At 44.3% G+C, this 60,948-nt stretch overlaps 1 protein-coding gene and 4 long non-coding RNA genes across 5 annotated transcripts; 2 read left to right on the forward strand and 3 right to left on the reverse strand.

Moving 5' to 3' along the window:
- Window positions 1-2,982: 2,982 nt before the first annotated feature.
- On the reverse strand, window positions 2,983-3,499 carry LOC307222610. The gene is made up of 2 exons (XR_013841811.1): window positions 3,465-3,499; window positions 2,983-3,182 (listed from the first exon to the last, which is right to left on the reverse strand). It is a non-coding gene; the product is annotated as an uncharacterized lncRNA (long non-coding RNA).
- Window positions 3,500-19,494: 15,995 nt separating this feature from the next.
- LOC307223123 lies at window positions 19,495-23,816 on the forward strand. Its single transcript, XR_013841960.1, has 3 exons — window positions 19,495-20,400; window positions 21,794-22,055; window positions 23,647-23,816. It is a non-coding gene; the product is annotated as an uncharacterized lncRNA (long non-coding RNA).
- LOC307223151 lies at window positions 20,250-21,327 on the reverse strand. The gene is made up of 2 exons (XR_013841994.1): window positions 21,241-21,327; window positions 20,250-20,820 (listed from the first exon to the last, which is right to left on the reverse strand). It is a non-coding gene; the product is annotated as an uncharacterized lncRNA (long non-coding RNA).
- An 8,493-nt stretch (window positions 23,817-32,309) lies between the features above and the next one.
- WFDC1 (WAP four-disulfide core domain 1) lies at window positions 32,310-55,754 on the forward strand. Its single transcript, XM_079988940.1, has 6 exons — window positions 32,310-32,853; window positions 50,008-50,203; window positions 51,199-51,282; window positions 52,825-52,965; window positions 53,637-53,678; window positions 55,072-55,754. Exons 1-6 carry the CDS (start codon window positions 32,728-32,730, stop codon window positions 55,128-55,130), a joined length of 648 nt encoding a protein of 215 aa, XP_079845066.1. The 5' UTR covers window positions 32,310-32,727; the 3' UTR covers window positions 55,131-55,754.
- A 2,050-nt stretch (window positions 55,755-57,804) lies between these two features.
- Window positions 57,805-60,223, reverse strand: LOC307223155. Its single transcript, XR_013842000.1, has 2 exons — window positions 60,111-60,223; window positions 57,805-58,512 (listed from the first exon to the last, which is right to left on the reverse strand). It is a non-coding gene; the product is annotated as an uncharacterized lncRNA (long non-coding RNA).
- Between the last annotated feature and the right edge of the window lie 725 nt (window positions 60,224-60,948).

Below are 60,948 nucleotides of genomic sequence, written 5' to 3' on the forward strand. Positions count from 1 at the left end.
CAGACAGTGCAAGGTAAATAAATCTCCATCACAGTAATTAAAAGCATGAAGCCTAGCAGGTTGGGGGAGGGGAGGGGGAAAGAGAGGGAAAGGTGACAACCTTAAAAAGTCTCCAGGGGAAGAAAAACAGGGTAAGCAAAATGTTCTAGCCTCTAATCTTGCAAATCAAACCCAATAATCTTCTTAGCTGTTCAGCAGATCTATTTTAAATGAGCCCCCACTCCTCCCAGCTGCCCTAGCCACCTGATCTCTGACTCCAGATGTGAAGCTATTGGCTAATACAGCACTTCCAGGAAGGTTTTATAATCCAGATCTAGGCACGATATAGTTCCCTCTCATTATTACATAAATGAAAGCGGAGCAACCTCCTTTGGCCACTTTGCACCACATCCGGCAAAGAAAACCGCTGTTTTCCCATTCATTAACATTTATTCAAACTTTCTAAAAGATTTGTGGGGCTGAATCTTGTCCAAAAAGCACCTCTATCTTGAGCTGTGAGCCTTGCATCATAACTGCTTAGTGTGTTGGCATCCTGCTGTGGTTACCCAGTGGCAGCAAACACACTCTCCGCATGCTCAGAGTTATTCTCATCTTTATTTCACATTAGATGAATAGCTCAGTTGTGAGATGATCCCTAACCTCAGAAAATATACTGTTGAAATCAAGGCAGCTAAGGATCAGTGCTTTGAGCTGTTTTGGAAATATATTCTCTGAGAGATATATTCTCAAACTTTATTGGGAGGGATTTTCTTCCACACCTTTGAACTGAACCGTGAGATTTATTGCTTCAACTGAGACCACACCATTTCTGCTATTTATAGGTAAAGGTTGGAATCCTATACTTCTCTGGGAATAATAATTCACATTCCACTTAATGGGACTTACTTCTGAGGAGACTTGCACAGGAATGTACTCCAAGGTTGCTTAGAACCCACTAGTATGAAAGAGAGATTTTATTATATATATATATATATATATATATATATATTAATATATATATATTTTTCTGGGCAGAAATTGTTGGACTACAGCTCCCCTATTCTCAGATGACTAGCCATGCAAATTGGGACCAACATGAGCTGGAGTCTAGCAGCATGGAGGGCTACATGTTCCCCACCCCTGATTTGAAAGGACAGTCTAAAATAATAATAATAAATAGTACAATCACAGCAGGTTCACAAAAAGGACAACTAATAAACCCCACCCCAGCTACTCATTAATCTGAATGACTTTTTTATTTTTATTTTTTTAAAAACCTTTTTATTGAATTTTTTTGTCAAAGGTACAGAACTCCATGCTTTCCCATGTTGGGTTGATGCCTGTTCTGGATTGTATTAATCCCACGTGAATAACTGTCAGAATAAACAATTATGAAACGCAGTGAGAGATTACAGCCCTGGCTTACTGAAGCTGGCTTGGGAAGTGTGGACAGCAGACGCTACAACACCTGTTGTTGTGGTGGTGCGGTCTGAACATGAGATTCTTGGCAAGAGCATCCATCCCTAATGGACCAGTTCATTCCATTGCTAGGTAATCTGCTTTTTTTTCTTTCTTTCGGAGAGGGGAGATTAGGGAAAAGGTTGCAAACAGCTGTTGCAGCACCAGCTGGGGTGGCTTTTCCAAATTACTACACACCCACCAGGATGGAGGGCAGCAGCCTACACACCCATCTGTCTGGAGTGATGTCACAAGTTCCCACCCACACAGACGAAGAAGAAAATCTCTGTCGTTTTGCACTAGGCATATATTCCCTTCCACAGGACTGCCAATCCTGCCTTGGCTGACCCCTTAATTAATGCGAGTCTGTCTATCTGTCTTCCTTCCTTCCTTATTAAAGTTTTCTTGGTTTACAAAGGTATGCGCAATGTCTCTTTTTTCAACTTACATTTTCCATAGGTCAGTTTCATTTCTTGAGACATTAGGATTACATTAGGAGGAAAAGGGGGGAAGAGGCGGAGGGAGCCATGGTGGGTGGAGGTGGGGTCAAGAGGCAATGTTTCTATTTTACTTAATGTAGGTGTGGGGTTTTGTGTTAGTGTCGCTTGTGTGGGTTCTCTTTACTATTCACTTGTGTTCCTTTGGTGGTGAGAGAAGTTGGGGTTGGCCTAGGGTTTGGTTGCTTGTTTGTGATTGGCTGTGGTGAACTTTGTTTTCGTGTGTGAGTGGGGTGGGTGGGTGTTTTTGGATCAAGTTAGCCATATTGATTTGTATGCTGTTGGTAGATTCTTGTCACTGTCTTGATGGACTGCGTATGTGATAAAGGGGAGCCATACCAGGGTGAAGGCATCTTCTTCTATTTGTTCCCATGAGTTTGACCAAACTGCAGGAGGTAGTGGAAGACAGCAGTGCTTGGCGTGCTCTTGTCCATGGGGGTCAGGAAGAGTCGGACATGACTAAACGACTAAACAACAACAACAGTTTCAGTTTATTGGTTAATTTTTCTAGTAGTGCTGTTTCCCATACTATTTGGTACAATTGGTCCATGCTTACTCCTGACAGGTCTCTTCAGTGTCTGGTTATGATGTTTCTGGTTGCTGAGAGTAGGTGGGTTATGAGTTCTTTGTGATGTGAGTGGGCATTATTGTCTTGGAAGATGTTTAGTAGGGCCAATACTGGGTTATTTCTAATATTTGCTTAGTTATTTTACATATTTCTCATATGGCAGTTGTCCAGAACAGTTGAATTTGGGGGCATTCCCACCACATGTGGAGGTATGTGCCTGTGGAGGTGCACCCTCTCCAGCATTTTGGTGAGGTTCCAGGCATATTAGCACTAATTTCCTTGGTGTTAGGTATTACCTGTAGGTGAGTTTCCAAGTGAGTTCTTTCCTTTTCATTGATATGGATTTAAAGGGGGGGTTAGACCACACTCTGGTCCACTGAATGCCCCCAAATTAACTAGGTGTCGCCATTTGAGATGGCAGTTCTGCTACATCACACCTGCTTGTTCAGAAACAATCTCACTGAGAACTTCTCTTAACAGTTGCCAACATTTTTACTATTTTACTTTTCCCCGCTCCTACGTCTCTGAAATCACCTTGATCTGTAGAAGTTAACAGGTGGTGAATGCTTCTTTCTCTTTGCCATGGAAAACTTTGCTTGCTCATTTCTGCAGGGCCAACTGCTGTGAAAGGCAGAGCAGGCCTGGCCGATCGTTTTCTGGTCAGTTGGCAATCCCCTCTCCTGCCAATAAGAAGATACCAGTCATAGATCTGAAGGCAGCAACGTCACTGCTGTAAATCTGGGGCAATCTTCATTTAGGGAGCTTGCAGTCTAGAGGAATTTCTTTTGTTACATAACATGATTTGTAAGCCAGGCTTTGCTTTGCGGCCTCGGGCTTTCTCCTCTATTGCTCTAATAACATTTGTATTCCTGATATGAAACTCTTTGATCAAAGATAGGGCATCCTGAAGCAGTATGCCTCAGAGATCCTATCTGCACTATACATCTAAAGCATGATCATACCACTTTGAACTGCCTTGGCTTCCCTTGTAGAATTCTGGGAAGTGCAGTTTAAGGATGATCAGTTGTTAGGAGACCACTGTTCATGTCATAAGGCTACAATTCCCAGTGTGGCTCAACAACCAGTGCCTCTTCTTAATGAACTCTGGGAATTGAAGGGTGGTCTAAAAGTCTGTGGTTTAACCCACAGCGCCACCCGTGTCCCACACAGAGCCTAGGACTTGCCGATCAGAAGGTCAGCGGTTCGAATCCCTGTGACGGGGTGAGCTCCCGTTGCTCGGTCCCTGCTCCTGCCAACCTAGCAGTTCAAAAGCACATCAACATGCAAGTAGATAAATAGGTACCGCTCTGGCGGGAAGGTAAACAGTGTTTCCGTGCGCTCCTCTGGTTCACCAGAAGCAGCTTAGTCATGCTGGCCACATAACCTGGAAGCTGTACACTGGCTCCCTTGGCCAATAAAGCGAGATGAGCACCACAACCCCAGAGTCGGCCACGACTGGACCTAATGGTCAGGGGTCTCTTTACCTTTACTAAAAGTCTAACAAATTGATTAAAGATAATAGAGTCACCCACAGCCCCACTTCCCATTTGAAAGTGGCAGCGTTTATGGCAAGGCTATAATACATATTGAAGGGAGGAGGTCTACTTTCTATAGAGCAAGCACCTTCTAGCTGTCATTGTTGATCATCACCCCATCAGCTTCATTCCACTGGAAACAGGAAGTGTAAATCCAATTGTACTGAGAGGGAGACTCCTTTGCAAAAGGTGGACTCCCCAAAACCACCAGTACTCTGTATTTTAAAACTTGAACTTTTCCCAGAAGGTAACCATTTGTCACCAATGATCACGCTTTGTCTTTTTGTGCTGGGATCTAATGCACTTAGAACGATGCAGAGCCGTTTAATAATGAATCTCCTTAATTCCCATATGTTCAAAGGCAAATGCTTTGACAACAGCAAGGCCAGTTCCTCAAATGACCCCCAGCTAGGGGTGTGGGTGCAACATCTAACCCTGAAAAAGTAATAGCCTTCAAAATTCTCTGTTCTCCAAGATTTTGCGGTGCTCTTTCCAAAAAGAAAAAGGGTACACGAATGCATGTATTAGAGGAAAGTGTGTATATACTGACAAAAATAATTTGCAAAAATAATGAAAATGGGCAGATCGCTTGCAAAATTGTATGTTAGGAAAGCTGCATATGTAAAATGTAAATAATAGGGGAATGTAAGAAGAGCCTTTTCTGGATCAGGCCAAGGTCTTGTCTAGCATCCTGTTCTCCCAAGATGCCTGTGGGAAAGCAGCAAGCAGGATTAAAGAACAAGAGCACTCTCCCCTAATGTGGTCTCCAGTGGTTTGTTTGCAGAAGCATTCCTGCTTCTGACTGTGGAGACAGAACAAAGCCATCATGGCTAGTAGCCACTGATTGCCCTCTCCTCCATGAATTTGTCCAGTTCTCTTTTAAAGCCATCCATGCTTGTGGCCATCGCTCCTCCTGTGGAAGTGAGTTCAGCAGTTTAGCTATGCACTGCATGAAGAAGTCCTTTCGTTTATCTGTCCTGAATTTTCCAAAATTCAGCTTCACTGGATGTCCATGAATTCTTTTGTTATGAGAAAGGAGGGGAAACCTTTTCTCCATGAGAAAAATTGAGAAACATAGAGAAACCAAAATAGACATATTCATCCCTTCTGAAATCCCCACCATCACCCCAAGGGGAATGTATGTATTATGAATCACAACACAACCTTCTCCTTCAAGTGGCTGTACCATCTCCAGATCTGGCCAGACTCTGCAGCTTCCTGCACATAGGATCACCTGGTCAAGGCTGCCTGTGAGCCATGCTGTTCAATCAGAGTCCCACAGCTGGAATATGCATGGCTCAATCCCTGCTATTCTTGCTAAAGGAGTTGCACAGCTGATGAGTAGATGCCACTGGTGGCTAGATGGACCTATGATCTACATGGTAGCTTTCTACATCATTGGAGCTTCATTCCAGCTTCTTGTGTTCATTTTAAATTAAGTGTAGCTCAGTTTTGCATTCAGAAGGTCCTGGGTTCAATCCCTGGCTGAAATCCTGGAGAGCTGCTGCCAGTCAGTGTGGACAATACTGATGGATCAATCAGTATTGGATCTAGATGGATCTAGATGGCCTGACTTGTTACAAGGCAGCTTCCTATGCTCCTAACCTCCCTACCCCAGGCTTCTTTCTCAACTGTGGAGAGAGGGGGATGAGATAGGGGCATATCATTTCCCCTGTGGATTGAAAAGCATCTGGGTGTGGGTGACTTTGAGCAAAGAGCAGGAAACCCCTCCTGTTGCTGATCTTCCTACTTCCAACTGCAAAGTCCAAAAAAACATATAAACAATTGGTGGGAAGGAACTCGTTGCTGAGTGTCATATTACAAAGCTGCATCTATGAAGATTTACACCCACATAGAGCTGAAGTTATTTTCCAGCCCCCCCCCCCCTTTTTGGAGGGAAAATGATACATTTTTAAAAAAATTCAGTGCAAACATTAAGTAGTTCCCAAATCACTATTGACAGCTTCTACTTTCTTTGATTCAAGTGTGCAGAAGTGTCAAAACAAGCCCCTTGGATTTTGATTCTCCAATGTAAGTGTTTGGTCATTTACAACTAGGGGAAAAGAAGAAATTTATTTCTCATTTAAAGCTGCACTAGGGCTGTGGTTGAATCCCCACTCCCCAACCCAGTCAACCTGTGTTCTGGGTCAACCCAGAACACAGAGCATGTAAAGACAGCTCCCAGGTGCTGGTAAGTTTAGGTTATCCAGATCTTTCCACCATTGTGTGATGTTAGCAATTTTGAAATTAAGTCTTTAATCTTGATATCCTTATTGTGTCTTGTACAGTGGTGGAGAAAGGGGGGTGCAGTGGGGGTGGTCCATCCTGGGTTTCATCCCTGGGAGGGGACACAAAATCTCTCCTGAGTGGATTGCCGCCGTGCCGATAGGGACGCCCATAGGGACGCAGCGTGCCATGGGCCTCAGCCACCCTACAGCAGACGGTCCGAGCTGTAATGGGTGCCACTCATGCCGCGTCCCTAGGAGAAGCTGCATGCGCCGTGTCCCTAGGGGCAGTTCACACTGCCCCTCGGGGCACTGCCCCAGGTGCCTGAGAGGCTTCCTCCACCCCTGGTCCTGTAAACACAGAAAGAAAGAAAATAATTCTGAAGTAAATTAAATGTTGTCAGCTGTAATGCAGAACCTGGGCAGCAAAGTTCCCACTTGGCTGGAGAAGAACAAAGGTAGCCACATACTCTCCCCTTTGTTCTCAGATTATAGCTCCAAGGTTACCTCTCTCGGGGGGGCCACTAGGTGGCGCATCGGAAGATGGCTGACAATAACATCTCTCCGACCCACACGAGGTAATTTGGAGGCTATGATGGGGGTAATTAGCCTCCTTAACCCCCCCCCCAGGATTATGGGGGGGACGGCCCTTGCCTGCTGTGCCCTATACCACCCCCGAATTTGTGGGGGTGGGGGCACTAGGCACAAAGCCCTCCTGTGGGATTTTCGGCACTCCTCGACGCCGTCCCTGATTCGCGCCGCTGGTTGCAATGATCTTTAAAAGAAATAATTTGGACATGATTAATTGCACATACATCAAGGAAAAAGGGGAGTAAATACTGCTGACAGAAGAGATCTCTGATAACAAGACAACAATAAAATACGAGAAGAACGTCAAGATACGGTAATGACTGAGGGGGGAGGGGGGGAAAAACCTGCCTCTACCTTTTTATGTGATTTAACAAGAATCCCCCTCCCCTAATGAGTCAGAAATCAAGGACTTAAGCTGTGGATTTAAGGCTGTGTGGAGATAAACTTTCGATCCAAAGCAATGTTTCAAGATGAAGCTGGAAAGCTAAGAGTTTTGGAGGGACGCAGTCAGGAAAAAATGCCGTTCGCCATTTTGTGAGGCATTGTGGGAGCTCTTGGGTCTGGGAGGAGAAAGAGAGAAATAGAGTTGTTTACATATTGTGAATCAACTCCTCGGTGGGACTTAAGAGCGACAAATGCCAAAATTTACGATGGATAAAGTGATGTTATCTACGAAGGAGATATATGGAAACCATCTGGACTTAGTGGAGGAACGGGAAATCCACACAGGATTATTACACTTGCTATCGGCTTAAGGAGACTAACAGAAGAGATCGTAAAGGAAAAAGAGAAATTATACGAACAAGATATGATGTGGCAACACCAAGATAAGACTGGATAGAATTATGAACTTTGTTTGGACTGATTGGGACTGATTTGGACATTAACGCAGTAATAAGAAGATGATCTGAATTCCCCTTTGGATCTTGAAGTATGGGTTCCCCCAACAAAATTAAAAAAATTTGGCTTTGTAATTCAGAATTTATATGATGTGATTTAATTTGATGTGATTGGCCAGTTAATAAAAATTATTTTAAAAAAAAAAAGGTTACCTCTCTCATCTTGAAGTCCAAGAGAAAAAATGTGAGGAGGAGGATGTTGGAAAGCAGCATGCAACCTAAGACGTATCATTCTAACATGAAAGAGTTAGACAGATCAGCTCAAGAAGTTAAACAGGGAGAGTCTGAAGGTTTTAACTCTTTGTCTGATTTAACCCATGAAAAACCTCTCTTCTACAAGTTAAGTTGCACCCCAAATTCCAACGTGTTGCCATCACACCTATCAGAAGCATAGTTTGTTCAAAATTCATCAGTATCTGTTGGAATCCTTCAGAATAGTCATACTTCTGGCTGCGAACGCTGCGGGTTGCGCATTTCTGGGTTACAGGTGCACCAAACCCGGAAGTACTGGAACGGGTTACTTTTGAGTTTCAGTGCTCATGCATGCACAGAAGCACTAAATCACACTTTGTGCATGCACAGAAGCTCTGAATCATGTCACGTGCATGCGCAGATGTGGCGCTGCAGGTTGCGAACGCGCGGGTTGCGAACATGTTTCCCGCACAGATCACGTTCGCAACCCGAGGTTCCACTGTATGGGATAGTGCTTCTGCAACCAGAACAGATTCAGGTCACCTACACATACTCTCAGTTGTTCAGTGGTGACCCTAAGCTCACCCTTTTATAGGGCTTTTAAAGTAAAGAAGCAGTAAATAATTTGTTATTTGCCACTGTCTTTCCAAGTAAATCAGTTGCGGTTATATCCAAGTCTGATGGAGGAGAGTCATTGGGTGATATTCACTGCTAGAGTAGACCTGCTGAAGTTCAGTGACATGACAAATTTAGGGCCATTCATTTCAGTGGGTCTGCTTTGAGCAGGATTTAGTTTGATACAATACACTAAATTAAAATTTAAAGCTAACTGATGAAAGAAGAGCAGCACATACAAAACAGTTTGGTTCTGTTTTTAAACCAGTAACTCAAAAACACATTTATATACTCTCTGCCTCTCTTTTCCTTGCTGCCCTCGTTGATATCTGGGGACCAATTTTTCCCCATTTTGTCAAATTGTTTTCTAATGCTTCTTATGGCTCCTGAGTAGATTATGGCTTTGAGCTTGGGAAATCTCTTTCAGAGCTCTCCGCGCGCCTGACATGGACTCAGTCAATTTAATCAGAATCTGTTTTCTTCTCCCCCCCCCCCCCCGGCAATTTTCTCTATTCACACACTCTTCTCCCAGAGTTGGTTCGCTGCCCCCTTGCCCTGCACTGTATCTTTATGGAAAAAGGTTATGTGATGTATCCTTGGAAGGTGGCAGGTGGCACGGGTGGTGCTGTGGTCTAAACCACTGAGCCTCTTGGGTTTGCTGATCAGAAGGTTGGCAGTTCGAATCCACACAATGGGGTGAGCTCCTGTTGTTCTGTCCCAGCTCCTGCCAACCTAGCAGTTTGAAAGCATGCCAGTGCAAGTAGATGAATAGGTACCGCTGCGGCGGGAAGATAAACAGCATTTCCGTGTGCTCTGATTTCAGTCACAGTGTTCTGTTGCACCAAAAGCACTTTAGTCATGCTGGCCACATGACCCAGAAAGCTGTCTGCAGACGAATGCCAGCTCCCTCAGCCTGAAAGCGAGATGAGCACCTCACCCCATAGTCGAATTTGACTGGACTTAACTGTCCAGGGGTCCTTTACCTTTACCTTGGAAGGTTATCAACAAAGTGACAAAATTCCCACTAGTCTGGAAAAGGAACAAGGAAGAATTTCCATTCAGTTCACACTGAAAGCAAACCTCCCTAATTCACACTTTCTGAAAGAATGCACAAACCAGAATACAGCCTTTTTCCAAAATTTGCTCTTCTTTTAATTTTGCTATGCAGTTCTCCCACCAAATAAAATGTGCATACACGTTCATAGTTCCAGTGAAAATAAGGGGAACTCAGATCAATTGAAAAACTGTTGGATGAATTAAGAAAAATGAAATTCGGATCTAATCAATGGAGTCATTTGTTTTGATTATAGGTTACAAAAAGCAATGAACAGTGTAAAGGAAAAAATAGTATTTAATAATATAGTAGAACAAATATTATGTTAGACAGAAGATTCTTTTTTCACTTAAGATTTTTATTAATTTTTCGTAGCTTTAACTAATTACATTAAATTAGAAGATTATTTACCCTTCATGACTAAGCAGGGATATGAACCTGGGTCTCCCAGGTCTGCTCTAACCACTACACCATGCTGGCTCATGCTGGAAAAAATGTTTTCAGCAGCTGCCCAAAAGAGGACAGTGTCAATAGTGGGTGCCGCCACACTAAAAGACTGATGTCTTACAAATGCGGAAAGTCATTGACATTTAGTGCGCTACATAAAGGTTAGCCTTGAAACCACTCTCCAGAGTATTTCAGCCTAAGCATAATAAAAACACTGCCTCTACATACTTTTAAAAATGGAAAGGGGCATATCTTACATTTCAAATGTGTGTTTTATGTTTTAAAAATCATGCAGAATTCATGCAATTTTGATGTGCCTCTTTCAAAAATAAAAATCAGCTCCAAACTGCACAGATTAGAGCTATGAATGAGGGCCAGCAAGATTGAAATGGAACTGAATTAAGCCACCCAGACCATCCCTATTTCCCTGTAACCTAGAAAAATGCAGATCCTGAGCAAATGTTCTCCTCCCACCTCATCAAGCCTTCTTACAAACTCTCGTCTACCGCTTTCAATCTGGCACCTCCAAAATTAGACTGCGTGTTCTTTCACAAATGGGACCAGATCTTCTTTTCCATACTGCAGAAGCCTCTCTCACACTTTTTGGAAAAGGAGATCTGAAATGAAATACCTCTCCTTCTTTCCAATCAGATATTCATATGCTTCCATCAGAATGCTTTATTTATTGCAGCCTGGTGCTTTCCGTTCAATGTATCAATGCTGGTCAAGAACTCCAAAAGACAGGACGTCTGTCTACACAGCCACCTTTTATATGACACAATTCAAAAATAAAATAAACGTCTCATGTGAATGTGCAATGATGAATATTAAAAGCTACATGTCAGGGTGCTCATTCTTTTTTTAAGGACCAAATGTGTTTTACTGTAATGTAATTTTACCTTACTTTTAAAGTTTTCTCCTGGGCCGCAGCTATGGTTATTTAGAGAAATAAGGGAAATCGAAAAGTTTGGTTTGATGGCCGCTATTGGAACACTTTGAGGAAAACTTGTTGGAGTCACAGAAGTGACCTGGGTTAACCTGTAGATGGCAACAGACCAAGAAAGAATGGCATAGCTGGTTTAAAAATGACCTGTCTTGCAGGAATTAGCTGGTGAAGCTTTTTACAAGGATGAATGCTGTCGGCTGCTAATTGCTACAAAAGCTAAGAGAAAAGTTGACAAGCCTATCCAGGCAGAGGATGGTGAGTAGCAAGCTGGAAATGCATTCATTAAGAGAGAAAGGGTGGTCAGCAGCAAGAACAAGAGAGGAGGAGAGAGGGAGAGGGAGAAATTAGCTTTAAACAAATAGAACCTGCAACAAAACGTTGCAGAATGGAACGTGCCCACTGCCAGAACACTCCACTGCCCAGGAGTACCAACTTGGACCCGTGACCATGGGTGCCCAGGGCCGTGGGTGCCATGCAGTATGCATGGCCCTGGCACCAAAATTTATGGGTGCCCAGTCCCTTCATGGGGAATTTTGTGGGTGCTCAGGCACCCAGGTCATCTGGGAGTTGGCACCTGTGCCATTGCCCCTCTCTTGGTTTTCCAGTCCTATACTCTCAACAAGGTCCCCTTTCCTTCTACTGAAAGGTTAGGGGGGTGGGGGGGAGAGCAGGAGCTTGATTTCTAAACCCCTCCCTGTTGCATACTGATGGCGACATTTCAGCTACATCAGCAACAGCACTCAAAGCCTGCACATTGGAGACAGAGGAAATGCTTTCAAAGCTTTTGCAATTGTATATGGGAAAAGGCTGTGGCCAATTAAGACTTAAAGACTTAATTCTCACTGAGGTAGGAAGCCTGTCTCTTTAAAATGTACCACTTTGGATCGCAAGGCAGCCCCACATAGCATGACCCATAATAAAAGACTCTAGGAAATGTAGTAAGAACCTGTGGAGAGAACCATATTGGAAAACCATGGCCTACATAAGAAGGGCCTAACTGCTGGATTACACCAAAGGCCCATCTAGTCCTATTTTTCACAGTGTCTAACCAGATTCCCATGGGGAGCCTGCAAGCAGGACCTGAGCGCAACAGCACTCTCCCCACTTGTGAATCCCAGCAACTCGTATTCAGAGGAATACTTTCTCCAACAGTGGAAGTGGATCCTAGCCTAGCCATCACGGCTAGTTGCCAACAATACCCTTATTCTCTTTCAAAGCCATCCAAGTTGGTGGCTGTAACTACCTCTTATGGGAGTAAATTCCATAGTTCAACCATGCATGGTGTGAAGAAGTATCTCCTTTATGTATGTCCTAATTTTTCCAACATTCAGCTCATTGGAAGGCTCTGGGTTCTAGTTTTATGAGAGATGCTGTTATGTACTGAGCTGAATCCTAGAACAATAGGATCCAGAATGCAGCAGTCTGATTGGTCCGCAGGAGCCACCCAATCCAGCTCCAGGTGGAAGTGAATCAGTGACCTGATTGGCTAGCAGGAGCAGCCAATCAGGCTTCTGGAGGAGGTGAATCCACAACCTGATTGGCCTACAGGAGCAGACCGGAATTAGCTAATCACTCGGGGCCCATTGTGTAAATAATGTATATATAGCTAGACGTTTTGGGGAAAGTTTCATTCATTGCTACTATGAGCTGAATAAAGAGCATGAAGTTCACACTTGATTCCAAGTGTATTTCAGATGCCTTTTTAAGGTGAGATGACCAGGACTGTACACAATATTCCAAGTGTGGTTGCACCATAGATTTGTATAACAGCATTATGCCGCTGACAGTTTTATTTTGAATTCTAGCATGGAACTGACCTTCTACACAGCTGCTGCTGCACACTGGGTTTTCAGTGCATGAAATCCAGTGCAGATAGTCTGATTTCATCAGATAAATCTCACAATTCACTGCGCATACCCATATTTGAAGATTGGGGGGGGGGGTTCATGTGTGGTGTCACTGCCCTCCACACATGGATCAGGCTGAATAACCGTTCAAGTTAGCTGTAGAAACTGAACCAATTGAATCAAGAAAGACTCTTCTCTTGGAGATCAATAGTTTGCAATCCTTGAGATTGAACTCAGATGCTGATTATAGGAACTGGTGCCCTCTTGTGGGATTCCCACAGGAAATCACCAGGTTTAAATGTGCTGAATGGGATTGGACTAGAGCTTAAATGAAGGCTGCCTCTTGTCCTGATAGTATTCATTTGCTAGTCTAAGCATTGCTGCCACTCAGCAGACAAGGACACACTACCCACAATTGAACTTCCTAAAATGCAATTCTAATCTGTCAACAACAGAAGAGGCACATTTTCTCCAGTACTATCCCAGACGTCTAGAGTTCAGAAAGGCCACAATGAAAAGGCAACAGGGTATCCTTCCCAAACCTAGTGCCCTCAAGATATTTAAGACTACAACTTCAATCAGCCTGGTCAACATGGCCAATGGTCAGGGATGATGAGAGTTGTAGTCTGACAACAACTGGAAGACGCTAGGTTGGGTAGCAGTAGAGGCTGCAGCTGAGATTAAATCTATTTCGTCATTCCAGATTAGGGTTGAGGAAGGCCAATAGTTGTATTCTAAGTCCTCCTCAGAGTAGACCCATTGAAATAAATGGATCTAAGTTTGTCATGTAAAATGTGTGCCCTTTGAATAAGACCAGCATTGAATACAACCCAATATTTTTTCATGTGCTGATGTTTATTTGTGGCCCCTCCATATTTAGTGCTGAGAAACCAAATAATTTTTCTAAGGTACTGATGTCTCTTGGAAGGCAATGATTTTACTTGGGTCCTGCTTCTGGCCTCCCTGTTAGGACAGCCTGCTGGGCTGAATGGGCCTTTGGTCTGATCCGACAGGGCATTTCTTACTTTCTTATCATTTTCAGCTGGGGACCCCAAGTGAGTCTGATGTGCATTTGCTCTTGATAACTAGCCCTGCTGTGTTTATGCCTCCACTCATTTCCCTTTGATTACATTTCTCATTGCCTTGTGTGAGCCCTGTTGTTAATTTGTAATCTTATGTAAAGTGCCATATGCGAAGTGATTTAACTTCCAACTCAATCGGAAATGAGAAGCCTAAGTCTGGTTTCCGTTTCACTCGTCTGCAAATCAGTTTCGCAGGCATGCTCTGCACACCGCCATGGCCTCCTCAAATTGTTCATGACCCTGGCAACTAGTTGAGGGGTTGAATTTAAATGCACTGTAGTGAGTCAGACAGACAACTATCTTGGATCAATAGACCAAGCAGAACCTGTAGGCTAGAGTCTAGCTGTGTGTTGTGAATCTTTATACAAGAATAGGGTTGCCATGTGAGGAACATCCCAGACCCTGAGATTTCCAAACCTAAGACCTAGGGGCAGTCCCTGGTGATGTCATAGGGTTGCCCTAGCTCAGAACTTTCCAAACTGTTTGTCACAACACGTTAGTGTCAGCTACAGTGTGTAGGTGTGTTGCGCAAACACTCCCCGCACTCCTCCTGGAGCTGGAAAGATACTAGTTTCACCTCTGCTTTGCTAGTAAAACTGAATTCCTGATGCATGTTAAAAAGTGCGTCACCAACATGAAAAGTTTGTAAAACTCTCCCTAGCTTATGGCCCATGTGCAGGCCCCAGAGACAGAGCTTAATTGGGAGAGGGGAGCAGAGGAAGGAAGACCCCACCAAGGGTCTGTGCTATTATCTGCAGCCAGCTCCTATTAGGCTGAAGCTTGTAAACTGTGTGCACAGTCCTCTTAATATGCATTATTATTATTATTATTATTATTATTATTATTATTATTAGCACTCAGCCACCTATAGAGTCAAGCCCTCCGCCTGCCACTTGGATGTATAAGACTGTGGTCTAACATTCTTCTTTCCAACAGTCTCTATGTCTTGTGTGATCTCATCCACAGTTTTGCTGTTCCTCCATTCAACCGGTCCCTTTCTCACATACTGCACAATCTTCTGTTGGTGGGCACCTGTCTATCTTGGGAGACTATGAAGGAGTGCACCTTTGGGGGTGAAATCAAGTCTCTGGAGAGTTACAGCGCTTGGTGTGGCTGTAGAGGCCAATACAGGAGAGACCTGTTTTGTTGCAACTGGGGCAGATGAATGCATCCAGTTGTGCTGGTACATGATGCATCTGAGCAGTCATTCTTCCTCTGCTCATTGCTGTGGCTACATGACCTGACTGATTGTCTCCAGATACTGTGGTCATCTGCAAGGGATTATCACACATCGGGTTTAATGTTGCCCAACCTTTATGTCACGTTTGCAAACATATTTGTAGCACAGAATGGGTCTCTTATACGGATACATGCACAGACAAAAGGCTGTCTCCTGCAGAGAATGAGCACTGCTCTGGATAGAATTTGCTGATGCTCAGCAAAATGTACGGAATCACTCTGGTGGGAAGTGGAAATACAAAACCACATCATTGTCATTCCTGCCAGCAAGGAAGTCCTTCTGCACACTGTTCCTCACCTTTATTAGGACTGATTCGTAAAATATTAATGGTTTCATCGGAACAAAAAAAAAAATCCTCTGGGGAAAATGAGTCAATTAGTACTCTATGTATCATTTCCACCATGACGTAGAAATATTTCATCCTGAGCACCCAGGCGCTGTGAATTAACTATGAGCTGTCCCCTTCAATGCAACCCAGATTCTCTTCTCCCTCTGGGAGATGGGAGGACAAAACTCCTGCAGGTTCATGTTAAGAGGCCTGCCAGGGAATTGTATAAACACTGTTCATAATAAACTAGCTCCTAGTAGAGCTTGAATTCATTTTACAGATAACACACTGCACAACACCAGTTCACTGCTGTAAAGTTCTCCCTTTCTGTCTTTTTTACCATTCTCCTTTAATAGGTGAGAAAAGAAATTGAAAATATGAAAATTAGCAAAGGGAAAATAGCATTGGCAACAGAATTCGGGGGCTGTTGGTTTTTGTTTTGTTTTTTTAAAGCACAGAGTATAACATATGCAGCTGTTTGGCCTAGTTCCTGGGACCAGCTGCTGAGATGCTTGTTTGAAGGTCAGGGCTATCCCAAATTCCTGAAGTGTTTATAAGTGAGGGCTGAAGTCCCGCTGCAGCCAAGAAGGCTAAATTGCTGTGACAAAAGGCCATTGGTTCCAGATGCCTTCTACCAAGTCAGATACACTAAGAGCAACAGTACCTTCCATCAAAACTGGATTATTACAACCATGGGCTGATTTGCTGCCTCACAGAGTTTCTGTGCTAGTATGCTGCAGTGCTTTGAAGAATACTTTCAGTATGCTAGATAAATATGCTAACTATACAAGTACTGTATGCATTCCTTGGCATTGCTAAACTTAAACGACCGCTAAATGGTGCTGCTTCCACAAGAGGGAGCTACAATCTAATTTTATTTATCATCAAAAAAAATGAGTTTTGAGAGGAAACACTGTGCTTAATTTCTAACAGAAGACATCTCGTGGCTCAAATGCATTTAGAAGCCATGTATTAAACCTAAAGACTTTTGTTTTAGTTAGTGGTAAGAGGAGGGTTCACTGCACATGCTCAGATGCACTCTTCTGCATCATATTCTGCATCACTACAGAAAAGAGGTTGTGGGTCTAATAGTAGTTTAGCTTAGGACGTAGCCTAAACCTCTCCAAGCAGAATTTCGGTCTGAATTTGGGAAGGAGTGGGGAAAAAAAATTTCTTCTTAAATTTGTGTCTGGCAAGTGGTTGATAAAAGAAGAATATTTATGACCTGCCTTTTCTGGACAAAATCTTCTCAAGACCCTTTGAGAAGATTCAAATTTAACTTGGTACTGTAGACTGGTTTTCTACCTTCCAGAGTTGCCAGAGCTCAGGGACACATCATGTGATGCATAGTGAAACTATGGAACTCGCTCTCACAGAAGGTACTAATAGCTACCAACCTGGATGGTTTTAAAAGACAATTAGAAAAATTCAGAGAGGACTGTTGTTGTAAGCCAAAAATAGCTTATCTCCTGAGTTTATGTCAATAAAAAACTCAGAAACGCAAGGCGTTGGGAGTCCAATGTTTATTGCAAAGCAATAGGTTACAGTTGGATAGTTCTATGAAACTGCAACCCCACCCAGTGGTCCAGGTGGTGGTATTTAGAACATTTCAAACAAAGCATTTCAATTTTCACCAATCATATACATCATTACCTCATTTCATGTTTTACACGTGCACAATAAGCTCTGGCAATTTGTGCTGATTCAGGTTTGATTCTCACCATGTTTTGTTACATTGTGTTATTGTGCAAATTACATTGTGTTATTGTGCAAGTTGGGAACCTGTGTTACTTGTAGCCATTTGCACCATGTAGCAACTTATGTTCTAGCTTTGACCTGTATCTTCGTTATTCACATACAGTGGTACCTCGGGTTAAGAACTTAATTCATTCTGGAGGTCCATTCTTAACCTGAAACTGTTCTTAACCCGAGGTACCACTTTAGCTAATGGGGCCTCGCGCTGCTGCCACACCTCCAGAGCACGATTTCTTGTCTCATCCTGAAGCAAAGTTCTTAACCCGAGGTACTATTTCTGGGTTTGCGGAGTCTGTAACCTGAAGCGTCTGTAACCTGAAGTGTCTGTAACCCGAGGTACCACAGTATTAGCTGTATATCTGCCCCAATTTGGGGTGGGGGGGGGACAGCAACTTGCAAAATCATCAGTTTCATAAAGCAACAGGTTACCATAACTTCTCTATTAGAAGCGCACTCAAGGATTTCCAGGGGTACACATTATCACATTTATTGTGGCCCTTTGGTTTGTTATGTAGGGATACTCATGCCTAAGTTCTTTTTCCTTCCCAGTGAAGTAGGAGGTCAGCTGGCTGTCCCGCTGTACGATGGTCTGAGGCACAAGCGATTGACTGAAGCATCCTTGATAGGAGGTACCCAAACATAGAAAACCCAGGAATGCCCCCCATCCTATCATTAAAGAATTTGGCCCAGCCACTTGGCGTCAGGATGGTATGCAAGGGTACCATACCCCAGTATACGTCTTGAATCACCTTATCCGCATCCAAGCCATGGTAGAGATAATTACCAATCGCACGGCCACAGTGTTAGATTTACTCTCAGACCAAAGCTCCCAAATGAAAGAGGCCATCTATCAAAATACAATGGCCCTAGATTATCTGCTATCTGAAGAAGTAGGTATGTGCAGAAAATTAAATCTGACCGATTGTCGTCTGAAAATTGATGACCATGAGCATTGACTTTGAGTTTGACACCATCTCAGTCTGCAGCCTAGGAGAAGAGGAGGACATTCTTCTGAGTGTCCCAGCACCATTGGGTGCTGCTGAGCCTGGTGGCATTTTGCCCATGGAGGGCTTCAGCCAGGAAGAACTCCAGGTCCAGCTAGCTTCTGTCCTGGCTGGCCTACAGAGCTGGAAGAAAGAGGTCCACAGCAAGGCTCTTCAGAAGTTTTCAGGCCTCCTGTTGGAAGCAAATAAACATCCCTCTGTAGAGCTTCCAGAATCCATCCTGGGCAAGATGGTGGCAGTCCTGGTCTCTGTGTGCTAGATCCAGATGCCGGCTGTGATCATGAGGCAGCAGAGACACTCTGCAACCTCCTGCCTGTCATGTGGCGCAAGGAAGCCATGCTGAAGGAAACAACCTGGGGCTGGGAGGCGATCCTTAGGGCTTGGTGGATCCTCAACCCAACTGAAGGACCTTCCCCAGAGTTATTCCTGCATAATGGCTATGCTCTGCCCATGGTCTTTGGTGCCTACCTGCCTCCAGAGCAGCTCCTGGAGGCAGTGTGTTACCTGGCCAGGGACCTTGCAGTAAAGGGCATTTTCATGCCACTGAAAATCCACGCCCTGCTCCACCAAATTTTGGACAAATTCAGGGGGAAAGCTATGCAGGTCAAGCTGCTGCTGGAGGCCTTTCTCCAAAATGCCAAGGGGCCCTCCATAGAGCAGCAGAAAGTGGCACTCTTTTGTCTTTTATGTATTGGCAAAGCAGTGCCCAGAGAGTGTGATGGGATACCTGCTCCAGTTCCCTTTGAGTGACAGTGGCAAGATCTGGAAGGTGGTCCTTAGCTCTGCGGATCACCCTCACTTGATCCATCTGCTGACTCGACAAAGGGCCACCTTCAAGGAGTCCACCACCACACTATCAATGGCTATTTAGCCAGGCTCTTCATATGTTCTTACATTCCAGGAGGGTGTTGAGCAGGTCTGATGATGTGGGAATTAGACTCTAGTTTCTATTTGCTAGGGAATGCGGAAGATAGCCCTGGGTCGTTTGACCCTTTAATTAGTTCTCTTTTCCCCTCCTATAAAAAACTATGCAAGACACGCTCTTTGAAAGTTTAAAGAACCAGTAACTTGTACTTGCAGATGCAGATGCAGATTAAAAACAGAAAGCAGGTGGATATTTCTTAAATATGTCTTACATAGGTTAAACTGTTAATAGACTAACTCTCTCTGAGGCAGACAGCGGCACAACACAGCGTACCTGCTGCTCTAACTGTTAAGACTGTTCTCCTAACTGCCATAACTGTACCAACTGCCACAACTACCTCAGACATATGACATCGCAGAGTTCTATTGTTCTTGCAATTGACCCTTTACTTATGCATTTTGGATGCTAGCATCCTACAGCTGAGGAATGAGGAGGGATGGCTGTCTGAGAGTGCCAAGGGCCAAATGGATAGGACTTGAGGGCCGCATCTGGCCCATTGCTCTGCGAGGCCACAACCGTGTATTAAAGTCTGTATTTGTTCACCGGCGAGTTTTTTAGACCTGGTTGCTGTTAGCATTTCAACCAGAGCCTGCCAAGGATCTGGCAGCTCCTCACTTGAAGCCTGGCCTGTGTTTTCTTACCACCTGGCCAATCTAACCCTGCTCAGTCATGTGGAGTGGCAGTGCACAGGGCGGAGCGGAGCCTTCCAGTTTACATCTTGTTTAGTCTGTTCCTTCAGCTCTGCCGCTTAGCCTTCCTTGATGGATGCCTTGTTCCCAGCAGACTCCACTGTGCCTAATTGGAAGACCTCGCAACAGGCACGCAACAGAGAAAGAAATTGACAAGGCAGCCGAGCATCAGAGTAATGAGCCTACGGGATTGTGGGCCGCTGAGCCGGCTCATGAGAAGTCGGGATAAGGAATGAGTGCGAGCGAGTTTTAGAAAATTATAACAGAGATTTTGAAAAATCACATCCCTATCTCAAAGCCATATACCAAAGGACTGCATATTTTAAACAATCAAATCAATTACACATGATTGTTGTGGTTTTGGTTTTTTAAAAAAACCCTATTACACATATAAAAACAATTGCATATACAGTATAAAACAATTTAAAATTCACACAATCGTGATATATGTTTTTAAAATCTCCACTTCAAAAGCTTGTTGAAAGAGGAAAGTTACTGAACGAGTGCTGGAAAGACAATAGTTTGTAGGTTCCTTTGACTTATTTTATGAGTAAAGTGATGTAGTAGTAGTAGTAATAATGTCTGATCAAAGGGTTGATGCCTACATGATGTGGAATGGACCTCGTAAAGCGACAATATCTGCAGAATGCCCTCTTCTGCAGAAGTCTGACTGTACAAGGGATGAGAATATCTTTTGGGTATCCTTGTCCCAAGCTGTGTAGTCCTTTGCATGCCAGTACCACCAGCTTGAACCTAGCCCAGTGACGTAGCCTCCTGTGAATAAACAACCCTGTGTTTACTAAATGTATTTTGACCACATGAGAAATAACAATAGGCAGATTAGCTGCTTCAAAGTGGATCCAGATTTCAGTGTTTCAGGCTTCTTTATAGCATGGCTTCTCCTTATATAATCTTTAATTAAAGAAAATAGCATAACCCTCAAACTCTTGGAACTTTGAAGTGTCAGGCATAGCTCTAATGGCTTTAGCCCAAATGTAGCAGAGTTTTCCTGCACAGCGAAGAAGCTAGTTGAGGTGGTAATGACTAGTCAGCTAGACTCAGAATAACTATTTACAGGATTTATTAAAAGGAAAAGAAACCAGCAGAGTTTCTGCATACAAAACAAAGTAAAATAAATCCTTTCTTTCTCTCTCTCTCTCTTAACCTTACACAGCACTCCTACTCCTAACACGCCACACCCCAAACTGTGCTAGCATTCCTAGATAACAGAGTTGAGGAGTGAGTAGTTTCTAGGTCAAGCAGACCTTGGCTTTCTGCCAAGAGTAAATTGACACTGCCTTGAGTTAATTGTGTGAAGCCAGAATCTGTAAGTTTTCATGAGAATCAATTAACAGAAACTGAACACAAACTACCAGACTCTGCGGGTCAGGATGAAAAAAATCCCTGATTAAGATTGTTTCATGGTGGAATATCCACCAAGAGCCCCACCTGGTACCCATAGCTGTCAACGTTTCCCCTTTTTAAAGGGAAATTCCCTTATTCCGAATAGGATTCCTCACAAGAAAAGGGAAAAGTTGATAGCTATGCTGGTACCTTCCAGATGTTTTAGGCTCCAGCTCCCATCAGTCCCATCCAACATGGCCAATGGTTAGGGCTGATGGGAGTTATAAACCAGCCACATCTGCAAAAGGCTGTTCCAAGGCAGCCAAACATAAGAGTCAATGTAGCCTGTGCTAAGTTCTTTGTGGATAAATAAATGCAATCCATACTACTAAATATTAGAAACAACAAACCTCCACTTTGGTTTTGCTTTAGAGAAACAACATTCTCATTAGTTTGTCCCTCAATCAACATTTCCAAAGCAGAAAGAGGAAGAGAAGGAAGTTTAGGAACGCTTTTTTGTGGTCAGCCAATCCATTCCCTCAGTATCCTTCCCTCTTTTTTCCTAATGCACAGGCTCTGTTCCTTAAAAGGTACAGTGGAATCTTGATTTTCAAACATAATCCATTCCAGAAGACCATTCAACTTCTGAAACATTTGAAAGCCAAGGTGTAAAGGGTGGTCAGCAAATTTACAGAGAAAATTGAGAAAAATACAGTGGTACCTCAGCGGAAGCCTTTTGACTTCTGAGACACATTCAAAAATGGAAGCATTTACTTCTGGGTTTTTGGCATTCGAGTTCCAAAACGTTCAGCAACAGAGGTGTTCAAAACCCAAGGTACCACTGTATATTTACAGTGTTTGGATGCAACTCAGTTTCTTGAGAGGGGCTTGCATGGAGGAGAGGACTGTTGATGGTTACTAGCCATCATGGCTAGGCTCTGCCTCCACAGTCAGAGGCAGGGATGACTCTTAATGTCTCTGAATACCAGTTGCTGGGAACCACAGGTGGGGAGAGAACCGCCACCCTCAGGTCCTGCTTGCAAACTTCCCATAGGTATCTGGTTGGCCACTGCAAGAACAGCACTCTGGGCTAGATGAGTCTTTGGCCAGATCACGCAAAATCTCTGTATGTTCTTATTGGCATAGATATTGAAACTCTAGCAAGCAGGTTTGTTATCACTCTTCTTCTTTTTTTTAAAAAGCAACAACCAACATATATCAAGCTGAGTTGAAAACCTCAATTATGATAGGAAATTTTGCAATGATACGGTTCAGACATTTACTGACCTCCTGGCCCCTGAGCTGCTGTAAGGTCCTGTCTGAGATGTTTGCTTGTTGATTGATGCATTTCCACACAAAAGCTGAGGTTACAGGGAGGGCAATGGAAAGAGAGGCCTCCACACACAACCTTCCACTCCATCCCTTGCACTAAAAACAGATGACATTTGGTTGCAGCTTTCTAGCTGCGGCCTCCTCTCTAATTCGTCACCTTGATGTGCCAAAGCATTTCCCTGACTGCCCTTCCCTCTCTTCCTTTAAATTCCTCCTTGAGTCCCACTTTTATTTTAGAGAAGTCTTTCCTGGCCCCATCTTCCATTCCTCTCCTTTCCAGGTTCTCCAAACACAGTGTAAATCTACACTCCAATCTACACTCTAAACATCTGTGCAAATCTACTCCAGAAGCCATATTACGATAAATGGGAGTGTGAGCTAAGTGTGTACGAGATTGCAGTCTAACTTGCTCTCATCTTCAACTTTCTACTGCTAATATTCCCTCAGTTTTGGACTCAGCTGCTTTGTATTTGCTAGTGACTGTTAAACATTAAATGCTGCATTAGCCTATAGAAGCATTAACATAAACCCATTTCCTACTTTCCAGAAAGGAAATAATATCCTTTTGTCCACAGTTTTAAATGTGGAAGCGGGGGTTGGGTGGCAGTTATTGGTTTGTTTTGTTATTTTTATTACATATTTTGTGTTTTTTATCTCATATTTTTATGCTGTGAACCATTCTAAGATCTTTGGATGAAGGTATACAAAATAAAAATAAAAGTAGGTCTAAGCATGGAGATCAAGTGATGGAGGTCTGCTGCACCTGTTGTACTTCTGACTGCCAGGAATACTGGAACTCTGCTGCACAGGGGCGAAAGAGATATTTGTTCAGTCTGCATGCTAAAGTGAACCAGTCTTATTTGTCAGTCCTGGGTTTAAACATTAATTGAAATGCACCTCTCAGTGGATTGCACACAGCTCCAAACTCTGCAATATAGTTTCAGGGTGTTGTGTTTTTTATGTATTGAAAAGCATTTCCGGTATTTGAAAACGCCAAGTGTTTGAGGCAAATAATGAATGAAAAATGAAAACAAAATGGATACAATTTAAACGTGCATTTTTCATGTTTTTTTTTTTGTTTTTTTTTTTAATAGGAGCAGAACAGTCCTATGATTGAGCACATGAGAAACTGACATGGAAATGGGCTGATCCACCAATTACTGCTGCTGGGAGGTAGGGGGTTGGAGTAGAAAATCTACCACCACCCAATTACATACGTAAAATAAAAACATAATATTTGCTGTCATTAACAGCATTGCTGGAATGTCCTTGGCTTTTTAATTATTCTAAAGGCAAGCAGTTCTGCACATTTGCTCCCTCCTCTGTTTTCCAACTACAACCATGAAAGGTTTGCTTCCTAAATTATGCATACTGTGGGTGCAGTCAGGAGCGATTAAGGGCACTGGGCAATCTCCCCCACCCCCTTCCTGTCTTTTTTTTTTTAAAAAAAAAGGAGGGGGAAGCTTTCCTGGGGAATCAATGCTTGCTAATCTTTAGAAAATTACTCTAACAAGCTCCAGGCCTGAACAGCTGGAGTCTAGCTCACTGGCCTCTGAAAGCACGCACAGGCCATTAGTAGAACAGGACTTTAATGAACCAAAAAATCTGTCCCAAGCCATGGCTTTCAGGCTTCTGCATCTGACATTCTGATTAAATGTCAAGCAGCCAAAGAGGAAAAGATAAGCAATGCTCTGGGCTCAGGCAAGAGACAGCGCAGCAGACTTCAGAAATCAACAGGTACCAGACTATCTCTAACCCCAACCCAATAGTCAACAAGGGAGGGATGGGGGATACCAGAATTGCTTTCTGGGATAGAGACCCTCCAGACTGTGGGTTGAATGCAGGGGTCCATGGGACATCTCCACCTGACCCCCAGCCTTCCCTCCTCACACGAGTGGTTTCTTGCACATTAGATAGATGATATAGATGATATAGATGATATAGATGATATAGATATACAGATATACTTATTACATTTATATTCTACCTTGTCTCCAAGGAGTGCAAGGTGGTGTATGTGATTCTCCCCCATGTTTTTCCTCACAACAACCCTGTGAGGTAGGTTAAGCAATGATTCTTTGACATCAACTTCGTTGGACTGGTCATGTTGTACAGATGCCTGATTATCGTCTTCCCAAGCAGCTCCTCTATTCCGAACTTAAAAATGGAAAGTGTAATGCTGGTTGTCAACAAAAGAGGTTTAAAGACTCTCTCATGGCAAATCTAAAATAAATGTAGTAGAAACATCGACAACTGGGAAACACTGGCCTATGAGCGTTCCAATTGGAGAACAGCCTTTACCAAAACAAGCTAAGTTCAGGACGAAAGGGAAAAATGTCCTAAGAAGAAGGCACACTTGGCAAACCCTCGCCGTGATCAACTCCCACCCGGAGGCCCCACTGTGGAAGGACGTGTAGATTCAGAATTGGCCTCTACAGTCACTTACGGACTCACGGTTAAAAGCATGTTCATGGAAGACAATCTTACTTGGCTATGAGTGATTGCCAAAGAAGATGTGATTCTCCCCCACCTTTTTCCTCACAACAACCCTGTGAGGTAGGTTAGGCTGAGAGAGGGTGATTGGCCCAAGGTTATTTAAGAGAGCTTCATAACCAAGTGGGGACTAGAAGCCCAGATTCTCAATTTTTAGTTCAACACTCTAACTCCTACACCACTTGGGCTTTCTCTAACCCACTACATCACACTGCCAAAGAGAACACATTTTGCTGATGTGCATGTGTAGGTGCAAATTTAGAAATATTTGCTCTAACTTAAATAGAAGTACAGTATATATCTCCATTGTGGGGAAAGTGACGACCAGCTGAGCTATTTGCCAGTTCAGTCTGCTTCTCAGCTGCTACCTGTTTCTTTATTTGTTTATCGAAATTTATACACCACTTTATTACATTCAAGACGCTAAGCAAGTTTTAGAAAAGTATAAAATAAAACATTACAATTCTCAACTGAAAAAGCCCCAGTTAAAAACATGTACTTAAGAGATAAAACACACATAACTTCTACATATCTGGAGAGGTGTGCCTAAACAAAAATGTTTCAAGCAGGTGCTGAAAAGAGTGCAGCAAAGGCACCTGGTTGGAATCAAAAGGCAAGAGGTTGCAAAATGTAGGTGCTGCCACACTAAAAGATGGATTTCTTACAAGCACGAAATGGGTATTATGTGGTAACTGCAAAAGTGCTAGTTCCTCAGACCAAAGCAGTTGAGTGGGCATATATGGAATAAGGTGGTCCTGCAAGTAAGCTGGACCCAAACCGCTTATATACCAACAGTAACATCTTGGAATTGACTTGGTAGCAAATGGGTGACCAGTGGAGATCTCTGAGCAAAGTTCTTACATGTAGACAGCGTCTCACTCCTGTCAGCAGCATTCTGCACTAACTGCAGCTTCCAGGTCAGGTGCAATGGAAGCCCCACACAGAGTGCATTGCAGCAATCCAGCCTTGAAGTCAGTGACTCCCATGTGGTCAAGCTCTCCTGGTCCAGGAATAGCTGTAGCTTTAGCACCAGGTGCAGCTGGTATAAAGCACTCTATTGATGAGTGATTTCAAGGCTCCTGCTCTCTGTGCTTTGGGCTGTATGTTTGGGCTTTGGGCTTAAGTCATGTTTAGAGTAAACTCGTTGAAATTAATGGATATGATGACCAGCTTTTGTCATTAAAGCAGGCTTTGATGGGACAGTCCTTCAAATAGAGAGCGCCTATAATGAACTGTTCTCTGTAAAGCAGGACATTATCACCCGGGGAGAGAGAGAGAGAGAGAGAGATTTTGCTTTAAAGCCATATCTGAAAGAATTTGTGTTCCTTGGCTTGCACAATTTCCATATGGAGTCTTTTCTCAGAGGGCTTTCAGGAATCCTGCCCTCTCAAGCTGTGGTCACTTCACAGTCTTTATACTTGGCAGTAGATGGAAAAGAAAGAAACAAAGCATGCACACAATCTTGGGTTTGATTTTGGGGTGGTGGTGATACAAGGTTTAGTTGTCTAATCTCTCAAAGAAGTTCTGGCAGAAGGTAAGGCCTCCCCCTGTCACTCAGCTGCCCTAGAGTGAGAATTATGTTTTCATGTTTGGAAGCAACTCCACAGCCATAGCAGCAACGTCAATTTTGACACACACACACCCCCACCATGCATACATACAGCAAAGAAAAAGGAGGGGGAGGAGGTATTTGAAGAATTTGCAAAATATATGTCTACTGGCCATAAGCCATGACAGCTAAAACAATACGCCTTGCAAAAAAAGCAAGGTTGCCAAATGATCTGCGGAGAAATGGTCTGGCCTGCTCCTGTGCTTTTGACAGTGGTTTGATCTGTCAATATCTGCAAATGACGCTTTTTGCAGCACAAACGTCACTTGTATCCTTGACTAACAGCTGGACATTAAGCCGATGTTAAAGGCTCAGCTGCAGAGGGTGGCTGAAATGTTGATAACCTTACCTCAAACCAGGGGCAAAACTAGGCTTTATTTCACCCAGGTCAGAGACCCAGTTTGGCATTCACCCATGTACATTTCTGTACACACACACACACACACACACACACACACAGAGGCTGGGAGCCTCAATGGTGGCCCTCTGGAGGCTTCACCTAGGGCAAAAAAAACTGGATAGTCCTGCCCCATCCCATAGCTACGGCTCTGCTCAAAGGATGGATGCCAGAAGTAAAAAGGTGTATTTAGGAGTCTTGCCAACCCATCCACATTCAATTCCCCTGTTAGGCTATAAGAAAGTTGTCTCAGGCCTGTGTTGGGAGTCCTGCTAGGAAACTGTATAAAGCCTTGCAGATAAAAACCTTCCATAGTTTAACAATGTGCTGTTTGAATATGTACTGTCTTTTATCTGCCCTGACTCTTCCAACATTCAGCTTCCTTGGATGTCCACAAGCTCTAATGTTCTGAGAGGTGAAAAACTTTTCCCTATTCACTTTCTCCATGCCATACATAATTTTATAAGCTTCTATCATGTCTCTTCTTGCTCAACCAGAAGGCATGAGGCAGGTCACATTTGACAGGAGATATTGAACTTGATGGAACTCTTGATTTGAGCCAGCAGTGCCCTTGCACTGTTTTGAGGAACCTGCTTGTCTCCAGAATGAGCAGAAGGCTCCACCCAGCACAGACAGTGTTTCATCTGGAGCTCTTGGAAATTCGCATCTGCCAGTTTTATGACTTTCCAGACCTGGTCTCCAGCAGTAGCCTGACTATAACCAACACTATAAATCAACTAAATACACACAGGGAACTCATTCTTTCAGCAGAAACCATTCTTAAGATAGAGAGTAAATTCAGTTTACTTACTGCTTAGAAAATCCCAGAGGCCCAGATCTTCTCTTCCTGACAGTTCAAAACATACCTCAGCAGCTGCAGTGTGTCAAATGTTAGGCTGTGCACTGCATTGAGCTTTAATGTTCATGCATGCAAATTAACATGTATGCACAGGGCTGGATTTTTGGTGGACTACAACTCCCATCATCTAGCAGGATGGCTAGCAGGACCAGTGATCAGGGATGATGGGAGTTGTAGTCCAGCAATATCTGGGGACCCAAGGTTGAGAAAGGCTGCCTGGGCCTGGGGGGCAGGGAGCTGTGCCTGTTAAATGGCCATGAAACCGATGTTAGTTTATAGAGTTTATATGCAGAAGAAGAAATTAACTTTAGTTACCGTAAATGGCGCCTTGCATAGAGCAAGCATCTAGTTGAAAGGCATTCAGACTCAGACTGACTTTGTATAAAATAAGAAAGCTTCTATTTATTAAAGGAAGTACATTATTGAAAGGAAAGAGTTCTATCCTAATTAATTATCTAATTGGACAAACAAAAATGCCATGCTTGCCTCTTTGTTTTCAAAAGATAGATCCACAGAAAAGTGTGTGAGAGGGAGTAGGAAGCTGAAACAGGATGCAGCCTAAGATGTATCAGTCTAAACATCAAAGAGAGAAATCAGCATAGGTACAGGGATAGTCTGGGAAACTGGCTATCTGTCTTACACAATCTGTCTTAACCCATGCAAAACTCTCAGTTGGACTCTGTGGTGTAGATATGCTCTTACTGTCTCAATCTGTCTCCCTTATTCTCAAATAAATTCTGGGTGATTATATTACCCATGCATGGAGTAAACAGAAAAATTCCAAAGTTAATTCTAAATTTAGATAAGTTGAAATGTTTGCCTGTAAGCATCTTTAAAAGGAAAGGAATCAGGCATGTGTTGGTGACAAATGTTTAAAAACATGTGCATTGATAAAGCTTGGCTGAGTGCTCTGTAGTGGATAAAATTCACATGGCGTGAGACTAGAGGAATGAATGGCTAAATGGAGAGGCTGGAGTTTGCGTTCCTATTGTGGGTTTTTATAAATGAGGATATGGGGTGCTTCCAGGCCGTCACTATGTTGCTGATTTGGAGCTGTTGTGGAACAAACTCTCAAAAGATCATAGAACCTCCCTGCGGATGCATAAAGAGTAGCTAATCATTAAATAGCCAACATTATACAATGTCTCTGCACATGGTTCAGGGGAGATGCTCAAAAGACAAGTCATCTGCAACAACCCTCAATCACATGTTGGCAATTTCAAGTTGCACAGTTCCCAGAGTGGTTTAACAATCAGTCCCTCTTCCCAAGGAACCTTGGAAACTGTAGTTCTTTGAGTGGAATATGGGTGTCCTAATGGCTCTCAGCACGCTTAACAAACTACCCTTCCCAGAATTCTTTGAGGCAAGCCATGATTGTTTAAAGTGGCATGTAATGGCTTTGAATGTGCCTACTGTGTCAAGAACTTGGTGCAGAGCACACCCATGAGAAAATGCCTGTTTGCAGGGACACTTAGGAAGAACGCCAACAGAACTAACTAAATATGCAACAGTACTATTATTCAGTTTTACTGTGTTTATCTTGGTTATTTTTATTGGTTATATTTTATTGGTACTGCCATTCATTCATTGGTTTATTTCTACGCTGTTTTGTCCAAAGGCTTTCAAGGCAGTAGACAGAATAACACAATATTATCACAAGAAAATTACAGCAGATACAAATGCAAGAGTACAATAAATCAATAAAGAAATGTAAAATAACAAAACAACAACAACCCAGAAGCATCATCTACCACACTTAATACATTCATGAGCTTCATATGTGCTCACAAGTGGGGTGTGTTCATCCAAGTGCTGTGTGCTTGCTTGTTTGTTACTACTATATTTTCTGTTGAGATATATTTGTTAGTCACCCTGGGCTCCCTTTTGTGAGGAAAGGTGGGATATAAATTTGTGGAAACAAATAAGCAAATAAAAAAAAAAAATGGTGGTAAATTACGTGGAATGTTTGAAAATTTCTTCCTGAAGACTCCTTAAGCTTTTTTGCTAAGATAGAAATATTAGCGAAACAACAATGTTGTAAAAAAAATGGGATGCCTTCAGAGATGCATTGGCCAGCCTTGGCAGGAGTGGAACGTGGCGGTGAGGACATTTTCATAATGCTCTGAGGAAATGGAGGGCAGGAAGGAAGATGAGAAGATGGATGAGGCACCTAACTCCAAGGCAGGCTTTGCTTCCATTGAGTAATTCCATGGTTGGACATGACCTCTGGACCCTTGGATGCCCTCAGAGCAAAACCCTCGACAGGCGTCATTGACAGAACGCTTTTGTCTTCCATTCTGGGTGATCGACTGCGGTGAAGTTCCCATTCCTGACAGGACCAGGCTTCTTGTGTGACTTGCTACCGTTGGGTCAGTGGTGTACTGTACTGTATGTACCACCAATGCCATGTTCCACATAGGTTATTTGAGGTATGCGGTTTTTAATGTTTCAGCACAGACGTTTCAGAACACTGGGCTGTATACCTTAGTGGTATCCTTGTTCCATTGGTGAATACCAATAGAATAGGGTTGCTCAAGAGAATGCATAAGCAAGTTGCTGGTAACTTTGCTGCAAAATAGATTGCACAATCTCTTACACAATGGGCTTCCACATATTATATGGAAGCTACATATTATATGTATTGTGCATGTTAGGTACATATTACAGTGGTACCTCGGGTTACTAACGCTTCAGGTTACAAACACTTCAGGTTACAGACTCTGTTAACCCAGAAGTAGTACCTCGGGTTAAGAACTTTACCTCAGGATGAGATGAGGATGCGGCGGCAGCAGAAGGCCCTATTAGCTAAAGTGGTACCTCAGGTTAAGAACAGTTTCAGGTTAAGAACGGACCTCCGGAACGAATTAAGTATGTAACCAGAGGTACCACTGTATATGTAGCAGCAGGCACTAGAGCCAGAAATCCTTGTTACTCTTATCTATCTTTCTGTAGTTTTCCCCTTCTCTCTCTCTCTCTCTCTCTCTCTCTCTCTCTCTCTCTCCTTTTCTTGTTTTTCCTACTTTCTGAACTTTGTGCATCCAGCAATACAGTAAGAAGGATGAGTGCTGGCTTACCCCACTAAAAAATGAGCATCGCAGTAGAGGCTAACTACCAAAGGCCTGGGTGTCTTAGCCTGATTCCTAAAAACTGACAATGATGGCACCGGGTGCGTTTCACTGGGGAGGGCATTCCACAAACGCGAGGCCAACACTGAAAAAGCCTGTTCTCCTATGTTGACCCTCTGCATCTCCCTTGGCTGAGGCACACAGAGAAGGGACTCTGATGAAGGCCGCAGGGTCTGGGCTAGTTCATGTGGGGAGAAGTGGTCCTTGAGGTATTCGGGCCTCAACTGCATAAGGCTTTGAATAATTGAATAAGCCCCAAGCAGCCATTCCACAATGAGTCTTTTTACTGCTTGACATCTGTCCTTGCTCCCTTCCTGGCAGCCCAAAGGGAAAACAAGCTCATTGGCTGGCTCTAGTCTGGTGTTCTTGGGGTTTTTTTTGGGGGGGGGGCTTTAAATCCTTCCTTCTACTGTTGAGATAGCTTCCTCTTTTCAGCAGAATAATGCATTGCCCTATTCAACATCTTTGTGCTAATTTAACCCACTAGGCACTTTCTGGGTTTATGGGAATACCTCCTTAATAAGACACATATGGCTTAATTCATTCACTGCACGGCTGCATAAGTAGAGACAGGCAAGGGCTCTAAACTTTTCAGTCTGGTCCTACTACACATTCACTGAGGAGTATCACTGACTTTTCGCCAAGAGTGGTGGTGGTGGGGTAACTCTGTGTCTGGGCTGTGCCATTGCAGACCACATGTGACGGGGTCAGGACAGAGGAGAACTTGGAGTCAGATCACATTTGAAGGTGAACCTAGCTAATCTGCATTTTCTGAAACAATGCATGGACCAAAATGCAGGCACCCTTTGAAATCTGGACTTCTCTGAGTTTTTGCAATGCTGTTCTCCCCCCCACCCACCCACCAAGTGATGTGTTCAAAAATGCATGTACTAGGGTAAAAATGCATATACATCCATGAAAAACAACATCCAAAAATGCATGATCCTAGAGGAAATTGCTTTGCAAAACAGGTATATTCGAAGATATTGTGTACTAATATGTGCATATTAGGAGAAAAATGCAGAAAAATGCTTATGAATTTTATTGAGGACTTTAAAAAAAGATCCATTAGAAAACAGATGCAGAGAAACCAAACACAAGATTGGAAAAATGAGAAACTGATCAAAAGAGAAATTGACTACACTAGTCATTGCGAGGAGCCTTGCCATGGGAAGACTTGAGAGATTTTGCTTGCGCTTGCCCTGCCTATTCCTTGGAGACCTTTAAAAAACAAAAAACAAATTCGGCTACCCCCCCCTTCCCTCCTTACAGCAGCTGTCATCTGATCCTCTCGTTCTCTCTGGCTTTGAATGGGCCTCTCTCTCTCTAGGAGTGCCAGATGTTGAAACAAAGGTCTAAAAATAATCTTTCCATCTTTCCAGGGAGGTGGGGGGCACAGCCGTTGGAGCAGCTGCGAGATCGGACAACCTGATCAAACTTGGAAGCACGAAACTTCTCCGACAACGTTCTCAGTCGCACCCAGAGCTCCTACAACCGTCTTTTAGGACTAATAGCTGTGTTTGCTTGCATGCAAGGGGCTGGCTGAGCTGGACTTTTGCCTGACCAAAACCAAGCTCCTCTTTCTGCTCTAAAGAAATCTGAAGCCCGCCTCGTCCTTGCTGAATTTGGAGTCGGGGAGTTGTTAATTGTTCATGGTGTAAGGAGAAGAGACGGGTCTGTGCGTGTGTCAGAATGGGGTGCAGACAGCATTTCTTGGTGGTCACTTTGTGCTTGACGCTTCTCCTATCCCCACATTGCTGCTGTGGAAAAAAGCGCTGGAGAAGAGCCTCACACCTGAAGCTGGCAGAGAAATATGATGTAAGTAGATTTGGCTTGGAAGGTGGAGGGCAGGGAAACCAGAGGTGCAGGGGGGGCATAGTCTAGTGGTAGAATATGCAGAAGGGCCCATGTTTAATCCTTGGCTTTTCCGCCTGAAACCCTTGAGAGCCACTGCCAGCCCGTGTAAACAGTACTGAGCTAGATGGATTTAGTGGGCTGACTTAGGGCAAGGCAGCTTCCTGTATCCTGAAGAAGTGTGTTGCATTTGGGGATGGATAATGCATTGGGTCTTCCTTAAAGGAAAAATCAGAGGTGCACAAGCAAAAGAAATGGGGTATCTTTAGAGGTCACCCAGTAGATCAATGGATTTGGGTCTACTCTATGAGTATTATTTGCCAGGAAATCACTTTCCCTCCTTTTAAAAATCTTGTAAACCACCCCCGCTTCAGTTTCTGCAGCTCTCCTCTCTGCAAATAAGTGAATAAAGGGGAGAAATAATCTATAACACAGGGCTAAATAACCAAGAACCAGAGGTTTGATTGGGAATATGCAGACAGAGGGTAAACTCACACCCTAAAGGTCCCTATTCAATTCTAAGGGACACATAAGACATAATTGGTCCTTTAGAATTATTATTTATAATTTCATAAAGAGGATCTCAGCACTGGGTAGAAGATACAGATTCAGCGTGTTCTCCCTAACAGAGAGCACGTGTTGCGGTTGGGGGAACAGGCCACCCTGCCGTGACTAGGCAAATTTGGTCAGCAACCCTAGCCTTTAAGGGGTTAATTGGGTTGCTGGGGAATTTTGATTGTTGCCAATTCGGAGGAGGGGTCAGAGGCTTTAAATATAGGGGCCAGACATGGGGACGTCCTCTTGGCCATTTTGCACCGGATCACATGGAGCACTTGGACAATCTTCTCATTGTCTGGTTACATTTCTTTATTTCTTTATTTCTTTATATCCCCTTTCTTTTTAATCCTCTCTAGTCCCTTAAATAATTTAATTCCCCCCCTTTTTCCTGTTCGATTTCCCACCCCACCCCTTACCCTGCCCTGTGGGAAGATTCTCCCTATAGGCGTGGCTTGCCTTTCCCAATAGGGAAAGAGCCCCTGTTCCCCCATTTTGCCTGTTTAATTGTGGGGCTAGTCAGGGCTGTTCCCAGCTTAGCTGGAATCACTTTCGTTTATAGTATCCCCGAAGGTTGGCTTTAATTTGAGTGTGTGCAGCGCTTTTGGCCAAATTTTAAGCTAGCCTTGGGTGGGAGCACTAGTTTGGCTTCCTTTAATATTGCCATGAGACTAAGATTCTCAAGAGCAGAAACAGGGAGGCCTATGCGGCCTGCACATTAACTTCCAAGCCTAAGTCTGCTACAGGTAGCAGTTACTTGTTAAGTCTCTGCCACGTGACTCATTCTCGCTATAGGAATGTATCTGCTTGCAGGCCCAGTTGCTCCTAATGTATATCTGAGGCAGACAAAGGGCCCCAGAGGCTCTCTGTGCCTCCAAAGACTATGAGCACTCTGTATATGCTCTTGAATTATGCCATTTCTGAACAAGTTTATCTTCTTTAAGTTTGTTTTGCCCTGATAGTGGCGAATGCCATTTTAGAGATGAGCCATTGTGGCTTACTGGCTAAAGTGTAAGACCTGGGAGACAGGGTTCATATCCCCCTCTTAGCCATTGTTATAACAAAACAAAACTAACTGCTCCTTTTAGGCTATTCTGATACTGGGTAGTTCTGCCCATTTGTGATAAAAGAACTTTGGGTTTTCTTGAAGGAGTGCTTCCCTCTAAAAGGGCAAGCAGGGGTACCTGGACAAGCTGTGGGCTACCTCAACTCTCCTATTTCACTGGAATTTATGCCTGGCCTAGCAGGTGATCCTAGGGCTTTGCCCTAGAATTTGATGGCCTGGAAGCGTTTCCGGCCTGAATAGTGTTCCCATGTGGTCTATAAGCATTGGTTTCACTGGGTCAGCGCATAGTGCCGGTAATGCCTAGGTTGCAGGATTGGTCCCTGTATGGGACAGCTGCATGCTCCCCCATTGCTCTACCTGGACACTTAGGTCCTTTTGGTGGTTACCTCACTGCGAGGGATGTAATGGGCGCCACATTTGCAATATGCAAGTGGGAGAAAGCACCTTTGCGTGCCCGCATTGTAGTTTGCTCTGTGCATTGCAGGGCACGGCGCTGCACGGGCTGCAATTGCATTGCATTGCGTGTGAGATTTGCAGTTGCATTGCACGGAGGGTGTGTTTGCATTGCACGGAGTGTATTGTTACATTGCACGGAGTGTGTTGTTGCATTGCACGGAGTGTAGTTGCATTGCACGGAATGTGTGTGCATCGCATGGAGGGTGTAGTTGCATTGCACAAAGTCTGTTTTTGCATTGCAAGGAGTGTGTGTGCATTGCACAGAGTGTGTAGTTGCATTGAACGGAGGGTGTGTGCAGTGCACAGAGTGTAGTTGCATTGCATGGAGTGTAGTTCCATTGAACGGAGTGCGTAGTTGCATTGCACGGAGGGTTTGTGTGTGCATTGCACGGAGTGTGTATTTGCATTGCACAGAGCGTGTTTTTTGCATTGCAGGGAGTGTGTAGTTGCATGGCACGGAGTGTGTAGTTGCATTGAACGGAGTATGTAGTTGCATTGCATGGAGGGTTTGTGTGTGCATTGCACAGAGCGTGTTTTTGCATTGCAGGGAGTGTAGTTGCATTGCACGGAGTGTGTAGTAGCATTGAACGGAGTATGTAGTTGCATTGCATGGAGGTTTTGTGTGTGCATTGCACAGAGCGTGTTTTTTGCATTTCAGGGAGTGTGTAGTTGCATTGCACGGAGTGTGTAGTTGCATTGAACGGAGTATGTAGTTGCATTGCACAGAGGGTTTGTGTGTGCGTTGCACAGAGTGCGTAGTTGCATCGCACAGAGCATGGTTTTTTTGCATTGCACGGAGTGTGTGTCGGAAAAGGAAGCTGGCTTGGCGGCAGCTTTGTCAGGACTTCTTTAGGGGTTCTGGCCAGCGTCGGCCCTGTAAATTTACATATCATGATGGCAGCACAAGATGCCCCCTGCCCAAGCGCTGGAAGCTGGAAGCTGGCAAGCAATAGCTCAATACCTTTTGCCCATATTCCCATTTTATTTAGGGATCCAGTGGATATCGTTGCTAAAACAAACCACTCGCCTATGGAGAAGCTGTCTGCCTTGAAGGAAGTTATTTTGTAATACTTCCTCTGTAGCAAGTGATGCTTCATCAGATCCGATCTTGCTGGGTCACTTAATTAATCTTCCCACTAGGCCAGGTTGCCTGCGGCCTGAGGTCCCCTTACCTTTGTGTATGCCTACCAAGTGTGGTGAAGGCAGATATCAGGTGATGGTAGCAATTCCTGAATGTATGCAATAGTAGTTCGCCATGGCAGGATACCTTGAACCCGCTTAGGGATTTTCAGGTTCATGCTGGTGCTGCTGGATCTTTGCCCTTTGGTTTTATTTCAAGGGCCACTGGTGTGCAAAGCTATGGCCTCAAGCCCGGTGTGGTGAGGCAATCATGTGACATAACTTTTCTTGAGTTTTTCCCCATTTTAGTAGCAGTTCACATGTGGCCCGAGGAGTCCAGTGACCATCGGATCTGCTTTTGGTCTGATAACCAGGTAGTGGTGAGCGTTTTGGCAAAACGGTCCTCACGCTCCAGCAGATTCTCCACCCCTCCGCTCACGTTTTCGAGCTGCGCCGCTTAAGGTTTAATATTGTGCTTCCTACTCTCCAAATTACGGGATCCTCTAATGATGTTGCTGACACTCTATCCCATTTTCAGATGAAGCGCTTCAGATCCTGGGCTCCAGACTCAGTTGTTGCCAGACTTTTCCAGACCACCAGTGGCATTTTGACAACAATTAGTATTCACAGAGAGCAGCAGCCATTTCCCCTTCTGCTTTTAGCTCTTATGGGATGGCCTGGATGGATTTCTTAGCCTTAAGCTTGCAGTCCTCGGCCATTCAGATGAATTAGCCCCCATCCTTTGAGCAGATCCTGCAGTATTTGGTCCACCTGCTGCAGATTGGGCGTGCTGTTATAACTATCAGAATTCAGTCCGCTGCAATGTCTGTTACACTGAAGCTTTAATTTTCAGAGACCCTTGTATAAGGTTTATAGTGCGCAGGGCCTTGGAAGGTTGGAATAGGCTCCAACCTCATAGGACAGCGGGCAGGAAGTTGGTCAATTTTACCTATGTAGTATCTGCAACAAGTTAAAACTTGTCTGCTGGTTAAAGATCAAGGCGAGATTCCTTTCAGTAGTCCATTGCATTTTCGCACTGAGGGTTAGGAAAATGGTTGTTGGTGCCAGCATGGGGCTGAGAGTCTGGAGGCTTATTGCTTCAGGACTTTTCCTTATCCTTTGGAGCTTGTCTTTAGAATCGGGAACTCAAAAACAGACTTAGTGGGCAGGAGTGCCACAATCAGGGTTCCCGCCACAGGTGAGGAGGGCCCTTGCCCAGTTATGGATAACAGAATATTTGGCTTTTCATTCCCTGGGGGCTGGCCCGCTCCTAGTGCATGAAAATGGGTTCCCGTTAGCCAGGCATCAATGTGCTTACGTCGTGCAACAGTTATTACGGCTTGCGGCTTGCTTACCGCTGAACATGCCTCATTCCTTCCGAATAGGACTGCTGCAAAGGCTGCAGACTGGGGGCCTGTCAGTAGACAGGATTGTGAATACGGGTCATTGGAAGTCTTACGCTGACAAGGGTTATATCAAGAAGTGTCAAATGAGGTCTGTGCTGATGCTTGTCTGTTATTTCCTTTTCATAGGAGCAGCTGTGCACATTTGGGTCACAGCATCGTACACTAGGCTGGCAAGCATGTTGACGAGTTTGGACTGGGGCGCCATCTCAGTCTTCCTGCCCATGTGAACATTTACTGGATGTCCGGATGGGGAATGCTTTGGGAGGAGATCCTTCCTTTGGTGTGGTCGAGGGTGACCTGTGCAGGTCCTCCCGCAGTGCTGGTGGTACAGCTGGGCGAGAATGTTTGCTGTCTTCCTCCAGCTTAAGTTTGCATTCCTGCATGCAAGAGGGCTTGGATTGAGTTGATGGCAGCTCTCCCTGGACTCATAATAATTTAAGGCATTGGTTCAAGGTGGTCTGGAGGGGGGGTTGGAGCACCTGTCCCCTCCAATGCGCAAAGATATTCCATTAAGGGAATCCAAGGATTCGCTATGCTTTTGTCAACCCCTTTTAGGGGTAGGGCCACACAAGAGTCCCTGGGAGCATTTGGGGGTGAGCTTGAATCTGATCCTGTTTCATTGCTCCCCCACGCTGTTTATTTGTACTGACGATATGGTGGGGCCCAGTCGTCAGTGCTGCCCTGCTAAGGTCAGGTGCAGCTAGTCGGGAACCAATGCCTAGACAAACTACCACTGAGCAGGCCAGAAAGCATGTTAATAAGGGCGGTGGACAATAGAATAAAATAAAGTAAATAAAATAAATAAATTAACAAATAATAAATAAAATAAAATAGGTCCTTGCTTTAGGTGGTTCTGTAATATTGCACCCTGCTATTTTCTTCAAGGCTGTTGCCCTCTTTAGGGCAGATGGGGTGCATCTTTCCCCTAGGGGGAACGACACCTGGCGGGATGCGATTGCCTTGGGATTCATTGTTCCCCCCACAATGTTTGCTGGTACTGATGGTATGGTGGGGCCCAGTCGTCAGTGCTGCCCTGCTGAGGTCAGGCGCAGCTAGTCGTGAACCAATGCCTAGACAAACTACCACCGAGTAGGCCGGAAAGCGTGTTAATAAGGCAGTGGGAATAAAATACAGGTTGTGGGAAATTGAATGCATTAAAAGGTTATGTTCGTTAACATTATTGGTGTCTTACAATTTTTGCTTGTTTTATCTTAGAGCGGGTCCAGGTCTTGGCCTTCCTCCGCGTGTTCAGTTGTCCTGGCTGTCCAGACAGGGAATGCGCTGGTCAGAGCTCCTGCCACGGATCCAGGGGCAGTTGCTACGTGAAGGGTATTGTGGTGCAGCTGGGCGAGAACGACCTGATTTCTATGGACTGTTTTTCTCTGCGTGCTGCAATTTTGACTGACCTGGAGACACTGCGGGCAATGGTGCCAACAGCTAAAATATTTTGGTTAAAGCTTTTGCAACGATGCGTGTGGAGGGGCAGTCATTGCCCAGCCGCCACTGAAAGGGCCAGAAAACGCATCAATTCCGCTGTATCTAAAAAGATTTTTGGGCTGGGTGGAGATGTGATTTCTCACCCTGAGATTCTTTTTAAGTCGCCATCCTTTTTCCGAGCTGATGGCATGCACCTTTATGCTTCTGGGAATGAGGCTTGGATAGGTGCGGTGGTGGCCAAGCTGAGGTCTTGGTTGGGTCTGTGAGTGGTTTGGCGGTGAGCTGGAGGCTCCATGGCGGTTAGGCATTGGTTAATTGGTGCTTGGAGGGGTAAGTGCCTATCCCTCCAAATGATGCGGAAAGGGAATTCCGTTAAAGGAATCCAGGGGCTTGCCATTCTTTTCGTCCTTGTCCGTGGAGCCGGACTTGGGCCGTGCAAGCCCCACAGGAACATGAGGGTGAGAAGTGTGGGTCTGATTCCCAGCCTCATTTCTCACCCAATACTTGTTTCCCACTCTGGCTTCCGTTGGTGTCCGGAAGGCCAGCTCTGTCCCTGAGGGCATGGACAGATAGTCATAACCAATGCCTAAGCAACCACTCACATTTTTTGTATTTGAATAAAGTTGTGGCCAAAATTATGCCAAAAACCTTAAACAAAAATTGATGTGTGAAGTGTGAATTATTTTGGGGGGTGGCACTGTGGGACTCAACACGCAAAGCGTGTTCTCCCTAACAGAGAGCACGTGTTGCGGTTGGGGGAACAGGCCACCCTGCCGTGACTAGGCAAATTTGGTCAGCAACCCTAGCCTTTAAGGGGTTAATTGGGTTGCTGGGGAATTTTGATTGTTGCCAATTCGGAGGAGGGGTCAGAGGCTTTAAATATAGGGGCCAGACATGGGGACGTCCTCTTGGCCATTTTGCACCGGATCACCCGCCCTCCCTCCCTTTAATAGGGTGGTTTTTTCTTGATCGCTTGACCTTGCTATGCCTGTCATGGGGTCGTCTGCCTTTGAGCGGGGGCCTGGTAGGAATTTTGCCACTTGGCTGATTGGCTGGTGCCATTTGGTTTTTGCCTACTGCGTAGCAAATCGTCACAACTTGTAAGGTTGGCGGTTAGGCATTGGTTAATTGGTGCTTGGAGGGGTAAGTGCCTATCCCTCCAAATGATGCGGAAAGGGAATTCCGTTAAAGGAATCCAGGGGCTTGCCATTCTTTTCGTCCTTGTCCGTGGAGCCGGACTTGGGCCGTGCAAGCCCCACAGGAACATGAGGGTGAGAAGTGTGGGTCTGATTCCCAGCCTCATTTCTCACCCAATACTTGTTTCCCACTCTGGCTTCCGTTGGTGTCCGGAAGGCCAGCTCTGTCCCTGAGGGCATGGACAGATAGTCATAACCAATGCCTAAGCAACCACTCACATTTTTTGTATTTGAATAAAGTTGTGGCCAAAATTATGCCAAAAACCTTAAACAAAAATTGATGTGTGAAGTGTGAATTATTTTGGGGGGTGGCACTGTGGGACTCAACACGCAACACGAAATTACGCTCTGCCTCTACTTTCAGTGGCAGTAATGTTTTATGAATGCCAGTAAGTGGGAACCACAGGAGGAGAGAGGGCTCTTGTGCTCAGGTCCTGCTTGCAGGTTTCCCATGGGAATCTGTTTGGCCACTGTGAGAACAGGATGCTGGACTAGATGGGCCATTGGCCTGATCCAGCAGGGCTCTTGTGTTCTTACATAAAAAATAGTCACAAATCATTTTTAAAGTCTAAGATGGCAACCTTACCCTTTTTACCTGGGACTAAACCCCACTGAATTCAATGGGATCTAGATACATAGAGCAGCTGATTTTACTTTCAATAACATTTAAAAACAGTGATAATTAAGAGGGACATATGTTTATAATTTTACTAAAAAGCCAGGAAATTATATGAGCAGAGCAGATTCAATGCAGCCATATAACTGAAAATAAAGTGTGATGTCAGATGTTGTCTTGAAATGGAATACTGTACACATTTCTTTAAATTTATTAGGGGTTTGCCTTCTATGATGATTTCTTGTTTGTTTAATTGGGAATGCTTATATGAAGCATTGATTCTTTTGTGCCTGCGTGTGTGATCAATTGTTTTCAAATTACTGAATTTTTCGGGTTGACTGCATCCCTAGTATTTCTCCTCTATGAATCTGTGCTTTTGATGTGACACTAATACGGATGTCTTGATCATTACATTAACTGAATGAGTATTTATGTATGCTAGGCTGTTCTAACTGCCAGTTAGATGCTGGAATAGATGGGCCTTTAGATGGACCCCAGAAGGGCTCTTCTTACTTTTGGTCTTGCCCTCTGGTATATATATATATATTATTCTTATTTTAAAATTGGAGAGAGGGCTCCTGCAGTGACTCTTTCCTTCTAACCCACTTTTCCTCTAAGGAGCTCAAGGTGGAATCCATGGTTCTTCCTGTTTGCCATTTCATCCACAAACAAGCCTGGAAGGTAGATTAGAGTGCCGGACTGTGATTGGCCCAAGGCCAACTAGTTTTATGGCCCAGTGGGGATTTGAACCCTGGTCTCCCAGCTTCTGATCTGACACTCTAACTTGCCATCTTCTCTCTCTTCTCTTACATTCTGGAGATCTCTCTGGATTGTGTGTGTGTGTGTGTGTGTGTGTGTGTGTTTAGGAAGCTTGCTGTTACTTGCCTCTCCTCTTCCAAAGATGCCTTCATGGTATTTGCACTTTGGGCAAGCTGCCAATCATGTGATATGCTGAGCTGGCAAGGTTCAGGATTCCTCTCCCCTGCTGCCCACCCTCCTGCATGTTGAAGGACCACTGTCTTTGAATATGCCCCAAGGAGAAATGTAGACAGGTCTTCTCCAGAGGGTGGGATCATCGCTGGGACTTGGTTTCAGTGTAAGCAGGCCCCATAGTATGAAAACTGCAGGGTGGGAGATGATGGTTAATTTATATGCCCCTTTTTGACCCAAAGGTCTCCAGAGCGGTGAGCAGCACATTAATGCAAAAACAGATACCAAAAAAATATATGCAGTGACAGTGCAAGCCTAACTGAGTCTACTTGGAAATAAATCCCATCGAATTCCATGGGGTTTGCTCCAGGAAAGTGCGGCTAGACTTGTAACCTAAAGTCAATTATCAGACTCACATAACAATACACCAGCTCCAAGCATGACATGCAGACACCCACATCCCATTCCCAGAATTGGGAGGACTCATAGCCACATCCATCCGGATCCATGGCTGAGCCCTTTCTGTCATTGCTTCCATCAAAGCAGCAAGAGCACTGGAGGTTTCTATGCCTGCAACAGAGAGGCTTGAGAAGATGGACTTAGGGACATTGGAAGTCATGTTCTATTGAGCATTCATCCATCTAGCTCAGAATTCTGGCCCTGACTAGCCAGGCTTTGATATTGCTGAGAGACGCAGGATAATGACCACAGAGTTGAAAGAAAGTGGCTGGGTGGGGAGAGCCAAACCTAGGTTAGGCCCCATCTGCACCATTCCCCCCAATCACGCCACTTTCACCTGTCATGGCTTCCCACAAAGAATCTTGGGAACCATTGTTTGTTCAGGGTGCTGAGAGCTATTAGGAGAACCCAATTTCCCTCCACAAAGTTGCAATTTTAAGAGGTTCCTGGGATGAGGGAGTGGTTGCTAAACCACTCTGGGAGCTGAGGGGAATAGGGATGCTTGGGTCCTGGTTGTGGGTTTCTCTCAGGCACCCAGTTAGCCACTATGAGAACTGAACACTGTATTAGATGGACCACTGGTCTGATCCAATAGGTTCTTGTGTTTTTATGTGCATGTCTAAATGGCTGGTAAAGAACAGGTGTGTTGCCATAGAGACAACTGGGTGGTGATGCTTTCTTAGGAGATGGGTAGCCCTCCATCCTCCACACTCTCAGCTGGCTGGAAACTAGCTTTTAGTCTGGCTGGAGCTGAAAGCTAGAAAGAGATGCAAAGGTTTGCATTGCTGTATGTGCTTAATCCAAAACTATGGCTTTGGGGATCCCAAACTTAATGGGGAAGCATGATATGATGGAGTGTTACTGCTGCCTTTCCATCTTGTGCTCAGGTTCTCTCTCTCTCTCTCTCTCTCTCTCTCTCTCTCTCTCTCTGTGTGTGTGTGTGTGTGTGTGTGTATTAAAGACACCAGAGACTTCATTGGCCTTCAGTCTAAGGAAACTTAGCCTTTGGGGCAGTGATGGCCAAACTTCTTGGCCCTCCAGCTGTTTAGGGACTACAACTCCCATCATCCCTAGCTAACAGGACCAGTGGTCAGGGATGATGGGCGTTGTAGTCCCAAAACAGCTGGAGGGCCAAGTTTGGCCATCACTGCCATAGGGTCTCTTGGCGCTAACAGATTGGGGTGTGTGTAGTGATATATACTGACAGGAGCAGTGCTTTTTTTCCTTTAAAAATGTTTAGGGGTACTCTCATTTTAACTCAAGAAAATCACCATTTTATACATAGTTCAAATTGGGGAAAATAAATACAGTAAATGGACAAAAGTACAAAGATTCACAAAATGTTTAGGGGTATGTGTACCCCCTGCACCCCCCCCCATAAAAAAGCACTGGACAGGAGCCAAGCAGTATTGGGTGGGATTGAGCTTCTTCAGAGAGGAAATCTACTGTAGGTCAGGTGGAAGTCAAAAGGGCCTCAAGTATTGTTTGAGGTTGAAAAGACGAGGCGTTTTAATCGCCGTTTCCTTGAAAGCTCATTTCCTATTATTGTTAGCAGGAACTCTCTAGGATTACTAAGAACGGAAAGTGATCAAAAGGCAGCAGAGAGGGCTCTCCTTGAAAAAGGAAGGCATTAAAAGGGGTGATTTCAGGGGGACTTAGGTCAGGGAATTGATTAGTTTTAAAGTCCACTCATAAATTAGATGGGAAGGGAAGGAAGTTGTTATTAGTAGACAGGTTCTGCACAATTTTGCTTCTATGTGGTCCATTAGGTCAAGAACAGACACACTCAGGTCTGAAACACACTTATTCAGAAATAGGTGGGAGAATCTGTCAATTTCCATTTCTCAGGTCCCTTCACCCACACCCACCCTGCAAAAAAAAAAAAAAAATCAAAAACATCTGAATTTCAGTTATCTGAATTTCCCTATCAGTTTGTGATTTATTTATTTTTAAAAGGTCCTCTCAAAAATTCACCAGCATTTTAATGGTCAATCCTCCTAACAGACATGCATCTGTATGAAATTTTGTCTAATGTGCATGCATTTTGGCAAGTGCTTTTCTCTAATATCCATTTCTGTAAGTTGTTTTCATTATTATATGGATTTTTATGCACGCTTTTCTCTACTATGTGCATTTTTGCACACGACTCGGCTGAAGAACTGCACTGCAAATTCAGAAATGTGCAAATAAAGGATGGCTGTCTTTCAGTTTGCATATTGTTTTGGGAGCTATGAATTAAGTGGGTTCATGCTGAAATGCAAGTCAACAGCTCCCAATGGGTTCAATACATTATTACTAAGAATACGGTCGGGTAGATTTTTAAAATTAATAATCCAACAAGAATGATGTAGAGAGTTGCTATGAATTTAGATACATGCAGATAACATGGATCAGAAAGCATTGCACGAACCATCATCTGTTCTACAGATGTGTTGATGGGTCCTTTTTTTTAGTTCCCCCGCCCTGCCTGAAACTTTGAGTTCACAGCTAGAATGTGGCTGGCCACTTCTTCAAATGAATTTCATTGGAACTCGACATCACACTATTATGATCATTCTGTTGAAATGCTTTTATAAATGCATATACCTTTCCATTCCATCATATCCTCCCCAAAAACCCCACATTACACCCACCCCCCCACACACCCCATTTCATTTGGAGAAGAAAGAGTCAGAAGGCCCACTTTCAACTCAAAACTCAACCATGGGTTCACCTAGAGGCCTCTTTTCTAAAACATGAACTCTGTCTGCATGGGTGAACACATGGGAGTTTCTGGTGCTACCTGGAGCAAAGCATTCCTGATCCATGTGTTAACCATAATGAAGCAAAGCAATTTGTCAAACAGTGACAGAATGCAGCAATAACCTCCTTATGCTGGGAGAAATCATACAGAGTGACACCTAGTGGCAGAACATGGTATTAGCCCTCCTATGATAAAGTCAGAGGTGGAAATGAGGGCACCTACCTCCAGATTTATTGATAATAAGGAACGCAAGAAACCTAGCTGGTACCAGACGAACAGACAGATTGAAGGTATTCAATACAAAGGAGCAATCCTGGGAGAAACGGAGAAAGGATTAAAATTGCAACAGAATATTCCGGAGACTGCAGGGACCTACAATAAGCTAGAAGTGAACAGACATGCATCTTCCAGAGGTGTTGTTTGCATACTGGAACAATGGGCCTTTGTCTCATAAACATAATGACAATCAGATATAGTTTGTCAACATCATTTATATCATGTACTATGATAAAAATAGAGCTTGGTGTGCCTGTGGATTTTGTGTGTGTGTGTGTGTGTAGCTGCATAATCTCAGCCCAGAGAGATGACACAGTGGAACAGGAACAATGTTAACAGTATGGTAATACATGACAATTAGGCACGGTGCCCAAACCCTCCAGGATATGTTCTTTCCAGCTTACCTGTCATCCAGGTGCTACTGAACTGGAAAAGACCCCAGATGTTCTTAGATTTAAATGATCTGTGAGCAAAGGCGGGTGTACCAGGAGGCAAAAATGAAATACCTGCCTCGGGGGTGTGGGGCAAGGAGCTGGTTGCCATTAAGGTGGGAGATGGAGAGGCTAGACACAAGAGACCCAGTCTAGATCATTTGCACGGACACACACAATCACACACACCCACACCTTCCCACATAAAAGTGTTTCCTCCCCTCCCCCCAACCATTATTTGCCCATTAATAGGATAAGAAATTGCATCAGGAAAGTATTAAAGGGAAGACAACATTGCAAAGGGCCACAGGCGAGTGGAAAGTCATCTTTCTTGCATGCAGAAGGTCTTAGGTTTAATCCCCAGCATTTTAAGGTAGGGCTGAGAGAGACCCCTGTTGAAACCCTGGGCAACTGTCAGTGTGGAAAATACTGAGCTAAATGGGCAGGTGTTCTGGCTCTGTATAAGGCAGCTTCCTACATTCCTGTTGCATTGAAATGCTAATTGGTGAGGCTCTGGGGTTTTGTTGCTCTTAAGATAGCCAAGGTGTGTTTGTGAGTATGCTTTTTTCCTAGCAGTCTGCACTCTGCACTCTTCCTCGACACATCCAAACAAACAAACAAACAAACAAACAAACAAGCCATGCCATTTTTAAACAAGGGCAGCCCAGATTTTTTAAGGCTCAGTAGGGAGTGACCCCTGGCTCCTTCTGATCAAGGAGAGCCACAGTCAGGTATGTCAGGTATCTCAAATATCTCAGGTACGCTTTTTGTATTTGACTAGAACTGGTTGGGGGGAGATAGTGACTGCTGGGCATATGAGACATGGTGGGGGCAGGAGGGGATAAAGGCCTGTCATCACAAAGAAGAGACAATTAACTTCATTTGTGGACTTCTTGTCGGCTCAGCATCTGACTCTACTGTCTGCTTTCAGAATCCACACCACACCAATACTTTTATCCAAAGGGAGATTTTTTAAAGCATGGGGGGGGGGTTGCAAAGAGTTTGTGCCCACTTACAAAAAGTTTATTAGGACTATTAAATGTTCTTCTTTTTAAACAAATGGACTTCATTCCCACAAGATGTGGGAATGACTGTTAACTTTGATGACTTAAATAGCACTAGAGTCGACACATTCCTGGAAGATTAGTCTATGAATGGCTCTGAGCCATGATTGTTACAGAGGCAAAAGATCTAGAAATGTCTTGGCAAATTTTCAAATGAAAGGGTGGCTTCCATAACCACAACCTAAATAGACTCAAAAAATTTAGGCAGCTGTGCTGATTTCTATCTTGATACCCCACAAAGAATGACACATCATAGCATAAAATCCAGATTATTACAATCAGTTTACAGTCCCAGATCAGGGGAATAGACTACCTCAGAAGGTAGTGCTCTCTCCTTCATTGGAGGTTTTTAAACAGGTTTGATTGTCATCTGTCGGGGATTCCTTAGCTGTGATTCCTGCATTACAGGGGGTTGGGCTGGATGACTCTGGGTGTCCCTTCCAACTCTGCAATTCTATGAGGGGTGAGAAACCTTTTCTGGCTGGCAGGCCAGATCCTCATCTCTCCACCCTCAGAGGCCCAATCTGACATATGGGTGGGGCTGCCCACCTCTCAGTCACCAGGCATCATAGTGGTGTCAAGTGATGCAATACTTGGAAGCCCTGACTTTTTACACCTCAGAGCACAGTGTGGGGCTGTTTGAAGGCACTTTTGCAAAAAGCCCCATGCTGTTTTTTGAACTGCCAGATTTTTGTAGGTTTAAGGAGCAGCATGGGGTTGATAGCTGCATCTACACTGATTTGTTTAGCATTGTTAGGACTATGTTAGATATATTGTTCTAAAACGTCACAGGGCATACTTGTAAAATGAAGCGTTTCTTACCTTTGTTTTTTTTTAATAAAAATGCTGTTTCACTGGTTGCTTGTTGCTCTGTGACACCTTCAGGTGTCACATTTTAATACTGTATAATGAAAGTTAAAAGTTGGATGTCATGTGTCCATATGGTTATCAAAACCGTTCCTTTAACACCTCCTTAACGTTAAAAACCATGGGTGTAGGTTCGCCCCAAGGCTGCATGTGCCCTTTCTATTAGTGCAGGCTTTCTCAACCTTGGGTCCCCAGATGTTGTTGGACTACAACTCCCATCATCCCTAACCTGGCTAGCCCAGGATGATGGGAGTTGTAGTCCAAGAACTTCTGGAGAAGTTGAGAAAGGCTGTGATACAGGAGGGAAGCAGCACCCTGTAGGAATGAACTCTCTGCTCATCAGCTGATAGGTGGGGGCTTCAAACCTGCTGGCTGCACAGGTCAGCTTTGCCAGGCTGTTCCCCGCACAGAATGCACAGACAAAGCAGATCTTACCAGGATTCAACCTCCTCCTGTGACATCAGCTGAATGGCCTTTATGGAGCAATCTGGACTCCCTGGTGAGCCAAGATTGGCCCTGGGGCTGGATTTCACCTCCTCTGGAGTAGATAATCATGGCATAAAAATAAATTCACCTTGGAAAACACATTGAGGTATAACAAAATCTTCAACCAGCTGATGTGCAGCTTTAGCTTTCGAATAGAGGTGCAAACAATCTCTCACTAGAAACAAAATGCATCCCACACCACCCATAATGGAGATTTAAAAGGGTGTACCAAGGTGTGATGGGACGCGGGTGGTGCTGTGGGTTAAGCCACAGAGCCTAGGACTTGCCAATCAGAAGGTTGGCGGTTCAAATCCCCGCGACGGGGTGGGCTCCCGTTCCTTGGTCCCTGCTCCTGCCAACCTAGCAGTTCAAAAGCACCTCAAAGTGCAAGTAGATAAATAGGTACCGCTCCAGTGGGAAGGTAAATGGCGTTTCCGTGCGCTGCTCTGGTTCTCCAGAAGCAGCTTAGTCATGCTGGCCAGATGACCCGGAAGCTGTACGCCGGCTCCCTTGGCCAGTAGAGTAAGATGAGAGTCGCAACCCCAGAGTCGGTGACGACTGGACCTAATGGTCAGGGGTCCCTTTACCTTTACCTTTACCAAGGTGTGACAAAGGAAGAAGGAAGTGTCGGTTTAAAATGTAGCAAAATGTAATGGAAGGATTAAGAAAAGTTTTTGAAAGCACGATACGTGTTAATGGATGGTCCCTAAATTAACGGCTCTTCATAGCTGTTATCGCTGCCAGTTAGTCCCATCTGCTGGACCATCTGAGTAATGCAGACAGCCCTCAAAATCTTAATGGCTGAAGTTAAGGCTGCATAGTGTGTGTATATATATATATATATATATATATATATATATATATATTTACACTTCTAATTAAAATGGTTAACAACATCTCAGTTACATTCAGGTGGTAGGTTTGGAAGTAGTTGCAGGGGAGAAACATGTAAAATCCTGAACTGGGAAGTTTCTACCTTGGATGATTACCGTATCTTCAAAATTAGGAATCCTCCCCTCTGTTTTAACAGTCCTGTTTGAAGGAGTCCTCTATTTTAAAGGTTGTTTGGTCCAAGTCTGGTTGAAAGATAAAACTCACTAAGAAGAGAGAACAGGAGCCATACAGGTCACCTGGACAGAGTTGTCCCTACTTTGGAGAGATGTATTATATTTCTGTTTAAATTATAGTCATTATTTTTAAATTTATATGTATGCCTATACATTAACTAGGACATGAAGTGCAAATCTGTGTCCTCTTTTATCTTTCTTTCTTGGCAATACCTAAGGAGCCACCCTACCCCCTCCTCCTCCAAAAGTGTCCCCCTTTTAAAGTAAAAAATAAAAAATAAAGCATGGTGTTTGAACATGACTTCAGTGTGACTTCCCTGGACTTTCTAGAACTGAAATTATTTTGGAACCCAAAACATATATCAGAATTCCATGATTAATGTGCAACATAAAATATTGATACATTTTGTTCTAAGGCCACCTCCAGACCGCCCGTATTTTGCAGGAGGGATTCAAGAATATACTAGGAAAATTGAGTTTGTGAATGAATGTGTTCTGTCATCCAAACACAAGAAATCCACTTAAACAAAAATCAACAATGGGCTCTTGAAGGTGGGAAAGTGATGGGGAAATGCATTGAAAAATGTGGAATGAAAAAATGATGAACAGGAAGCTGTATTACCACCTCCACAAGCAAATCAGGATGAGTGCACAATAGATGATGTCCCCATAATAGTGCCCATCGGGACTGGCAAGTTGGAAAGGAGGAAGATCAACAGAGCCAATGCTAGCCAAAGCCTATGAGCGGCAGAGCCAACTGATTCTAGTTTTGAGACTAGGGAGGAGGAAGAAGGCAGTGCTTGTAAGTATGAAATCAGACAGGTGAGGAGTGGCTGGGGGCAGAATGAGGCTGGTGGGGCAGTGCCCTATTTCCCCCAAGTACTCCCTGCAAACAAATCAGAATAAATGCTCAATAAAGACTGGATATGTTCTACTTCTTTTAGGACTACGAGTACCCCCTTCATTCCCATGGAACGCCTTACCAGAAGAACGACCGCTGCCCCCCTCCACCGCAGACGCTGCCTGACCGAGCGTGCGAGGTGCCCAGCTGTCGCTCGGACTCCGAGTGTGAGAGACACAAGCGCTGCTGCTACAATGGGTGCATCTATGCTTGCCTGGAGTCGGTGCCCCCACCTCCAGGTATGCCAGCCCTTAATATGCCATGCTGGACCAGATGAGGGGTGAGAGAGAGAAAGGGTGTTATTGATCTCTAGCATAAAATATTTGATCAGAGGAATACATGGAGGTCTGCCTTTGGCAGATCAAAATGGTAAGTGCTGCTTCCAAGTTCAGCTGCATGGTATCAGATGTTGAGTGTTAAGGCTGAATTCCCACAGCAGTTTCCGTTTCCCCAGTGTTTCCCTAACTGTTAATTCCCACTTTATATTTGACCATGGATAGCTCAGTGTGGTGCTAATGATGCCAAGGTTGCAGGTTTGATCTCTGTAAGAAGTAGCTGCATATTCCTGCATTGCAGAGGGTTGGAATAGATGATTGTCAGGGTCCCTTTGTGATTCTTTGATCTATGAGATTTCAAATGACATAAAAGTCACTTCTGGAAATCTAGTAGAACATAGTGGAAGCTTATCACTCAGTTCTGTGGTAATTACTTCCAGAAAACATCCATTTGGAAGCCCATTAACCCAGAAAACCATGGGAGTAAAGGCCTTTCCTGTTGTTTTTTCATGGGGGGATAATGGGGGAACAGAAGCACACATGTGCTGAAAGGGTATGGGAGAGGCCACATTGTCCAATGGTGTGTGTCAATGTTGTTCGTCACCATGTGAATGACATTTAGCATGACCTGCAGGTATATTGATCAAAAAGCCACAATTCCCCAATGCTACAGGTACTGCCATGTGAAAGCAACGTTAGAAACCAGAACAGAAGCACTAGCATTATAATCAGGAAAACTAGTGCAATGTTCTGCATGTCTGAATGCAGCCAAGGAGCAAAATACCACCACCACCCCTCTGCTTATGAACTTCCCTGGAGTATCCATCTGCCCACTGTCAATTGACAGATTACTGAGTGGCATCAACCAATGATCCATCATAGCAAAGCAATCCTTGACTTCTTCTATTCACTTTTCAGTGTTCTCGTTCTCCATAACAATGTCTGGTTTTTTTGAACAGTTTTGGATTGGTTGGTTCAGCCCAAGCCACGCTGGCTGGGTGGAAATGGCTGGCTTCTCGATGGACCAGAAGAAGTTTTACAAGGTCAGACAAATGTGTGCATCATTTGGAAGGTGTCAGAATATTGATACTGCTCTACAAATATGTTTCCCAATTTGGTTATAGCATTGTAGGATGGGTGAGTATTCTGGTAAAATGGTCAGACCAGTCTCTTTGTTAAGTTAAGGGCTCTAGCTAGGCCTGCAAAGTATTTCTTTGCATGTCTAAACAGTACAAATACCACTACAAATACAGGCACCCCCAAACTTGGTCCTCCAGCTGTTTTGGAACTACAGATCCCATCATCTCTGACCACTGCTCCTGTTAGCTAGGGATGATGGGAGTTGTAGCCCCAAAACAGCTGGAGGACTGAGTTTGGGGGTGCCTGAGCTAGAGATACTTCCAGGAGACAGGGCTTCTCCCCTCACCTGTCTGGAGGTGGTGCAATAAACAAGTGTAAGACAACAGACCTGAGCTGGTCTTGACCAGAGCTAGGAAGACACAGAGGTCTGGCTTGCTCTCTGTGCTGAACCCCCAGCTGTGGCTTTGGGCACAGACACACACTCCGCAAGAAACCTAATGGAGAAGCAAAATCTGTTAGAGTTTTAATACTAAGAGCTCTTCCATCTTATGCCCAGCTTGTGCATATGTGTAAACAAATAAAAATTTACCGCCATCTCTGATGACCCTCATTCCAAGGAAACCCAAACTGACCTATGTGCTGGAACCCGTGAAATCTCCACTTGGAGAGTAGAGTGTGTGTAACAATAGGAAGTTGCCTCCCATCCAGACCAGTAATGTCTACTCTGACTGGCAGCGGCTTTCCAAAGTCTCAGGCAAAGACTCTGTCTGCTCTCTGGTCCTTTGAAGTGGAGACACTCTGACACTGCGTGAGGGTTCTCTGCTATGGCTCCCCAGAGAAAGGCAGCAAAAGCTAACTAAACCTGGTCTCTTTTCTAGCAAGATTCTCTCTCTGTGTCTCTCTCTCCCTTTCTGATGTTACCAGCTGATCATGAAAAACTGAACTGGCATGCTCTTGTGCTTTTAAGCACACTTCACTATGCAGAAATCAACTCACAAAACCTTTCACAGCACAGAGAGAAATGTGATCACCTGCTAATGCCCACACACCAAGCAGCTGTTAAAAAGTGGAAGAGGCTGGGGCAGGATGAAAGCTGGCAACCTTGTACTTTGGAATTCCTTTGGAAAAGCTACTTTAATTCACATAGCCTAATAGAGATGAACAATCAGGGTTATCTAATGACTAGGAAAAATGCCCCCCCTCCCCACAAAGCCAATTGATTTGCAAGTGTCCCTGGCAGAGATCTGAGTTCAAGGCTCAAGGGAGGAACATTGAAAGACATAGTGGGCCACTAACTGAGCAGTGAGGTTTTGTGGGCACTTAACTGCATCCATGTCATGTTCTTGTCACCTTTCGGCTGAGAAGGCAACCAGCAAACCAAGCCAGCAGGGAGGATCCTTGAGCATGGCTTGGTCAACTCAGGAGCCTCAACACGCTAAGCCAGATGGACCTTTGGCCTGGCCTGGTGGGGACCTTCTCATGTTCTCCTATGACTCTTTCTGCAGCCGAAGCATGCAGCACCACAGAAGATGGAGACGAGCCTCTGCACTGCCCAACAGGATATGAATGCCACATCATTAATCCTGGCAATGCCGCTGCGGGCATTCCCAACAGGGGTCAGTGTATTAAGCTTCGTGGAAACTCTGGTAGGTCTACACCTTCTGGTGGTCACATGCCCTTGACCTTCTTGAGGGTCAAGAGGTGGAACAACCACAAACGTGACTCTTGTGTACAGCAGGGTACATTTCTGCCACACACAAATCAAAGGTTTTTATGCTCTGTTTTGGCAAGCAGGATTGAAGACACCTTCCAGCAAAAGTGCTTGAGAAGAGCACAAATGGGGGTGGGGGTGGTCTGGGGGCCACATGGCCTGAGGTTCCCTACCTCTGATCCATGTGTGAGTCAGTGCTTATCTTTTCTGATTCTTTTGTACTTCTGGTTTCCAGACACTAGGTGTGACTTTAAGTGTTCTGCAGATCATTGAGAAGGAAAAGCCAACATGGTGCCCTTCAGATTTTTTGGGACTGCAGCTTCCATCATTCCCAGCCAGCATGACCAATATTCAGGGATATTGGGAGTTGTGGTCCACAACTTCTGGAGTCCACTGCATTGGCTACACACTGGTATAGAGGAAACTGGGTAAGCGCCCTATATTGTCTGGAGTTCAGATTTGTTACTGCCTCATTTCTAAAGGGCTGTGCAACATAATGGTTTCAGCAAGGTCAGGAGAACATCCAGCCAGCATGTTGTGGTCAATGCAAGATAGTCATTCCAATTTTACTATCTGGAGCTCATTTTCATTTGTTTTTCTCCCCAGATGGGTGGAATCTAAGGCCTAAATATTACAAGGAATATTTTGGTAAGACTCCACCACTGCGATTTGGATCATGACAAATTCAGCTTAAATGCATATTGCTGTTTGCTTGCTTGCTTGCTTGCTTGTTTATTTCAAAACATGTGTGTGTGTGTGTGTGTGTGTGTGTATTGCTTTTTTGGTCCTTAAAAGTGCCCCCAAAGTGGGTTACAATAGAATAATTAATGCACAATAAAAGTCACTTTAAACACACACACACACACACACACACACATATATATATATATATATATATATATATATATAAAACCCAGAGCAGAATGAGATAACCCAGACATTAACAATCATCCAACGGTCCACTTGAACCACCATGAATTCCTTCCTAGGATTCCAAGCCAGTTTCTGGAAATTACAAGCGGGGAGAGGGCTGCTACTTATGGGGTTCCCAAAGACTGGGCCCTATGAGAATAGGTTGTTGGACTAGGTTGGCCTTTGGCCTGATCCAGCAGGCTCTTCTTCATGCATTGCATGGTTAAACTACAGAATTCATTCCAGGGGAGGCAGTGATGGCCACTAATTTGGATGGCTTTAAATGAGGATTAGAAAAAATTGTGCAGGAGAGGGCTATCATTGGCTATTAGTCATGGTAGCTACGCTCTGCCTCCACAGAAGGAGGCAGCAATGCTTCTGAATACCAGTTGCTGGAAACCACAGGCAAGGAGAGGTCTCTTGTGCGCAAATCCTGCTTGCAGGTTTCCCACAGGCACTGTGAGAACAGGATGCTGGACTAGATGGGCCATTGGCCTACATATGGGTTCTACATATGTAAACAGCTGCTATTCTCTTCCTATCCCACTGTCCTGCCCATGAAGCAGGTCTTCACCTTGTAATTCTATAACCCCATTACACCGTCAGGAGTTCAGCCTACACTCGAGTAGGACCTTGACAGAGACACATGCCCGTCTGGCATGTTCCCTCCCTCCCGGTCAATCGTTCGGGAGCTTCATAAGCTTTCTTCTGCCTGAACATCACAGCGACCGATGCCCACCGACACTGGCACACTTAGGGATCTGCAGAGTTTGCACATCATGCACGTGACAGAATTCAGCAACTCAGTATGTTGGCTAATCTACTTTATTTACATATAAACACACATGGAGCACTGCAACATGGCTCCCTCTCTCTCTAGCATCAGACAGCAAAGAGAAAAAGGACAAAGGACAATAGTCCCACTTCACAGAACACAGTAACACAAACATCCTGTCTCCGTCACTTCCCACTCTGTGGAGTCAAAACATATCACGGCATGTGAAAGACAAAAATCCCATGACTGCAATCATGGAGCAGGAATTCTAACATACACCATGATATTCTTGAATGGATTCACATTCTTAAATGTTCACGTTTAACACCTATTCTGCCCATTGTTGTTTTACAGGAGGCAGTTCCAATAACGTGGTGGGCTACGTCAAACAACAGCAGAAACACCTTGGTTAATTCCGGCAAAGCCTTCGGGGGGATTCTCCCAATAAATGGGGACACGGCGTGAAAATGCGTGACGATGCCTCTGCTTTCTGCTGCAGCTCTCAGGTCTTCCCCACAGTCTAAGATCCAGACCAAACAACATGGCACCTTCGAGATGTCGTTGCACTAAAGCTCCCATCAAACCCCAGGTTGCCTGCTCAGTGGCCAAGGACCATGGGAGTCATATTCCAACATCTTATGGAGGGCACTGCATTAGATACCCCTGTCCTGAATTCCTGGTGGTGCCCTACCATTGTTAGACTCCAACTCCCATCAGCCCTGGCCAGCATGGCCAATAGTCAAGGAGGATGGCAGCTGTAGTCCAAGTGCATCTGGAGGGTCCATCACTTTGGCTCCGATAGGAAACCATGTCCTGTAGAGAAATGCTGAATAAACACAGACCTTAACTCCTAGTTTCCTGGATCACACTTTCACCTGTCACTTTGCATTGCATTCTTAAAAGCCACTGTATTCTTCTCCTCTGTGTTTTCTGAGCTTGACCTTTCGCTATCATTCATATTTCGATAGTAGAGCTGCTGACTGGCAGTAACGTCTTCTCATTTGCACACAACAATAAATGCATCTTGTCCAGGGGAACTGCCCTGTCTATTTATTTCTTTTGGTGTAGTTCAAATGGAGCAGCCCTGTATGATATAGGTGAACAGATTTCTATCCCCCTGCCCTTGCCCAGATACCAACTGCTTTGGAAATACAGCTAATCTGCACATGCCAAGTGTATTATCACCATTCCTTTTATTTCCAGTGTCCAGGCTGTGATGGCAATATAGGAACAGGTGGTATGGTGTTATGAACTAGGACTAAGAGACCAGGGTTCAAATTCTGCTCACAGGGTGATTGTGATCCAGTAATTGTCTCTCAGCTGACCAGGGATGGGGATGGAGAGAGGGAGGACTTGAGCTCCTTGTGGGGAAAGGTAGGGCAATAAATGTTAAAATAAATGCAAATAAAATCAGCAGCATTTGCACAGAAGAAAAAAGTTATCAGCAAGCTTGCGGAAATTCCAGATTTATGTTAACAAACACATAACCTTTAGGAAAGGTTGGGGGTAGGAATAATAGCCCAATGAGGACTCAGCATGCTCAGTAGTCTCCATGCTGATGGACTGTTAGGGCAGGGCAATGAGAAATGGTGGTGAGAAATGGAATGGAATGGAAGGATGAAATCCTGAACAGCATCATGCCCCACTGCCACATTTTGTGTCAATGACCTGTTTGCAAATTCAGTCCATTTGTATGCAGATGATTCATAAATAAATGAGGTGGATGTCAGGCACCCACTTTGCTTTCTCCCAGCTCCTGCCAACCTAGCGTCTGAAAGCATACCAGTGCACGTAAATAGGGACCGCTGTGGTGGGAAGGTAAACAGCATTTCCATGAGCTCTGGCTTCCATCACTGTGTTCCGTTGCACCAGAAGCGGTTTAGTCATGCTGGGCACATGACCCAGAAAGCTGTCTGTGGACTAATGTCGGCTCCCTCGGCCTGAAAGCAGAGATGAGCGCCACACCCCATTGTCAAATTTGACTGAACTTAACTGTCCGGGGATCCTTTACCTTTTCCCCAACCAAGGACCCTCCAGTGGTGGCTGGTGCCCATTGAGGCTGGTAGGGTGGCAGGCAGGGAGCTGAACAGCAGGTGGCACCAGAACAAATGAGAGGCAGAACCACTGAATTCCAGTTTTGTTTCTATCCTCCCTGCTGAGTTCTATGAGGGCAATACTGAGACTAGGAGGAGGAGGAAGCTGACAGGTAGTGGTGCCTCCCAGATTGGGTGTAAGTAAGAAGGCAGACAGGAGGGGCTGCCCAAGGACCCACTGCTCACTGATGGCTAGGGTGGCTGTGTGCCCTACTTTGCAGAGGACACTTCTCCGTAGGAAGACATCTCTATTTGAAGGGTTGTTTGATGCCGGGTACATTTAAAGATAAGCTTAAGAAGGCAGCACAGAGGCTATGAAGCCGTCCATCAGCAGTTAGCAGCTGGATTGCAGACTGATAACACAAATCTTCTGGTCCCTCTGTCCCCTCCTGGGGAGAGGCACTACAGTTAAATCCTAGCAGTCCATTTTGAATGTGCACATATACATACAAATTGGCACTCGCAAATATCTGTGTCGTCATTTATCTTCTTTTCTGGGGATGCATTTCCTGTTTCTTGGCAATACATGAGCAGACACCCTGACCACGACTGCCATCACTTCCTGTTGCCCAATGAAGGGCTGCAGCTCAGCAGTAGAGCTGCCAGTCAGTGTAGACAACACTGAGCTAGATGGACCAACGTTCTGATTCAGTATAAACGCAGCTTTCTGATTTCTTCTAAGGGAAGACAGAATCTTGGCTGGATCAATGCTGGATAAAGTTTCCTACAGAAACCTTTCAGGGGGATATTTTATGACCCATTCTGCTGTATGCCTCATCATTTTATGGAATGACTTTCCCTCCTTAGAGAATCTTCTCTTCTGTGCCCAGAGGGAAAATGCCTTTTGTGCAGACATAAAGGAAAATGAGGGGCAGTGACCTTCCCCCTGCAGCTCAAAAAACCTGGTGAAGTCTTGTGGCATCTTGTTCTGGTTCTTAACTAGGAATGCAACCTGGTTTAGCCAATGAATTGATCAAATATGTTTGCAATCAACTAAAAATTACAAGGATCATTTATTAAATCTGTTAGATGGTTGTTATGCAAAAAGGTCTCCAAGAGTTGTATACATTGAAACACACAATTACTAGAAACATGTGCAATTCATAAAAATAAATAAATCCCAAAGCAACCTCCAATTAATGGCTACTAGCCTTGCTGGCCATGCTCTACCTCTGCCCATTCCTCAGTCCAACGGACACACAAATTGCTGGAGAAAGGAGAGCTGCTTTATCCTATATAGTGAGAGTGTCAAGGCAGCCCACGCTCCTTGGGTCTCACCCAGATCCCAGAAGAGCATGCTGGTCTCTTACAACTCTGATCCTAAACTTCCAGCAGCATGAATGCCAAGCATCAAACCCCGAGGCTGGCAATCACACACTTCAGCGCTTCAATCAGGAAATGTTATTAAAAATAAAAGATACAAGGAAAAGCAGGAAAGTTCAAAACAGAATGCAAAATAGGCCAAATAACTTTGGCTCTAAAAATCTACTAATGCTAGCCCATTTACATTACCCTAGTTGGTCTGGTTTACTCTCAAGGAAGCAGTGAGGATAGTCAGCTTCTTACAAAGTCCATTCTGGATCCCTGATGGTGGTGGGAAAGGCAGCTATGATTTTTTTTCAGGATCCAGATTCAGATGCTCAGGTCCCTCACATTTCTCAGGTAGGCATCTGAAGTTCCCTTCTTTCTTTGAAGAGGATGCCTGGAAGATACGTGACAGCTTAACTTGGAGGACACCAAATTCCTGTGTGACAGTAACCACAGCCTTTTCCTCTCTGACGTTTTCCCTCTCCCTCATTCTGTTAAGTGAGTAAAATACCTGCTTTCTCTTGAAACAACATTCTGCTACCATCTAGTGACAAAATGTTGTAAATGCAGCCTCTTTTTACCTACTACTGCTGACCCATTACTGTACAGTACAGTGGTACCTCTGGTTATGTACTTAATTCGTTCCGGAGGTCTGTTCTTAACCTGAAACTGTTCTTAACCTGAAGCACCACTTTAGCTAATGGGGCCTCCTGCTGTTGCTGCGCCGCCGGAGCACGATTTCTGTTCTCATGCTGAAGCAAAGTTCTTAACCCGAGGTACTATTTCTGGGTTAGTGGAGTCTGTAACCTGAAGCATATGTAACCCGAGGTACCACTGTATTGCAAAATTGCTTTCTCTATTTACATGCTGCTGCCTCCTGGTGTTACAGCCTCTTTTTACCCACAGCTGCCATCTGGTGGCATACTAGTGCAAACTGCAGCCTCTTTCTACATGCTGCTGCCAGTTGGTGCTTGCTGGACAGGTTTCCCAAAAATGTGGCCCATCAACCAGGACTTCAAATAATGAGCAAAAATGTGACCCATGATTTTGTTTGTTTTTCAGCTCCTGCCCAGGTGGGTCACATTTTCACTCATTTTTCAGAGTCCTCACCCATGAGTCATATTTTTGGATGAGTTTATGTTTTTATGTCTTTATGTTTGATCTCAACACCTTTGCTCTTTCTATTTTTATTGTGTAAGTTGCTTTGAGACACCTAATAAATATTTATTTTTATTATGTGGGTTGGTTTTTTTAATTGTAGCAATGCAGTTGCTATTAATCACTTCCCTGTTCTGCTCACATAACTGCAATGGAAGACCACGGAGAGCTACACACTTGACTCAGCAAGGATTTCTGCCTGAGAGCCAGTGAAGCACACTTCAATGGTCAAAAAGTGGTATATTTAACTGCTAGTGATTAAGTGTCCAAGCCTGGATTTAAAGTGTCCCACTAGGGCCGTACTTAACAGTTAATAGGTAGGGGTTTCAAATCTACTCTGCTCTCACCTTGAAAATCAACATGGCTGTAGCTGAACTAAAAAGGTAACAATATCTAGGGTTGCCATACATCTGGAATTTCCCAGACATAGCTGGTATTCGGCCCTCGTAAACAGCATCCTGGTGGAAAATCAGTGAATGTCCAGGAAAATCTGGACGTATGGCAGCCCATGCATGACGGAAGTGTTGAAAGACCATGGCAGAAGATGAACAACGAAAAGCTCAATAACTTTTGTGTCCAGATATTTGCTCTTTGAAATATGGAATAAAACTCATTATCTCAAAGCTAAGTTGCATTGACCCACCTAGTCTTGCCACCTAGTCTTGCCAGCTTGCCACCTAGTCTTTGCCACCTAGTCTTGTCAAAGATAGCAATACTTCGGCCAACATGCTTTCCTAGGAGTAAAATTCACAGAACCCAGTGGGGCTGCTGTTCTGAGTAAACATGCAGAAGATAGTGCTTCTCAGGGATATTTTAAACTGTGATTTAATCAACCTTAAGTAGGGTGAAGGGGAACTTCTGGCCTTGGGGCCGAAGGCAGTCCTCCGGGCCTCTCTAGGTGACACCCCTCCAATTGCGACGGTCAGCAGGACATAGAGACCTAGGAAAAATAGGGAGCTAGACCATTGGTTCATTGAACTGAAGTCTCTTCTAGACAATCTGTTTACTAAAAAATTGCCCTGATTTGCTTGCACAAAGTTCTCAGGGAGGTTAGGCAGACCACCTATTTTTCGAGCATTCATCCTGATTTGTTTAGATCACATTTGTGTTAAGCAAATGTTATCCCACACTTTCCAGTACATCTTTCCATCACTTTCCTTATTGCAAAAGTCATTTAAAAAATAAATAAATAGGGGAAGCAGGTTTGTTGTGCAAGGAGAGCTCAAAATTGACTCCAGTTGCACAATGTGAACTTGCTGGTATGTGACTGAATGCCATCTGCAGAACAGCCGCAGTCTGGAAATTCCCTCAGTACTGGGACTTCCAGGAGCAGCTTTCTGGGGTTCACATAGGAGTCTTTCCCCAGTCCTTCCTGGAGATGCCAAGAACTGATGTTTTTTTCATGCAAAACATTTCTTGGGAGACAGCTGTTCATTTGAACATAGGAAGCTGCCTTACAGTGGGTTACACCATTGCTCTTCTGTTTTTATTTTTCTGTTACAGAATTGCACACAAATCATAAAACATGACATTGACAGAAAATGGATCACTGGGGTGGGAATAAAATACTGAACATATTATTTTGCAATACATAATAATGAGATGATTACAGTAAACCACTTCAGTGGATTCCTTAATAAATCAACTCTGAAAGCACAAGATAATAAGAGTG

The sequence above is a fragment of the Podarcis cretensis genome (genome assembly GCF_951804945.1).
Source record: "Podarcis cretensis genome assembly, chromosome: 8".
Lineage (NCBI taxonomy): Eukaryota > Metazoa > Chordata > Lepidosauria > Squamata > Lacertidae > Podarcis > Podarcis cretensis.

What these genes read in the sequence shown, in the direction of transcription:
- WFDC1 (XM_079988940.1), top strand. Translation starts at nt 32,728, where the DNA reads ATGGGGTGCAGACAGCATTTCTTGGTGGTCACTTTGTGCTTGACGCTT. An exon ending in AGCTGGCAGAGAAATATGAT is followed by an intron (nt 32,854 to 50,007) that starts GTAAGTAGATTT and finishes TACTTCTTTTAG; the next exon opens with GACTACGAGTACCCCCTTCA. An exon ending in TAAGCTTCGTGGAAACTCTG is followed by an intron (nt 52,966 to 53,636) that starts GTAGGTCTACAC and finishes TTTTCTCCCCAG; the next exon opens with ATGGGTGGAATCTAAGGCCT.